General features: G+C 41.8%; 2 protein-coding genes across 14 annotated transcripts; one reads left to right on the forward strand and one right to left on the reverse strand.

Annotated features, from left to right (window-relative positions):
- Positions 1–3,583: 3,583 nt before the first annotated feature.
- On the reverse strand, positions 3,584–8,977 carry ZIC1 (Zic family member 1). The gene is made up of 4 exons (XM_007507935.3): positions 8,918–8,977; positions 7,068–8,616; positions 5,522–5,685; positions 3,584–4,772 (listed from the first exon to the last, which is right to left on the reverse strand). The coding sequence occupies exons 2-4, from the start codon at positions 8,044–8,046 to the stop codon at positions 4,575–4,577; spliced, it is 1,341 nt and encodes a 446-aa protein (XP_007507997.2). The 5' UTR covers positions 8,047–8,616; positions 8,918–8,977; the 3' UTR covers positions 3,584–4,574.
- Positions 8,978–11,170: 2,193 nt separating this feature from the next.
- ZIC4 (Zic family member 4) lies at positions 11,171–38,573 on the forward strand. 13 transcript variants are annotated; one of them, XR_008914025.1, is made up of 6 exons: positions 11,181–11,961; positions 16,205–16,289; positions 23,493–24,104; positions 29,181–29,505; positions 32,385–32,507; positions 32,724–35,513. XR_008914025.1 is itself a non-coding variant. In XM_056807518.1 (5 exons), coding segments are annotated over exons 2-5 (1,008 nt in total). In that variant the 5' UTR covers positions 11,181–11,961; positions 16,205–16,219; the 3' UTR covers positions 32,386–35,513. The 13 variants fall into 13 exon arrangements, 8 of the variants coding, with proteins under 8 accessions (XP_056663494.1, XP_056663493.1, XP_056663496.1 ...); XM_056807518.1 differs by having other exon boundaries at positions 32,385–35,513; XR_008914024.1 differs by lacking the exons at positions 11,181–11,961; positions 16,205–16,289 and adding an exon at positions 19,244–23,384.
- Positions 38,574–71,661: the final 33,088 nt, after the last annotated feature.

The raw sequence follows: 71,661 nt of genomic DNA on the forward strand, positions 1-71,661 counted from the left end.
GAGGGGGCGGGGAAGGGGAGCACAACAGAAATTGGGGACATGACTTATACCTAGAAAGGAGGAATTCCATTTTCAATTTAGAAAATTAGACTCAGGATAGATGGTCAATGACTCCAAAGCTGGCCCACTTACAAGGGCGCAGGCTTTAGAGGGGCGGGGAATGGTCGAGAGAAAGCCAGGTACTCCTAACGGGCTTCATCATCATTGGCAAGGAGTCAGGCCTCCCTCGGCAGCCGCTGAGCATACTGTTCTTTCTAGGTGATACAATACCGACCAAGTTAATTTAAAATAGTGACTAGTCTCAAGAGAAACCGAGAATATTGGGCGCCATTCATTTCTTTTAGCCTAACAAGAAAATTATCTTTATCTCTTCTTTCAAATGCTATCAGATACAGTGAAAGATTTTCATTTTGAAGGTTGGGAGGAGGTGATTGGGTTTGTGGTTTAAAGAAGGGAGGCGGAATAAGATGGGGGCTTTAAGAAGCAGATTCAGCGGGCCAACCCTTTAAAAGTTATAGGAAACTTTACAACAAAAACAAACAAATAAGAAAAAAAAGCTAAATGCCAGGCCCATCAGTATAGAAGGTTAGTGCTATTTTTATTGTCAGCTAAAGCAAAAAAAAAAATGATAAGCAGACAGGGCCGATTGAAAGGTTACATCTTTCTTTTGGAGGTGGTTTGCTTCTTAAAGGTTAACTTGAATGCTTGACTTTAAAAAATGAAAATGATCAGCTGCAAACGCTTAAAACAGTTGGGGGTGGCTTTTGAAGAAGAAAACAAAGGGGGCAGAAATTTTTGAAAATTATTTAGTACCACCCAACACAGGCATGAATGTGTGCAATTGTATGGCTCCTATATCAATGTAGGCATATGAAAAAGGACTCTCCGCATTTCATTTCCCCAGCCAGTCTGCATCCACTCAACATTTTCTATGGGCACTATATAACTTTTTTTTAAATAACTTGTTAGAGGTTCTAATGGACTGGTGAATAGGAGGGGACAGCAGCAAATGTGTACCAATACATAGAGCCTTCTGCCTGAATCACAACCCACAACTACACACGACACAAGCCATTTACAGACTCTCTAGCTTCTGCAAAATAGAGTCGAGCATCATATTTTGCTGCTAACATTCATGTATTTCAAAACCTAATAGCCCATGAAGAAAAGTATGAAAAATACATCTCAAGAAACAGACATTAAAGGTACGAGCAAAATAATAGACAGCATTTAAGTTTGAAACACCATTTTAGGCGACCTAAATCATTAATATTGCCGACTACAATGCAATGGGGGTTTTGTGTCTGTTTTATCTGCTGCAAAAGTTTCTTTTCTATGGACTAGATTATGCTAGACATTCAATAGGAAAATGTATATTCCTATCATCTCTCTTCCCCGAACCTCAAATACTAAAAAGAGCTGTTTATTGTTCCAGAACAAGAGCTAATATTGAAATTAAGTAGACTGAATGCCAACATTTACCTTTCCTCGTCCCCCCAATAAAAAATCCTAACTTCCTAATTTGATCTCTATATGATAGCAACAATGTTAGGCTTCCTCGACTCCCCACTATCTCAGTTTAAAAAAAAAAAAGAAGACAGTAGAAACACAATGAAGAATAAACTAGTGGCTTTCCATAATAGAGAAATGACCTTCCTTCAGAAATCCTAACAGAATAATCCTTAAGGATACTCTGGGAAAGAAAAAAAAGTCCTTTAAAACCAAGCATTAGCCAAGTATAATATTATGTGTTTTCTGTATTAGACATCCCAGCCGGTTCTTATTCCTGGGGGGAAAAGGGGGTGGGAGAATGAACATTGATTGAGGTGTTATCTTTCCTACATCCCTCACCTACTTTTATTCTTATTTATACAATTATTAATTGTTAAGCAGACCGTCTGGAGTCCCTTCAGATATTAGAATGGTAATCAATTTCAAACCCCCACAGCCATTTGGGGGAGACTTTTGGTGACATAAATTTCTTCAACTTGCAAAAATGTATTGTTGGGTCCCACCATTGAACTTTAAATCTCTTCCAACCCTGCAAGGTGGCGCTCTTTTCATTTACTGGAGATATTAAGCTTAAAATCAGAATAACATTTTTGATAAAGTAAAAGTAAACTTCATTAACGACATAGTTTCTGCAGAGCCATAAGGCATACCCAAAGTTAACATCTCTCTCCATTCAAATAGGATTTTTGTCTGTTTCAAGTGACAAAAATATAACTATAAAATATGAATGGGGAGCAAATTGCAGGACTCTGTGAGAGTGTGTGCATGGGGTGAGTGTTACGGTTAATATTCGGCCAACATGTCCAAAGAGTTACCTTGTCCTCAGAAGAACTGGGCACCATCTTCAGAAGTGGCAGACTTGGGGAGGGGGGAGTTGCCTGCTTTCTCGAAGTTAATATGCCTTCCTAGTGACTTGCCTTACACATAATATTTCTTTAAAGAAGCTGTTAAAGTGTCATCTTGGTCTACTGGAAGGTCAGTTTCTGCACGTCACTCTATGACACACATATCACACGCACTCGCAGCTTTAGCCAGGCTCATGATTTGTGTTGTCTGTTGATACGTTGTCTGCTTAATGGGGCGATCATGCAAGCTACAACAAGGAACAAAGCCCAACAGTTCCAACAAGCGTAGCTAAGTTAGTGGAAGCAGTATAGCAAATCTATCAAACTTAACTGCGAGAGAGACAATCTGATTTAGAGAAAAGGCGTTCTGCCACAGTCATTAAGCACAAGTAATTTAGATTTTTTATATTGTCTCCTCATTTACAAATTTACTGTATCAACGCCAGCCAATGGAACGAATTTCTTAAGTAAATGAGAAATAAATAAAAGAGATAGAAAGATAATCAAATTACATAAAATAATTCTTCTCCCCTAGATTTATTTTTTGGAGAAAGCTAATAACACTGGCAAAATTATAGTAATAATAACATATCATAGGAAGTAATTAATTTAAATTAACATCACGTTTTAAGGGATCGAAGGAAAACGTCTTTATGGACATTCACTTCTGCACAAAGAAGGGCCCATGGAAAACCATGAATCTACATCACGTAAATTAGTTATGGCCATAAACGTTTTCATTTAAAAACAACAACTTAAAATATGATATTGTAAATCTCCTGATATGTTTTACCCGAATTAATTTAATTTGGGGGCAGTGTGACGCTAGCCTGAGAGTTCATTTGCAGTGGGGATGGTATGGAAAGGCTTCTCGGCTTCCACAATTCACCCACATTAATATTTATGTAGCATATGCAATCTATTTCTGCTATTTTTATGGTTGTTATTCTATGTCTTCAAAGGTCATTTAAATTATACTGCGGCCGAAAATTTGTTTCATAAATTTTGATATAAATACTAATTATACACTATCCTCATGCCAGCAGGGACTCTTTCCTGGATGACATTTATATAGAGAGCACCGTCGCTGCCTTCCCAGTGACAGAAGGGAGAGCGGTTAAAAAACAAAAACAAAAACAAAAACAACTGATACAGTTTTCGCAGCCGATACTAAAGAGAGCTCAAGTTGCAGCAGGTTGGCTGGGAGAACAAGAAAGTCCTACCACGGTTAATGAGATTTAAGAATCTTTAATAAGGTACGAAATGTTACCAAACAGTTCTGTAAACTAAATTTTACATACGAGTTCTTCTATCCATAAATATTGAATATCTGTAACATGTATAACCGGCCCTTTACATGCGGATAAATATGGAAATTAGGAAGTATATACATTATGTTGTATTTGCCAAAAGCAATGGACAGATATAGTTTATATCTTTTTTTTAATATCACTTTACATAAACAAATGTAACAGTTTGACACGCAGAGAGATCCAGGCTTGTACTATACGAATTCTTGACAGGACTGTAACAACATTTTACTGCACTACTTAGACTGGACTTTGGGACGAAATGTTTGCACTTTATACAAAAAAAGCACATTAATATCAATAATATTCTGTTAGATTGACGTTTAGACTGTAATCATACAAAGGAATTCACATTGTGGTACACATTTACTAGAACATTCTTGCCATTCAGTACAAATAGTTGAATTTCTGCCTCCCCACCCCCCACCCCCTCCACCCTCCGGCCATCCCTCCCCCTCCCCCCCTCCCCCCACAATAATGCAAAGACCACAATTCCACAGATTCCCCCCTCCCGCTTCAACTGTGATATAACTATTTACAAAATCAAACAGTACATTTTATGCTAATAATTCTGTATTTACAGAAGAAAAAAGGCCGATGTCCTAAAAGCCCCATCAAACTCAGACCTGGAGTCATCAGCCCTACAGAGATGACATTTGGTCAAGCAACCTCTCCTGCTTTCTTCTACCCCTTATCTACCAAGTCATTGCCCAGAAACACAATTAATTTTTTTTTAAGTTTGATTCTTCATTTTGTGCACTTCTGGGTCTACTGGAAGCTTTTTTTAAAAAAAAATTAAGATTATAGGGGCTTGTGTGTGGGGTTGTTTTGATTCGCAGTGTTCGTTAATTTTTGTGGAGTCTTTTAAATAGGGTTTTGTTTTTGTTTTTTTTTTCTGGTTTGTTTTTTAAACGTACCATTCGTTAAAATTTGACGAGAGCGTGCTGTGGCCAGACGTGTGATGGACTGCTGAAGAAGATGGAGAAAGGGAACTCGTGGTCTGGTTTTCAGTGGAAGGAGATACGATGGTGGGTGGGGTGGAAGATTCGTAACCTGAACTGGCGGCTGGAGAAGGCTGCGATCCCTGGGAAGATGATTCGTGGACCTGCGGAAATAAAGTATTGTTTTTAAAGATATAAAAATATAATATTGATGGTCTCAGCTGCTAGGTGACTGAGCAGGAGCTCTGTTACCTCCTCCCCTTTACCCCCCCCCTCCCCTTTCCTTCCTCTAAGTTAGTTCCCCAGATCTACAGTAATAAGTAGGAAAGGGTATCGGTTAGGGTCCTGCAGAACCGAGCACTTCTACACAGGCTTCTATCTCTGCCGAGGGCATTAACTAGGATCTGGCCCCTAGGCTGGCTGGCTAGGAAGGTAAATACGATCCGGGGACAAACAAAAGAAAGAGGACCTGAGGGGTTTGGATTGAAAGGAAAACCCCGCGGCTTCCTCCCTTAGCCACTGAGCTTGGCCATTGAATGAATGCTCCAGGAAAACAGTCAAATCAGAATGGGCCCTGGGAGTGCAACTATCTTAGTGGCAAAAGGTTTCCAACTTAAATATCTATAAAATTCAGACAGCTCTACCATTAAGAAATATCTACTTCACCCGAGTAGCACCCCCCACCCAATCAGTTTTTCTAGGAATAAAAAAAAACAACTACAATACAATGCATTCGGCCCATTCTGGCTCTCATTTTCTCATCCAGTGCCCCAGACCTCTAAAAGGAACAATTTTTGGCGTTTCCACCTTCTCTAGATAAATCGTAGAGTTGGAACTTGTCCACAGTGACAAAAGATAACACAGAGGGGGAAGAACCCACGCGATCCCGGGACTGCAAGAGTGCAGCTATTACCTTCATGTGTTTTCTGAGTGAGCTCGGATGAGTGTAGGACTTATCACACATTTTGCAGAGATAAGGTTTATCAGAAGTATGCACATGCATGTGCTTTTTGCGGTCGCTGCTATTTGCAAATCGCCTGTCACAGCCTTCGAATTCACACTTAAATGGTTTTTCACCTAGTATGGGGGGGAGGGGAAAGGATCAATTAGAAAGACTGTAACTGATTCATCAAAATAATTTTTTTTAATAAATAGAAAATAACTTTGTAACAAAATGTTTTTCTGAGGTACGTTTGGGGGTTATCATTTTCTGTTTGGTTTCTGCTTCTGTTTTCTTCCTCCATTTACTCGCAGTCTTTTTGTGGCCCTCTTAGAAAAGTATTTCATTTTCAGGATTTCTCTAAGTGTTTTTTTAAAATTATTATTATTATTATTATTATAAACTTCCTCATCCAACCTGGAATCTTCGGCTGCTCATTAGGTTCTGGGAAATACAGAAGAGGTGTTGTAAGTTTCTATATGGTCCTTATTATCTAAATTTCCGCTTTTATGGCTGGTTCTCGTGATGTTTTTACTCCCTCCCCTCCCCCTCCTTCCCCTCCCCCCCACTTCCCACCCCTCCAGGCGCCCCGAACACTTATTTTATAAGGCAATATCGGGAAGCATTTCTGTGATTCCTTGGACTTAGAGGGTTGGGATGCAAAGCTGACAACAGAGTTGATCTCAGCCCAAGTGAAGGACAACCAAATAACCTGAATCCCACTATTCTGAGTACAGCCTGAAGAAAAAAGGACGGCCCAGCAACACCGACCCGACAACCCATCAGCGTTTTAAAGAGGAGTTTAAATGTTCTCTTTCCCACTGACCCACAGTTTATTGGAAACAATGGGTATGATCGATTCAGAGCCGATTAGCATCCCTCCCATGCCATAGGATAAAATGCACATTTATTCAAGGTTTTAACTGAACCCAAAGCCCAGTTTCTTAAGCGATCCAGGAGGAACCGAGCTTTTTAAGAAAATAAGTATAAGCCTAAAAAAAATTTCTCGAAGATCGAAGACTCTGCGCACTTCTTTCTCCCCTGTCTCATCCTTTCACCAGCCTCCCCCATCCCCAATTTCATTAGCCTCCTCTGGCAAATCCCTCCTTTGAAGAGAGAAATGTTTGGGGGCATGTGATCCCAGAAACGATTTTTTAAACTCTATTTTCTCTTTAAGACAGTCCCCCCCACCCACCCACCAGCCCTCTCAAATGCATCCAGAATGATAAAAGAAGTAGGCATTGAACGCAACTAGCTGATTGTTTTTAATTGTATTTTCGATTTCCCCGGATCTTACTTTGAAAAATATCTCCTCTGGTCTCTTAGTAACTCTTTTCCTATCCCCTCTCCCGCACGCACACACACACACACACACACACACACACACACACACACATTCCCAATCATCCTTTGGTGCCTGCGTGCCAGGAACTTGGCCAGAGCCTTGCTCCCCGAACGGCCCTCCCAAGCATCTCAACCAAACAGGGATATTACGTGCTTGGGGTTTATGTTACTATACCTGTGTGAGTTCTTTTGTGAATCTTTAAATTCTCTGATCGGGCAAACACTTTCCCGCAGCCAGGAAAGGGACAAGGGAAGGGTTTTTCCCCCGTGTGGACTCGGATGTGGTTTACAAGTTTGTATTTGGCTTTGAAAGGTTTCCCCTCTCTCGGACACTCTTCCCAAAAGCAGATGTGATTGGACTGCTCGGGGCCGCCAACGTGCTCCACCGTGACATGAGTTACCAACTCGTGCATGGTGCTGAAAGTTTTGTTGCAGGACTTTTTGGGGTTGGACAATTGCTCGGGCTCAATCCACTTACAGATGAGTTCCTGTTTGATGGGCTGCCGCATGTAGCGAAAAAAGGCCCCCGCCCCGTGGTGGGCAGCCATGTTCATGTTCATGTGCCCGTAGCCGTGGAGCTGGGTGGAAGCGTAGTGCTCCGAGCGCGGGCTGGTGACCTGGCCGTACTGATCAGGCCGCCCGTACATGTCCCCGGAGAAGCCCAGGCGCATCTGCCCGTTCACCACATTGGGCGAAGCATGGCCGGCCGCCTGCTCGTGCAGCCCCGGGAAGAGAAGGTGGCCCGCGGCGTCGGTGTGCCCGTGGGGCCCGGCAAAGCCGCCGGCCGCGGCCGACGCGAAGAGGCTGTGCTGCGCGCTGGCCGCCGCCTCGCCGAAGCCCCGGTTACGGAACAGAAAGTCCCGGGTCGAGTTGAAAGCGGCACTCGAGTACGAGCTGACATGGGTTGGGTGGTGGTGGTGGCCCAGGGCGGCCGCCGCAGCGTAGCCAGGAGCCTGCGAGGTGAAGGCGGTCTGGCCGGCCGAGGCCAGCTCGTGGGTACTGGGGTTAATTTTAAAGGCTCCCATGCCGTCGGCGAAGGGGTTGATGCCCAAGCCCACCTCTCTGTCCGTCACATCGCCTGCGGAGTGGTGGCGAGACGTTCCGAAGGTAGTCACCCCGATGGCGGGATACTGGGGTCCGGCGTCCAGAAGCATCTTCGCCCTCGGCCAGCCCCAGCCTCCCCCGCCCCCCCCACCCTCACCTCGCAAGGAAAAAAAAGGGGGGGAGGAAAAGGAGGAGAAGGAGGAGGAGGAAAAGGAGGAGGAGAGGAGGAGGAGGAGGGGAAAAAAAAAAACACCTCGGAAAGTCAACCAGCAATCACCAGCCGGGGCTTGAGAAAAAACCAAAATCTCCTTCCCACCCTCCGACCCTCCCACCCCCCTCCAAAAAAAAAAAAAAAAGCCACAAGAGTAGAGCAGAGTAGAATAGAGCAGAGCAGGAGACGGAGGTCAACTTGCCGCGGCCACAGTCAGGAAGAAGCACGGGAAAAAAAGCAAACAATAAAAAGAATAAATAAAAAGAATAAATAAAAATAAAAGCGGATCAGAAAAAAATCAGAAGCCTGTCCCACCCCGCCCCCCAAAAGATGCAGCCGAAACCCCAGCCCAGGCTGCTTCTGCCTCCTCCAACTCCGCCTCCGCCGCTGCCGCCTCCACCGCCGCCGCCGCGGAGTTAGACTTTCTTTCGGGTTAGTCTCCGGCGCGGGAGGCCCAAGTCAAGGCTGCCTGCAAAAAAATCATGGAGCTCAGCAGCCCCCCAAAAAACTTCCTCCCGTATTTTTTGCATATAGAAACGTAAGTGGAAGAAATATTTCTCTCTTTTCTGAGCTCCCCACCACTCTTTTCTCCCCTCTTCCCTTTCTCTCTTTCTCTCTCCCTCTTTCTCCCCTGCTCTTCCTCTTTCTTTCTCTGTCTGTCTCTTTCTCTCTCTCTCTCTTTTTTTTTTTGCTTTTTGGAAAAAAAAAAAGGCGCAAATCATGCACAATATTGTCTTTTGCGGTTTATCTTCCTGGGGAGAAACTTTCACCTCCTCAGCCGGGCGGTGAGCGCGAGACTGATAGCGGCAATCATTCCTGCAGATAAATGAATTGAAAAGACGACACCGTCCCCCCCTTGATGAATGGGAGAAGGGGGAGGAGTCACGTGCGGAGCGACGTGGGCCCGGATTGGTCCCGCTGCGCTCCCCCCTTCCCCTGCAGCCTCTCCAACTAAGGGCGCGCAAAGCCCCAACTCTCCTCTGATTGGCCCGCCCGGCTCATCAATCCCAGGTATTGTAAAGAGCTTGACATCCCCTTTTGACAAACAGGGTTTCCAGGAGTAGCAACTTTTTTTTTTTTTGCCAAATTTTCCCCCTCTTCTCACGGAAAGAAAAAAAAAAGAAAGGAAAAGAAAGGAAAAGAAAAGAAACCACGGATCTCTTTCTTTCTTGCCCTCCTCTCTCACACACTTTTTTTTTCTTTTCTGGAAACCTGCTCCTTGATGATTATTTCATGATCAGGGTAATGATGATGATGATGTGATGATGAGGAGCATGATGGTAAACATTACTAAGGCACTTCCAGAATACTCAGATTCAGCAACTTTCTTTTCTTCCTTCCTTTCTCTTTTTCTTTAAGACTAGCTAAAGAGCCTTTTGTTATTTGTTCCTTTTGAAGTTTTTTTTTTCTTTTCCCTTTCCTTGTCCCCCTCCTTGTTTATAATTTAAGATCTCAAGAGCACATGTTCACTTCACTTTCTCTTTACAAGAGACGTGATTTCTCGGGGGTAACTAACTGGCTCATTCCATCAGTTTTCTGAAATAAATCACGCATCCTGCGCCCATCAGAACGCAGGTGGGTGAGAGCTCTTAACTTTCTAATTTTTTATGGTGTTTTTTTAAAGTTGTTATTTTTCTTTTTTCTTTTCTGTTCCTGTTTTGTTTTCTCTCTCTTTTTTCCTTTTTCTCTATCTCCCTCCGTCGACACTCCCACCCCCATCCTCTTTTGAAGCTGGCTCTCATTCATTCAGGTAAAACTGTAAATTTTCCAAAGCTTCATTGTTCCTTTAGGCTGCATAAAGCTTTCCAATGATCTCCAAATACTTTTTTTTATTTAAAATCCTCGATAGATAGGACCAATGTAAATTTTCTGACATTCAAACCTTTTCTAGTTCACAAATCAGTCACCCTTGTCACAGTTATTGAAATTCCTCAACTCGCCACACCAGGACGGTGGAAAAAGCAGGCGGTGTCTTTGTTGCTGAGCAGGCTTTTGATCGCCAGAGAAAATTTACTTACCTTCAGATGAGTGAGCAGAAAAAGAAATAACACTCCCTTTGATTTAGTTAGGAAAATGCAGACATTTGGATTCAGTGCAAACATACAACACTTGGTTGTTTTCTAGATACAGCCCTCGATTAACCTGTCTTTCCCCAGCTCAAAGTCTATTGAAAAACTGAGGATAGTTTCTTTTTGTTCTTGCTACAAAGACCCATTGACTATATATTAAAATGATTGTTGAAAGGTATAAGTATGGTACTTAAAAGCAGAAAAATCTTTGTGACTCAGTCAATTAAACTCAGAAACATTTGTACATTTGAAAATTTGTACTGAGCATAAAAATAAAATTCCATTATTTTGCAGATATCTTTCCATTTTTAAATATATATATACATATATGTATATGTATATATATAACCTAGTTTATTTACAAAGTCGTCTGCATATTCATTAGGTCTAATTATTTTCTAGTAACGAAAACACAAATAGCCAAGAGTCGGAATCCTTCCATTTAGCCTTTGTGTTGCACTTCATTTGGCTCTTTTGCAGCGGAATCTGAGCTCTATACTCGCATTTCGAAACAAAGAAACTTTAACTCATCCTTTCAAAGGGATCCTGTTAGGAAAGCCTCCCTTGCAGGTACAAAGAAGAAAATGAAAATATGTGTGATTTGCACGCCTGCCTTTAAGGGCTGCGAAATCAAGGGTAAGCCTCTGTCAACATCCGATTCATATTTCCTTTGATTATTATGATTTTATTTTATGCGATGCTAGAGGTTTGGCTTAGCTAGATGTTATTCAGAAAGTCCTTCTCAAGGTCTCCCAATGGAACTGTTGTTCAACTTAAGGCTTTTGTAGACAGAACGGCTTAATATCGTCTGAGATTACCTGATGGCAAGTTGGCCGCTGTGATGAAGTTGAAATAGCAGCTCCAGAAATCAAATGTTATGTCTACAGCAACAAGTCTACATGTCTGCAGTCCATTGTCACTTTCAGATAGAAACACACACCCACTGACCGAAATAGGATGTGGTGGTGAGAAGTGAGGGGAGGGGAAGAGGGGTGGCTCTGTAGGCTTTTGTTGGGTGTGTGTGTGTATACATATAGACATACATACATATATGCATGCATGCATGCATGCATAGAAACCTTGTGAAGGGTTTTCCCCGCTCCAGTTTCAAGTGCAAGTTTGATAACGTTCCACCCAGATGTAGAAAGGCTTCAGAAAGAATTGTCCCTCCGAGCTAGGTCCTCTTTCTCCAGGGAAATGCTTGAGGAAATAGCTAGGACAAAAATCGAATCCAAATGTCCTTGCCTTTAAAGCTGGGGGGGGGGGGGGGGGAAGGGTAGGGGGAGGTGGGAGGAGGACAGGGGAAAAAAATTTTTTTAAAGAAGAGGGAACCTCATCCCGTCCAGTCGTTGTAAAAATCTAATGGCAAGGTTAACAAGAGGGTATTTTTAGTAAGCGCGTCAAAATATACAGGGTAAGAGTGAATGTGGGAAAAAAAAAAAAGTTGTGGGTTGTAGAAGTTATCAAGTGGGATTTGCGGCGCTCTCTGCAGGAAACGAGAGCGGCTCCAGTTCAAAGCCACATGCACCAACGTGACATATAAGCCATTAAAATATCATCCTGACGGCTCATTTCTGCTCCATCATACATTCCCTAACTGCTTCCAGAAAGCCCGAAAAGAAGAAATGAAGGATGACCGCCTCGCTGGAACCACAAAAGACGTGGTTAGCGGGGTTCTTTTTCCCCCTCTTCCACCCCGAAGTGATGTGCAGAAATGAGGGATTCTCTTCAACAGGTGGAGTGGGGTAAGTGCGTGCGACAGGGAGGTAGGATGAAGATGGGGACTAGCACCCGATTACCCACCTCCCCAGGTAAAACCAACTTGGCACCCTTGGAGTAGGGTTTCGGCGCACCCTTCCGGCTGGGGAAAGGTACCAGGGCATCTCCCCTCCCCCCACCTTTTTACTTAACTAGGGGTAAGGAGTCTAACACCCGTAGAGATAAGGCAAGATGGTACCTCTTGAAAAGGACAACTTCCTGGTTTAATTCTCCCTCTCCTCCCCAGGGGGCGGGGGGTATAGGGATGGGAGGGAGAATTTGGTTCTCACAATAACTAGGACATTTTTCCCCCCACACCTTCCCGGTAAATTGACTTGGGGACCTAGGTTGAGGAAAGGGTGAGGGAGCTGACTGGGATGGGGCTGAGAGTATTGAGAGCTATTGAGATGGGAGTAGGAGGGGTAGTGGGAAGAATTAGCCTTCCATTCGAAAGACCTAGGCTGGAGAGAGCGATGAAGGATTCTCTCCCTTGTCCCCATCCCTGATTGGAACTGGGAGGAGGTGAGGGGTTGACGGCGATGGAAAAGAGACTGGAATTATCTAGTCCCAGGTCAAAGGCAATAAGCTTCACCAGCCAAGCTCAGATCTGGGAGCTGAGGATTCTCTGCTCCTACCCAGACCAAGGAAGCGGAGGTTCCCCAGCCTGCTAGCTTCTCTCCCGGAGACTCTGGCTTCTGGGTCAAGCACAGTTTATACTAAGGCTGGAGCAGGCTGTTGGACTCTTTCGCCATTCTCTTTCGAGGTCCAGGCAATAGGCTCTTCCCTTTCCCCCGGGAAGTCCTCGGCTGCGGCAGCGCACTTCCTCTGCCCTAGGGGTACTGGTGGGTTAACTGAGTAGGCGAGGGTAAGGAGACTAGTGAGGCCACTGAGAAAGCGAAGTACTGGTTTTGTCAGGGAGTCTCCAAGTTACCGGAAGCTGAAAGGAAAGATTTTGGAAAGAATAGGGATTCCTGTCCCAGCATCTAAGGGCTCCTCTGGACCCAATTGAGTTAAGATCTGGGGTGAACAGAAGAGAAGGTTCGGGGTTCTGTGTGTGTGCGTGTGTGGTGTGTATGTGTTCAGAGGTCAGAATAGAGTGAAACTCAGTCTTTAACAAACAAACGCCTTTTGCAGTGTGCAGAGCTGAGCTGCATTAGTCCGAGGTCGGCGGCAAACTCGTCCCTTAGGAGCCCCGGGTTTCCTTCCAGAATTGGGTCATTTCTCTCAACCCCTCGGCTCTCCAAGTGGTTACTAGAGAATCTCTAGACCCCAAGACTTTCTTCCAGCCACAGTCCTTGTTTTCTTGTAGGCTAAATGATGGTTAAATCTAGACCTTGGGTGAGGAAAAACAACAAAAACTTGCGTTGTCCTAAGGCAGCTAGCGCACCTCTGCTGGCTCGAGGCTGGCGCTTGCCTTCTGAGTTCGGGGTCAGCCAGCAGTCTCCTGGACAGAGCCCACTGGAGGAAGAAATAGGGTGGGGGAGGGGGTAAATATTCAGCCCCAGTGACGGGTGCATATGAAAGAGAAATTTACACTGAAAAAATAGGGACCCCCCCAAGACCCACATCCCCCAAACCCACACTTCTTGAAAGAAAAAGGGCGAAAAACCAATTGTGGCCAGAAATGTCTTCTTCCCTAATGCCTGTTTTCCTTCTCATTGTTCCTGGAAATGTCTCTCGGTTGGGAGATGGAAGGAAAGGGAAGGGAGACTAGGAAAGGGAAAAGGTGTAGAGTCTGAAGACCTGTAACCCATTCTGTCCCAAGAAAGGTGATCTTTGGAGTCTTAGATTTGGGGCAGGCAGCCTGGCTGCCAGGACTGGACTCCGGGAGAGAGGCACTCATTTTCTTGAGTGACTGCTGCAAACGTAGTTAATCAATTTGGTGAAGTGTTGAAGACTAAAGCCTTTGAAGTGACGGATTTTGGAAGTAGCCTAGAGTTTGACCTCTGACCTAGGACCAACCACGGCTGTTGAGGAGAGAGCATACTGCACCTTTCGGTTGTGGTTGGTAATGTGTATAAGTGTGTTTGTGTCTCTTGCATGGCAAACTTCAGAAACGGCCCCAAAGGAAAGGGTTTCCTTGCTCTCAGCCCCACTTCACTCCACTCCCTCCGCATCTGATCATTCCGGCTGGATCACTGGCTTCATCTTCTTTTACTAAGGGATGAAGAAAAAAAAAACTCCTAGTACAAATCAAGTTCTCTCTTCTGGTCACTCAAAGTTGTGCAGGTGGCTTAAGGATGAGGATTGGATTTAAGGTTGAGTTCTCCTGCTCCATCTAGAGCAGAAGCAGCATCTTCATCAAACAGGCATCTGACACTGTATGGTAACCTTGGACAGACCCCTGAGACCCACTCTATAGCCCAGCACTTGGGTATGAAGGCATGGGAAGGTATGGGACCTGGGAAAGGCTAGGAAGGGAAGGCCTCAGGGGAATTAGCGACAAGTTTCTATGCTTCTGAGAGCCTAGATTGGCCCATTGATTTGAAGCAGAAAAATCTGTTTCCCAAAGAAAGGTAAAAGTTTTCCCCAAATATCGTGTCCATTGACAGTGGCATGTGTCCTAATGCAGATGCTGCTGGGAGAGAGGTCACTCCTAGAGAATGAAGTTTCAAATAATATTTGCTTGAATTGTTACTGTGGGTTTATAATGAGAAAAGGTGGTCTTTCTAGTCACCTTGGTCTGTTTTGGAAGTCACCTTGGCCTCCTTTGACCTATATGGTATTTAGCATATTGCCATCAGTACCTCATCTACTATAAAATGCATTTTATTTAACCACTTTGGATGTAAAGGTCTTATCATGACCTTTTGAACAAATTATTACTTCTCTGAGAACCTGTTTAGTGTTAATATTACTGTTATTGTTGTGTGTATTGTTAAAAAATAATGAATAACTTTGAAAAGGACAAATTTCTTTTAGGAAAAAAAAACCACACACACACACCCCCAATACTTCTAAGAAGGTGAATCTGGCCTTTCCTACATCTCTCTGATATTGTTCAATGATAAAGGGAAAATGGAAGGCCCCAGAAGAATTGGACATGGCCAAGGTGACTTCAGTGGAAGGAGGCTGGGGACTCCCAGATAACAGGAATTTGGAAAGTCTTTGAGCCTGGATCTCCTCTCTTGGGTTTTGGCCTTAGGTTCAACAAGTTAAACAAGGGTTTGTTCTGGCAGTTAGAGTGTCTGGGCAGGCAAACTTCCTCCATTTAAAGGATTGTAGTGTTTATCTAGAGGGAGCCCAGGGTGATTCATTCTGTTTGCCTTGGGGAAGAGATATGCAATTCTGGCTTTTACCTCCTCCTCTGGAAGAGGAAGAGTTGGACTTGGTTTACCAGACTGGCTTAATCCCTACTTTTCGGAACTCCAGGCCAAAATATAGGTGTTAAGGAAGTGTGGGGCTGCTCATCCAGACAGGTAGAACTAACAAATCTATATTACATTTTATTTTGCTTATGATTCTGACTCGATTTTAGAAAGTCACTACTGCCAGAACCAAATAATTCCTGATTCTAACCAGAAGATTTGATTGGTGCAAACTTGTAATTTTAAGTTGTGGGGTGGAGGTGGACCCTTGTTCCAAGTGGCAATAGCATGTCTAAGTGTATACACATGTGTAAACACGTACACACAAATGCACAGACAGATAATATATTAGAACACTCTAAGATAAACAAATTTCTTCTTAGCTTGACTTTGTCCCGACTCTCCTTTCTCAGCCTTAAGTACCTAGAGGGCTGTGTGTTGGCTGTATGGGTCAAATTTTATGAAAATCATATAATTAATATAATTTTTTAAATGGGACCTTGAAAGCATAAATTCGAATTCTAGACGTTTCAGCTGGCTAAACTACAAAACACTGAGTGTAAAAACAAGGCAATGCAGAATCATGGTACAAATTTCTGAGCAGTTTGACTAATAACTTGCCTTTCCTGTTACTATTACCACCACCCCCAGAGCATCCCACCACCCCTGCCGAAATCACGCACAGAAACTTCATTACGCTATAAAAGTGGGCAGTTCGGTTCAGTCTCCATCTTGGCCTTCATGCTTGGAAATGGCCAAAGAAGGAAGCAGACGCCGGCCACCCTAAGTATCATCCTTCACTCCCACATGTCTAGGCTTCAGGAGTCTTCCAGACAAAGGCTCGGGGAAGACTTTCCCAGCATACTCACTCTATTTTACTGGTTACTTCCTCCCCTCCCCCCATCCCTTTCTCCCCAAACAGGGTCAAAGTCAGAAAATGAGATACAAGACTTCCTTGGTAATGAGGAAAAGATTACGACTTTACAGAACCGCCCTCAAAGAATCAAGTAAGTTTTTTTTTTCTTCCCCAATTAAGTATCTTGTTGAGTGTTTGAGGAGGTTGCTTGTTTGTATATATATTTTAAAAATATGCAAACAATATATATACACATATGATTTTGGGTTGTGTGGCAGGGACAAATGCACAGAAGATAAGGTTTGTTCCATCCTTAGATCAAATTAATCCATTTTTTGAGCTTTATATTCCATTTATTTTCCTAAAGACAAATCAGGGCCATCCCGCCCCACCAGAGTCCGGTAAATCCTGTTCAAAGATGACTCGTTCTGACGATCTCGAATTAATATTTGACGACTCTCTCGTTGGAACAACCACCCCTGACCTTCTGCGATGGCACTGTCACATTATTCTATGACATATTCATCTTGAATTCATTTACGGACGATTTGATTGGAATGAGGTTTGACATGTATTGGTTCCTATTAAAGAAGAAGACTTTGATCTTCTTGATGGGGTAGACATGATATGTCTCATCTTTACCAGGGATACCAGCCTTCCACAATGTGGTGAAGACCAAGTTTCCACCATGCCTTGTCTAAGTAGTTAGTCAATGACATCTGCTCAGGCAAGAAAACCTTAATCCTGAAGACTATAATTCTATATTCAATTAAAAATAAGCTGTGATTGTGTTTTTGCTTGAAGGCAGAATAGTTCTAAAATATGAAACACACTATTAGTTCCTTATGATGTCCATAGCTGCTCCATTTTTCCTACAGAATATTCTTTAAGAAACAAATGGAAAATCAATTGAGTGAGATCCCCACTATCCTTTTCTTATATTTAATAAGTTTCAGGAGAAAAAAGGAAGCATTGCTTTATATGCTTCTCTAGTTAAGAATAGTTGTGTTGAAGTTGAATGAACTCTAATATCTCTATTCCTGAACAATCTGGAAACACATTTCTTATTGTTCCATAATGCTCCCATGTGATTTTCCTAAATAAGACATCTTAGTGAATGAAATACTACTAACAATATTTTTTCCTAACATGTCTGTTCTTTTTATGGTTATCACAGTCCAGTCTTTTGCAAAGGAGAGAAAGAATATTCTCTCTTTTAGTCCTGAAGTCCCCTGATGTGTTTGCATAGTTTGGAATGCACATAAATGTTCTTCCATATACTTTTGACTACAGAACAAAAAATTGTTATAACCTTAGTTAGAGTAGAACCTTAATCTCAGAGAGAAAAGCCTTTATTTTAATAGCCAGGAAGGAAATTATGCTTTATTTTGAATAACCTGTTCCATAATTTACAGTTGTTCCATGAATCTAGATGGATATTCAATAAAGGAAGTGAACATATAGTTGATCATACATAGCTTGATGTAGCCAGGAATGACTGGTGATTTTGGGGCTTGCTATTAAACCCTAAGAAAATTAGAAGTAATTTTAAAATATAGCATAATTTAAAAGACCCAACTGCATATATCTTTTTATTTCTATATGTAATTATTCTAAAATATAAACATGATTCATAATGGAAACATATTACAATTTAGGTCCTTTCATGTTCTGAATTCTATATTCCCAGAATCCTAAAAAGTTTCAGATATACTGAATGTCAGTGGGGCAAAACAGTGTAAGGGGAACCATTTTTAACTAAAATGGTTAGAAAAACTGTCAGAACATGGCATCACTGAATGTTCTATACACTTTCACTGCTAATTTTCTTTTTTCCTGAGAGATACTACTTGTGCTTTCACTGTTGGAGAGAGAGATAGTCACAGAGAGACATAGAAACAGAGAATAAGAGACAGAGACAGACAGAGAAGAAAGAATAAAATATTTAGCATTTAGTACTGACTATTGCTCAGGTCTTATAGTCCAGAAGATTTCTGAAGGCTTATTTATCTAAAAGAAACTCTCCTTTCTTTGTATTTAAATTGACCCAGCCTATGTAAAAATTTTGTACGCATTTAAATACTCATTTGTATCACTGTAGTGTAGGCTGTCCAAAGGCCTCTCCAAAGCTAATTTCCTTTTGAAATCAAATAGGAAAACTGACTGTTCTATTTTGTAGTCAAGTTTTTCTTTCTTTCTTTCTTTCTTTCTTTCTTTCTTTCTTTCTTTCTTTCTTTCTTTCTTTCTTTCTTTCTTTCTTTCTTTCTTTCTTTCTTTCTTTCTTTCTTTCTTTCTTTCTTTCTTTCTTTCTTTCTCTCTTTCTCTCTTTCTCTCTCTCTCTCTCTCTTTCTCTCTCTCTCTCTCTCTCTTTCTTTCTTTCTTTCTCTTCTTCTTCTTCACTTAGTTGCATGCATGCTTTTGCTACAATTATTTGGTTGTATTACTGAAAAGGAGAGATAAAAGCCATCCACCTGCTTGCCTGTTACTGAGGCTTTGGGTTTTTTGTTTTTGTTTTTGTTTTTTACTTAATTTGACCCTTACCCTTTCTGTAATCAACTTCCTGAGGAAGTTACTTGAATACCAACATAGTATCTGAATTCACTCTGCACTCTACCCCTTATCTTTGGCTACTGAGACTGGCAAAAGTCCTTTTATGCTTGGTTCAGAGGTAACCTATCCAAACTCTTGCCTAACTGCATAGTCAATAGGACATCAATGCTCAATATCACATTCAAGAGGGATTCTTCCTGTCATTCTTTGTTTGAAGAAATATGAAGGGTGAAAATATTGAGAGAAGCAATTTTTCTTCTTTGAATATCGAACAGATTACTTGGTACCTATTTTCTGGGTTTTCCATGCTGGATTTCAGTTCATGATATATGATTCTAATTTTCCTGCCAAGATTAGGAAAAATTGAAAAATCCACAGGATAACTACTGGTCACTCAAAAGAAACTGACAAAAGTGTATCCAATTTTTAAAGCTGTCTAAGAAAGACCATATCTGGGCATGAACTATATTGAATCCCTTTTTTCCCTTTTCAGTCAATTTTGCTGGGACAAATAAGTGGACCCCTCTTGCTACTCACATACTCAGGTGAGCAGATGTTCAAAGTTTTCCAAGGGGTACAATTATAGTGCATGCACATTTAAACCTTGACAGGGAGAAACCCCTCTTATACACTGATGTTTCTATTCATTGACTCTGCAGTTACAAAAGTCTCCCAGGGGTTCCCTCACAACTAAATACAAATGAACATTGAACATACATATATGTAGATTTGAATACATACTGCAAAGTACATTGTTGTATATGTGTACAAACGTTTCACATATAAGTATTTCATACATTCCTATTGTATATGCATTGATAGATATATTGAATGACTAAGTGATTCATTAAATCAAAACTACAACTGAAGATGCCCTTACCTTAGTGAGTGAAAAAAAATCCTAAACAATCTGTTTTATAGGTCCAAGACCCAATTGTGAATATATTTTAAATTGATCAACCATTTAGGATACTTTTCCCTCTTCAAGGTGGGACTTTCACTAGGCTAAAATGCCTATCAAACTCATTGTTGAAAGTATAGGAGGAAAATCCTTGCTCCTTGCTCCTTGCTCAAAGGGTATAATCTGTGTTTATTTGTGAGTAACCGATGAATAATACCTTACATTTGCATCCAGGAGATCTTTGTACCTAATAGGACACCTTACTTTTGAATCACTAAATATAAACTCATACGTAGTTAAGCTACTTGCTGATGCATGGGATCCCAATCCTTCAATATAGCCAAGGATGATTCATTTCCTTAGTAAATATTCTCCAACATCTGAAAGTCAACCTGAAAACAAAACAAAACAATTAAGCTCCTCCAGATCCAAGTTATGGTGGGGTGGGAGAGTAAAGAGGAGACAGATTATAACATCTATGCAGCCTTAAAATTCCATATGGTAAAACACTCACTACAACTGCTTTGTTTAATGGGGGAACCATAATGAAGGAGTCCCAAGCTGCCCAACAGTCTCCCATATTTCAAAAACCTAACTGGGGCACTGCTTGGTAGTGGAGTTAGATTTTGCTAAGCTCTTGGGGCCCTGACAGTGAAATGCTTCGAGCTTGTTAAGGCCAAGTGAAATTCTTCTAAGAGTTAATCCCTGTGTTGAATTGCATCGTGCAGAGAGTGTCCTGAGAAAAAGTGAACAATAAGTTATTTGAAAGACGCTAATAAGGATCTGCCTATGCATTTGGATCTTTAAAAAAAAAACAACAAAATAAATTGACTGAGCAGGAAGCGTAAAATAATTGTCCTTCAGTGTGAGGAGGGGCTCACTATACAGTCAATTTTTTCTATCTTTTCCTCCCCATCAAAGAAAGAAAATATTTATTTTATTTCACATGAGAAAATATCCTTTTTCCCTCCCTCTATTCACCAACCTCCTGTTAGAAACTGAAGTAAGCTCTCCTGCACTTGGGACAGAATTGTTGTAAACCATCCAGAGCCGAACAAGAGCACAGTCGGACAGTCAGTGTCTGAGCCCCCTTTCTCGCCTGCTGGAGCCTGTCCTAAAGCTAGTTAGCGGTAGATGCTGGTTTCCGTCCTTGCCCCTTTAAATCGGAAGGCATTGAAGACTGCACCATCCGGTAAAAGCAGACAAAGGAAATTACCTCATTGCTTGCTCAACACTCAGCTCCCTCTTAACCTAACGGGTTTCTCATCGGCTACTTTCACGCACCAGTAGCTCTCCGCCACTTAACTGCACAGAATGGGAGTCAGACAGCGAGAATCTCTCTGAAATCCCTGATCTCTAGCCGCAGAAGGAGCAAACTCCTGGTTCACCATCCTACCTCGGAACTCAAGCCCTGTGGTAGATACACTTGGCAGTGGGTTCTGGCGAAAGAAAAAAAAAAGAACCAAAGAAAGAAAGAAAGGATAAGGGAGGAAGCGAGGAAGGAAAGGGGGAAAAGGAAGAAAAGAAAAAAGGAAGGAAAGAAAACCTCACCACCAACAACTCAGGAAAAAAATGGGGAAGTTAGGCATATAGTCAACAAGTGTCAGTGAACAAAGTTAACCAGCTCTCGCTTCCCAGAGGAATTGTCTCTATATCTGGGGAGCGCAGCTTGTCTCCGCTCTAGGGAGCCTCCTCCCTTCCCTCCCTACAGCCTGTGGAGTCAGACGCTTTTAATAGATGGGATCCTGGCAGCTTCTGAAAATGAAAATGAACATATTTAAAAAAAAAAAAAGACAAAATCCTGGCCTCCTAGGCAAAAGATTCTGGAGCTAGTCTGGGGACTGGCAAGCAAGTAGCGGACCTTGTAGCTTTTTTGCGAGTGAGGGTTCTAGGCTGCTTGCATTTCCTCACCGAAGAAATGGGGGAGGAGCAGAGAGGGAAAGAAAACTTGGGGTCATCTCTTTCTTCTGTGGAGGCCTATTTCTGTTTGTTTCTTTTGTGTGTATTGGATTGTGTGTGTGTGTTATTGTTATTTTGAGGGAAGGGATGTAGGAGGAGGAACTGAATCTGGGGAGGGGGCAGGGTTTAGGTGGCTATTTTCAATCAGGCTTTAGGAAAAGCTTCCCTTGCTCCTACTTAGTGTCACAAAGACCTCTGAGTATTGTCCTATCAATGAGTAGACACTAACCATCTCCAGCCTGCCACGAACTGGAAAGTAGATGACCTTGGGTCCCTGTCGTCCCGGGGCCAGACACGATTCTTCCTGGTTTGTTTATCGGGCCCTTTTGCTTTGGGAGCAGAGAAAGCAGGCAGATCTTAGGATCTTAGGAGGGGAGGGGGAGGGACGGAAGAGGAGGAGGAGGAGAAAGAGGAGGAGACAGACAGAAACTGAAAGACATAGACAAACAGAAAGGAAGAAAGACGGAGACAGAGACAAAAGAGAGTTAGCGCGAGCGAGAGCGAAACTGAAACAAGAGACTTAGATAACCAAGTTAAGTATAGGGATTTACAAGACAGAGGATGTGCCCAGCCTACTCTCCTCCAGCTGCTGCCTGTTTTCAGCCGGATTATGGCTGTCTCTAAACCCATCCGAGTCTCCCAAACTGAGAGAAGAGTTGAAGGAGCGCCCAGCAACAGCCTGAATTTATGTGGGTCTTTCTTCCGTAGCTGTAGCCACTGCAGGGTTGTTTTAGCTCCGTGGCCAACCTCTGCTTCTCCAGCAGCCCAGGACCTCAGCTTGGCCAGAGGATTTGGAAGCCTATCTGAATCTGTCAGTTAAACAATTTTTTTAGTGTTCTTAGTTAATGAAAGTACGAGACACGGTTCAAAATAAAAAGAATCCTCCAAAACCAAAACTGTTTTGAGAAGGGGTGTGGAGGGAGTAGGGGAGAGAGGGAAAGAAAAGAATTGTTGCCCCATTCAGGGCGCATGTGCAATGTGAATGAGTATGAGTAAGTGAGTGTGTGAGTGTGTGTATGTGTTTCCCCTTCTAGCTTAAAGCCTTTCAGTCTCCAGCAGGACCTGTCATCAATGACGTCAATCATCCGGCGCCGGCCAATCAGAGGGTGGGGTAATTGTTTAGCTCTCTGGGCTGCAGCCGTGTCCATGAATCTCTATTCAGTATCTCCCTGCGTCCTGCTGCTGCCTCTCAAGCGTATGGGATTCCACGTAGGCATTAAAAAGAAAAAAAAAAGCCAAAACTTGAAAAAAAAACTTTGCAAAAGTTTTTTTTTTTTCCTTATCCTCCTCCCCGCTGTCAGGTGACTGTAGCGTTAGAAGCCATGAGTGTGGAGGCTTTGGGGAGCCCAGTGATGGAACCAGCTGCACTCTCCAAACGGAACCCGGCGCTGAGATTAGTTGACTTGGCAGGGGCTCATCATCACCACCACCACCATCATCACCACCATCCCCCACAGAACGTCACAGGCTTCCCGGGGTTCGCCGGTCACCCCCACTCAATGGCTCCCTCGCACCCTGGGGAGTACGCTGCTGAATCCCGCCTAGGGCCGAGTCCATTCCGAGCCGAACACATGGGGCACCATCATCCCTCGGCCCTCAAACTCAGCCCTGCCCATCATCCTCATCCCCACCACCGACACCAACACCATCATCATCACCACCACCACCACCACCATCCTTCTCCTCCTCCACTGCCACCTCCTCCTCATCCACCTCCTCATTCTATGGCAGGAGGCCACGCTGAGGTGGTCGGTAGTCCAACGGGAGCGTTTGGCCCAGTGCCTTCAACAGCTATCCCTTACCCTGTCTCCCACCCCGCTCAGGCGCTTACAGCAGGTAGGGACTTCTTAATACGCAGAGATCTGCTAGCCCCCATGATGCCAGGGCTAAGCGAGCAGCCCCCTGCTCCCAATTCTCACCATGGAATGTTTGTCTCAACAACAGGTAGCTATTCTGGACACCATGGCCACCACCACCCCGAAGCTGGGCATCATTCTCTTTTCTCTGGATTCCATGAACCGCCTCCCCAGGCCTCCCCAGGTAGCCATCTGAACGGACAGATAAGACTGGGGATACCTGGAGACATGTACGCCAGGTCCGAGCATTTCACTCAAGTGCCCGGCTCCAGGACAGACCCTTTCGCTGCAACTTCTCTGCATAACTACGGGGGCATGAACCTGAACGTGAACCTAGCTCCCCACCACGGCCCCGGAGCCTTCTTTCGCTACATGCGGCAGCCCATCAAACAGGAGCTCATCTGTAAGTGGATCGAGGTGGACCAAGCGCCCAAAAGACTTTGCAACAAAACTTTCAGCACCATGCACGAGTTGGTAACTCATGTCACGGTGGAGCACGTTGGCGGCCCCGAGCAGTCCAATCACATCTGCTACTGGGAAGAGTGTCCGAGAGAGGGGAAACCTTTCAAAGCCAAATACAAACTTGTAAATCACATCCGAGTCCACACGGGGGAAAAGCCCTTCCCCTGTCCTTTCCCTGGGTGTGGGAAAGTGTTTGCTAGATCAGAAAATCTCAAAATACACAAAAGAACTCACACAGGTCAGTATTCATCGCTATCTATCTTGTTCAGCCACTACGATGCAAGCAAGTGGTCTGTTTTGTGTACCTTCAGTGTTTGGTTTCCTTAGGCTCCGATTCTTGTATTTTTCCCCCATAGGCCAAAGTCCATAAAATATTAATTCAGTTTTTCTATTTTTAGATTCATTCAAATTGTGGAGGCAGCCTGGTTACTACAACGTTTTTGTTATGGGATTGGGGGTCAGAGTGGGGGGGGGGGGATGAGTGTGTGTGTCTCTTTGTATGAGTTCTGTGTTTACACGATCTAAATATTTTAGGGTGTATGAAGGCTTTTAAAAAATCAAATTTGTGTGGCCGAACTCCCGAGTGAAAAGTGAACAATGAGCCTCTAACTTTTTCCAGGCAGTCGACTCCTGTGGCTGAACTCTTCCTGCCTTTAAACTGGTGATTCTTTTTCACTGCTGCCTGCTCTAGGGTTCAGCATTGAAAATGCTGTTAGGGGGACTTTACAGAACCATACCTATGGCGCTGGCGAAGTCCTCCCTTTTTAGACTTGCAGAGGTAACAGACCCCACGCATTTTGTGAATCCTCACCTCTAGCCAGAGCCTAGGAACAATTGGGCCTATATGCTTGAAATGTCATTTACAGAACTGTTAAGTGAAATGGGGACATGTGTCAAACACATCTGTTAGTTCTAGTTAACAGAGAGGAAAGTCGCTGGATGGAAGATCCTGCAAAGCTTGAACTCCTCCGGCCAGAAGCATCTATAATTAATGAAATTGCAAGGAGAAAGTTTTCACACTTCCCGGAACAGCCTGTGAAGTTGTATTAATTAGTTTAGCAGACGGTATTTGTAGTCTCTTTAGCTGTTAAGGTTTTTTCCCCTCCAGTGGAAGTACCAGAAGTAACCTCCCCTCCCCCATTTTTTCAGGGGAGGGGGTATTAGAGAGAGGAAACTAGAGGGAGGGAAGAGAAAAGGGGAGGGAGAAGAGAAAATGAAATCTATTCCAACATAGTTGTTTTCTCTCCCCCTTCCTATTTTTCTACCCACCCCTCCTCTTGCATCACTTCTGTTTTATAAAGTAACTTGCAGTCTCATTGTTAGAAGTCTTTTTAGCTATCGATTATTGCTTACTTTTTCGAAAGATTACCAAACTTCTCCTTTCTTCCCAGGGTAGGTCTTGAACCTACTTACAGATACATATGTCCGAAGCATTTGCCTGTCTTCCCCTCCTTTTCCCTCCCCCTCCCCAGCCTCAACTTAGTATCTTCTCTCCGAATTCGCTTAATTGAAAACAGCACCTCTTTGGGCTTGTTATTTTACAGTCTCAATTCAGATCTTTTTAGTCTACGAAGACCCTGAATTTACCACAACGCCTTTAGCGCTATTTTGATTCAGGTTAAAAAAGAAAAGGAAAGGAAAGGGGAAAAAAAAGTCCTGCTCGGAGGGGTAGGAATAACACGTCGGCGACCTTCTTGTCAACTCTGAGCAGGTAGAAAGAGCCATTAACAGGGCAACTCATCCTTAATGACAGCGTGTTCCTTAAGTAAACAAACTTTTACTGCTCTTTACCGGCCCACTGTTTGAAGTCTGTGAAGCAGAAAATGGTTAAATTCTTAGTGAAATTGACCTACAGCAAAGAAGCAAGTTCAGGGCGTCGCTTGAGCGCAGGTTTGGGTTTGTTAACCACAATTTTCTAAGTATCCACTTTTCACTTTCAGCTTCCATTGTGATTAATTACCGCGCCTTGTAAAAATCCTACAGGGCCTCGCCTGTTCCTGCGTTTCTATTAAACACCCTACGTTGTCAAAAAAACAAAATGTTTCTGAAATTGCAATAGAACTCGCTACAAATTATTCATGAAGACAGTTCTAGATTCAACAGGAAAATAATTGCCTTTTCAAATATTAATGACGTTTCATTTCCTCCAGTCCGGGGAAGTAGTGAAAAGCGGTGATTTCCTGAGATTCTGAGAATTCTTCTATTAAAATAAGGGATCTGACTTAAAAGTACCTAAACCAGGCCAACACTGAGAGGTTTGCTTTACTTTGTGTTGCTTAGGAGGAGGCAGTAAGAACAATAGGGAGATCGGGGAGAGAAAAGAAGGAAGGGGGACCCTAGCCCTGCTCGGCGCTTGCAGCTTTCGTTTTCCCAGGCACGGATCTTGCCTTCTGAAACGCAGACCCTTAACCTTCCCTCCTACGCGGTCTCCCCCCTTCCTGGCCCCTATCCCCATCCATGTAGCCAAACGTTGTAAAAATCTTGAGTTGGAACCCCATAGAGCAGGAAAAATAAAACCGACCGAGTGGAATTTCTTCCTAAATACTTGTGCCCAGCCACAAGTGTGCTATAAAATGGCGGTTGCAGAGGGGCCGCCTTAGACTTCCTAACTTGGCCCGGCAGTTTGCAGCGAGAGGCGGTCCCTGAGCCCCCAAGGGGAATGCCTGGCTCCTCTTCCCTGGCCTGCCTGCGCGGCCCGTACTTTTGAAGAGTCCCTGCAGAGGCGAGAGGAGCGAGAGCCCCAACCCGGCGTGCAGCTACTCCCCCAAAGCCAGACTCGGAGGATCCATGCTCTGCATTCCCTTCCAGCAGGCCAATGCTGCTCCCCCAGACTCCACTCCTCACTCCCTTGCATACTCGGTTCTCGAGCCGACTCGATGCGGGTGAACGCGGCAGATAGCATCCCCGACCGCGGATCCAAGACGAGGCCGAGGCTAAAACATACTGTTAGTCTAGGACCCTCACACTTGTGTCCGGGTGCAAAAGAGGAGAGCCAGGGCCATCTAGGCCAAGGGGTGGGAGCTCCAAAGAAAGGATAAGCTACAGCTAGTCAGCTGGGCCTGTCGTCCTTACCTGCCACGTATCTCCCTGGCTCAGGCACTTGACTTTACGGGTCTTCCTTTCCCAAGGGCCTCTTAATTTAGCTCTTGCTTGTACTTCCCTAATATGCTTCCTTCATTGTTGACTTGGCTCCATGGCCGAAGGTCAAATCATTGTTTCTTTATCTGATACTCTAATTAGGCAGTCATCAGTTTTTTTTTTTAATTCTAGTGGTTGAAAATATAACCTTTAGAATTCCCCAATCTGTTTACTCAGTGAAGCTCTTTCTTCCTTTGCAGGACCTGGATCACTTCTTTTTTCAAATTATTATTATCATTTTTAAGAAAAGGAAAGACACAGTTTTTTGGGCATTCATATGGATTGGACCAGTGGGGGGAGAGAGAAAGAGAGAGCATGTGAACAGAGATGACACTGATTTATTCTGCCATCTTTTTTTTTTCCCTAAAAAGAGTTTGTTGTGTGAAAAATGAAAAATGAAAGGCACCATTGAAAAAAAAAGAACCTCATTTACAAAGTAAATTTCAGAGCGAAGAACTAACCAGGGCTGGCATTCTACAAAAGGCATTCATTTTCCTGGGAAGTATGTGTATAGGCCTAGATCAGCCCTTCTTTCATACAGATGGAAGGACAGGCAGGTAGGAAGGAAGGTAGACGATAGATAGACTGGCAGATACTCATACACTCCAAGTCTCTCTCCCTTAGAAGAATATCTTGTTGAGGAAGGTTTTGTTTATATCAGTATCAAATCTAGATAATTTCATGAAAACATATTTTCCCCCTCTGGAATTGGCTTATGATAAGGTGTGGGGGGGGGGGGTTAGGGGACTGATAGTTGGCCCTTATTGATAGTATACAATCTCTACACATAGTGTAGTAACTCCTGGCACCCTGTAACCAGCTATATTTTAGGTGCTTCAGTCACACACCTCACTTGAGTTGGCAGCACTGACTGAAACTGGGCAAGGGCTGATGTTTCTGTATTTTGCAACCCCCTGATTGCAGATAAGGAAATACTGGAGGAGGGGATGGTGTAGAAATACATGGCTGACCCTTTATTTGGCACATTATTTTGCCAATATATGACCACCTTCCATTGGTTCTTGGGCATCTCTATGCATCCAAGTTGTGAAATTTCCTTGCTGATTCTCCAGAGTATGGAATTTCTGTTTGTGACTCTATGAAGGTGAGCCTGGCCTGGTGATTAGAGTTTTGGGGCAACTTCAGCCCTAATCAAATTCCCTCCCCATTTGTGGAGGAGATATTAATTCATTGCAAGGCCTTTCCTCTAACTCTAACAACAGGCAGGGCTGGCCCCTTCACCTCTGCTTAGGAGTTACAGCACTTAAGATCTTGCCTTCAGCGGTTAGTGGAGACCAATCTGTCTTTTAAACACTCCATTGACAATAAAACCAAGTAGCAAATGTTAATATCTTCGGGAGGCCGTTGTAACCCATATAATAAAATATTATTACATGCATTCCAGTATATAGATAGAGGATTATTTAGGAAAGATTTGAAGAAGGCTGCTAAATGTTTTCCCTCAGGGGGTAGACGAGAGAGAGGGAAAAATGGATTTCATGTAAAAACAGCCTCAGAAGTGAATCATTGCCCACTGAGGAGCTCAGAATACCTTTCCCTGAAGACAGAATACACATTGTTTACACGCAGTGTGCAACTGCAGTTGGTCTTTAAATTATCCGACTGCTTTGTCATTTGCACAAAACCCACTTTAGAAAACAATTTGGGCTGAGGAAGAAGGCATTTGGGTCTGAGGACAACTTTAAATTGGGTAGATTCTGGCTTTACTGCCAATATTTTTTTCACAGTATAAAGTGGGTTCCGTTCAGGAGAATGGATTTTGGAAACTCAAGGGGTGGGGGGAGGTAAGGAAGATGAATCCATTGGGATTTTAAGCAATGGCAATTAAACTAAGATGGAGTCACCTTTTCTCTCCATCCCGCTCTCCCAAGTTTCCCATTCCCAAACCATGGAGTGGGGGTGGGGGAGTGGTTAATAGATCTCTAATATATCTATGGTGGTGAGGTGGTTCCATTGGGGGAGGGGAAAGAGGGGAAGGCTTTAAGGTCCTGGGGCCATGGGGAAGGTTTTTCCCCCTCCCCCCCTTTTTTTTTTGGTGGTGGTGAGGGGTGTTCTTTTGTTTTCTGTTTTGCAGAGAGACCGAGACAAGAGAGGGAGGAAGGCTCCCAATCCACCTCCTAACTAATGTATGTAATCGTTAACTGCATTCTTTCAGGAGAAAAACCATTCAAATGTGAATTTGAAGGCTGTGACAGACGATTCGCGAACAGCAGCGACAGGAAGAAACACTCTCACGTGCACACCAGCGACAAGCCGTACAACTGCAAAGTGAGAGGCTGTGATAAATCCTACACGCACCCCAGCTCCTTGAGGAAACACATGAAGGTGCATTGCAAGTCTCCTCCTCCGAGCTCGGGTTACGACTCCTCCACCCCTTCCCTGGTGTCTCCCTCCTCGGACTCCGGCCGGGAACCCCCTGGCTCGGCTGCAGCCCCCGCGGAGCCGGGCGCCTCATCGCGGGCGGCGAACCTGAGCGAATGGTACGTGTGTCAGAGCTCCGGGCCCAACGCGCTCCCAGCTCCTCCCAGTCCGGCTCCGTCACCTGACTCGGGAGAGGCGGCGGCGGCGGCTGCGGCGGCGGCAGAGGCGGCGGCAGAGGCGGCGGAGGCGGCGGCCACGGCGGCGGGGGCAGCGGCGGCGGCGGAGGCGGCCACGGCGGCGGCGGCGACGGCGGCGGGGGCAGCGACGGCTGCTGCTCACACAAACTGCGATGCTAGGCCCTGTTATTAAAAAGGGAGAGGGAGAGGGAGAGAGGAGAGAGGGAAAGAGAGGGAGGGAGGGAGGGAGGGAGGGAAGGAAGGAAGGAAGGAAGGAAGGAAGGAAGGAAGGAAGGAAGGAAGGAAGGAAGGAAGGAAGGAAGGAAGGAAGGAAGGAAGGAAGGAAGGAAGGAAGGAAGGAAGGAAGGAAGGAAGGAAGGAAGGAAGGAAGGAAGAAAAAGCCCACTAGTAATCAGCTTCAGGACTGTAGATCCCCAATACAATTAAGTCATCCTCATCGATCTTGAAATACAGAGAGGTCTTCGAAGATCTATCTCTGGTTATTTTTATCTGATCACAGGAAGCTTTCCCACTCACTCACCATACACAAGAATACATCTCTGTACCCCAGGCTGCTGCAGCCTTTGGGGGGGAGGGGCTCATTGAAAGGGGACCCTAGATTCTGGGAGCCATTCCTAAGGGGACTTAGGGAAAAAAAAGAGGGAAACAAGAATAATAACGACGATGATGATAATGATGAAAGGGTTGATGGGGAAACCCTGGTACTAGGAAGAAGCCGGAAGCCTGGTAAAATAAATGGCCTAGGCTCCGTTATCAGGCTGGGAACTTTATGTTTTCCTAGGGGGAGGGAGGTCATTGGGCCCTCTGGCGATTCCTAAGGGGTTGGCCTTCTTTCTTTCCCCCTCCCCCAAGCCCGCCCCTCCATTGCCCGGCGCTGGCCAGCCCTCCCCTCCCCTTTCTCTTCACCCCCATCCTAGCTCCCTTTCCCACTAGTTGGGCTGATCCTCCCCGGTGCCAAACTGTCTCATCGATTTCTGATTTCTTAGCCCATGATTGTATCAAGGAACCAAAGTGTTTTTTTTTCCCGTTCATTTTTTTTTTACTTGTTTTTTAGTGTCCTGGATTTCTAGATAAATGGTTGCCCGCAAATGGCAATTTGCTCACTCCCACCATTTTTGCCTGGTTTCTTTTCCAGCTTCACCCTCCAAACAAAATCTCGCTCTTCTTGTTAAACCCCAATCCTTCAAGAACTGAAGGTGACCTTTAGAAAAAAATGAATGCATCCCCCTCCAAAAAACCCACTAAGGGGCTATATGTGATAAATGTACACAACTACACGAAATGAGTGTATAAACATATGTTTGGGTGTGTACTTGTGTATACATTATATAAGTGCATACACATCTTTACATACAGATAAATAGTAGGCCATGAATAAAACTATTTAATGAGAGGAGGGAGTTCCAAGTGGCCTAATGATTAGTTTGTCCTTTCCATTTAAGTTCCCCTGTCTTTAAGATGCTGAATCCCATCTTTCCCTGCCTCCACCTCCAGCCTCCCTTGAAGCCATTGTCATTCATTCCTGTTGAATCTTGTGGGTGCTTGTGATTTCTCGGGGGTTGTGGGAAGGCTGTTCGTGGTGACGTCATTGTGCTCAGGCCACTTAGGCAAAATTACTTGTGTGAGGTGTCAGTTTCTCTGGATGAATCGTGTAAACTACGTGATGGTCTTTGTCTCAAGCGCACAACCTTTGTCTTGTTTTTTTTTTTAAGAAAACAAAAAACAAAAGAAAGAAAAAGAAAGAAACACCAATAATAAATTTTGTAACGGCAAAAAGAAACCCATGGTGGTGCTAGAATGTGTATTATATACATATATAATATATTGCGGTGAACACGACACCAGGGAAAGGACTTCCCGTTGGAGAGCCACTGTTCCTGTACCTCGTTTTTTTCTCTTGACCTTTGAGTTCTAGGAGATGGTTAGGGGTGGGTTGAGGGGTTGGAGTTAAAGAAATCACTTGCAACAGTTGCAAAGACAATAAGGCATCATTTTCTTCTACATCTTCTGCTCTAGGAAGAGGTCGCTTTCCCAAAAACAGCTGTCCGTTCATTGCTAAATGCAAGGTCAATTGGTTGTTTTCCAGCTCCTCCCTCATTCCCATAGAATTTAAAGAACCAGGTGATTCAACCCGAGTTGGCTTAGGCAGGGAGATGTTGAAGGGGATGAGAGGGGCTACTAACCAAAGGAACAAGGAAAAAAAATCACCACACGAGGGACACACTAGACAGTTCTGAAACCTTTCCACTGAGGCAGCACTCCTTGGATTCAGTTTGTTTTTTTTTTCTGCAAAGCTTCTTTCAGATATCAGACAATTTTCACTTCCTAACACTCAGTCCAACAACTTCAACTAAATAAATAACTTATGAAGTGGTGTGGGATTGTTTTAATTACACATAATGAAAACCTGATGCATCCAAATATATCCTTGGTGAATTATTTAGTTAGTGAAAGGAAGAGGAAAGAGAGAGAGGAGGGGGTAAAAACACGTAACAAAACAATGCTGATAGTCACCAACCGCATCAGTCATGAGCAAAGTTTGTTGCAAAGTATTGTTTCTCTTTACAAAACTTAACTCCTGGAAGAGGAAGGTATTGAGAGTAGAAGAAAGGAGAAGGTCATCTGAGAAAGATTTTTCATTCCAGAAGAGGGTTCTCTTTAAAGAAAAAAAAAGTCATTAAAAAAAATCTTGAGATCTTTGCTTTCTCTTCGTCCCCTTGCCCATGAAGAAAAATAAAATGAAATAAAAATGTTTGACGGTGTAAGCTAATCACCTTTAATTTTTCATTTGCTTGTTACAGATGTCCTCGGCGTTGCTCTCAAGGTAATCTAGACAGACGCAGCTGAAAGCTTGAATCTTATGCCTTAGACATCAAAGGCAGATTGCACAAAGAAGTATTTCTCCGCAACGGTGAATCTTCATGGTAAGTTAGGATTTCTATGGCAATAGGCAAGTCATACTTAAATACTGAAAGGCGAAGTCTGGAGCCCGTCCAGTCTTTTCATTAAGGACATAATATTTACGTCTAACAGGCCTTTTTTCTTGTGTATACAAGTATATATTTTTGTTTGACGCGAACTAAATCATTTTCATTTAATTTCCGGTAAACAAAAACCACGCGAATGGGCACTTGTTCCAGATCATAATAAAAATGGATAATAATGTCAGGAAGAAAAGGGCCGCCTGAATTGACGCGTCAGTTCCCCTTTGTCTCTGCATTCTGCCGTGATCAGAGAATGCATTTGGATTTGATGGCGAGTTTCTAAAGGCAAGGAAATGGTTTTTAAGGGGGAAAGAAAAGGAGAAAGGTCTAATCAAGCTCGGGTTGTTCAAAGAGTCTGATTTTGGGGTTGAAAGTGTGAGTTTTATGGTGCATCTACATGGCACGTTAGGATCGCTATGGTAATGAGGAGAGCAAAAGCAAGCGGCCCTCAATGGAGGCACACTCCATTTGAGACAGTCTATTAAGATACATTTGCACTGACCTTTGGTTTCATGCTAGTTTAATACAGTCAATCTGCTCTCCATCATATACTTCCTGCACATAATACACTTTCTCAAATTTGGGTGTTTGTATTTACTCAAGACCCTGACTCTTGTGCCTGGGATTTTAGTCAATGTTCTCCCCCAACCCAATCATTCCTGTTCTTATTATTACTGTATTGTCGAAGTTGTGCCCAGTGTTGTTTGTCAGAAAAGGAAGAGCTGGTCTCTAAGAACCTTTACTGCCCCCCAAAGACGATCCAGGGTCAGTGGTGAATGACTCCTGGCAACATCAGAAGCTTTAAAACTAAAATTGGAAAAAAGAAAGAAAAGAACGAAGGAAGGAAGGAAGAGAGAAAAACATTTCATCCATCAGAGCACTTCACTTTCCTGTCCTTAAGTTAGCTGAGACATTGAGATGGGTTGTAGGACTCAGCCACAACCTCAGAAAGGAAGGAGGACTGACTGCTGGCCATTCTCAACATTTCCAAGCTCCTTTATACATTTAACTCTCTACGACCTTCATTTGTCTCAAGAATGATGTTTACTTCAGTCTAAACTTGTAGTGGCCCAAGTCCCCCTGATCTGGGTATCTTGCTAAGGAAGGACAAATGGGGAAGAACTTAAGTGTGGGGAAAACTGGGATGGGCAGGCACTCCTGAGAAGGAAGGCCAAAGGCAATTGAGAAGATCCCAGGAAAGTTAGAAGTCCATGTTCCAGTAATTGTCTTGTTGTTTATTTTATCCAAGTACCCCAGTGAATAGGGGAAAAATAAACACGGTGAAAAAAAATTCAAACAGTTGAGTCTTCTTTAGTGCCAGCCCTTGTGGTTGAATAAAAAGGATGGTCCGCTTTCTATTGAGCTGAGAAATCTTTGAAGTGGGAGTTATTATCTGAGACATTCCTGCTTGTCGTCCTAACAACGCTGATGAAACGTAAAACGGGCTTTGTTGGCGATTTGTTCTCCTCTCTGTCAAACTCCCCCTGCCCGCTAGCTTTAAACCGTTTCTAAAGAGATAAAATCAAACTTCTTTTTAAAAAGATAAGTTTAGGGCTCTCAACTCTACACAGCAAAGAGCAATCCACATAAATACAAGCCCACAGGCTTGCTTGTCAGTACAGACCCCTGCACACATTTTGGTACACACTTGAGAAAATGGTGGTGTTGGTGTGTGTGTGTGTGTGTGTGAGAGAGAGAGAGAGAGAGAGAGAGAGAGAGAGAGAGAGAGAGAGAGAGAGAGAGAGAGAGAGAGAGAGAGAGAGAATGAGACATGACAAAATCAAACACACTCTGGAGATTGGGGAACTGATGTTTCTTTTCTTAGATACATTGACTCTTAGATACTGACATCAGTTGACTACCTGAATGGAATGGGGGTGAGGGAACAAGTTCTTTTAGAAATTTCCTTGTCCTAATAACCCACTGAAATCACATCCCTCAAAACACTTCTCTCAACCCTCAAAGTTAAAAGGCAACCCAAAGCTAAAAATACTCATCCCGTCTCCTGATTCCTATCATATAGTGGGCAGAACCCCTTCTAGGAAAAATGAAATAAAATAAAGGTGTGTGAGAGAGAGTGGGGCCGAGGAGAGCTTGGCCTGCTCCAGTGAAATATTTATAATTCAATGTTTACACTGAGTTATATGAGATATAAGTAAGGAAACAATGTAGCCCTGCTAATAGGCATGCAAAGGAAAAGTCCTTTATGAACCTTTGAATGAATCTTCTCATTGTGTGCATAGCCAGATCTTGCAATTTTTCCTCTGTCCTGGTTCTCTGAATCCTCATGTTGTGCTTTTAAAGGTGGCTTAAAATACACACACACACATACACACACACACACACACACACACACACACACACACACACTCCCCAAACCATTCAGGATATTTAGGAGATCCTTCTCCCCTCCCCTGTGTGTGATGACTAAATGATTTGTAAAGAAGTTTCCTAAAGCTGTAACCCATGCTGTTATTATAGTTGCTGCAAAATGTTGTCTTTTCTATTGATTTTTATTTGTTTACTGGAGGTCCCCATATGTTTGTTTATATCGCTAATTTATGGGAAAATGTAATGATCGCAATGAATGTGAATTATACAGACAGGAAAACGTTTTGTAACCGTAACTCACCAAGAATGCCCTACTGAGCCCTCTGAATATTTCTCAGCCTCCCCTTCCAGATTGTGATTTATATCTTGCCTTTAGCACGAGTTAAATTATGAAGTAACTTTTTTTTACTTTTTTTTTACTTGTTCTGTTGTTTGAAAACGACTACACTACTATGGAAAGAAAATGTTCCAAGTAGTTGGATGAATCTTGCTGTAAATATGTACAACTTGGGTCCTGTGACTTTCCCCCTAAGATATATCCTTCATGTGTAGATGATGTTCCATTTTGTTCTTTCCATTATTCTAAAATAAAGACATAGGCATCTTCCTACCCTATTTCGATTCTGGGTTTCGAATGATTGCTCTATCGCAGGGTATGAATTTGACCTCCAACTCTCAGTCTCCATGTGGGGGGGGGGGGGGGAAGGGACTTCGGTTTGTTTGCCTTTCGTTAAAGGGAAATCATTGGGACTTTTTTTTGTTTGAAAAAGGAAAGCGGAAGGAACGACTAGCTAACTGACATATTTAGTCTGCAGTCACAGTTCCATTCACTATCCGCTTCCAATCAACGAAACTTTCAAAATGGACACAGCATTTGGAGAGCGGGGGTCGGGAGAGGGGTGGGGTAGAGGTGGTACAGAATTGGTGGGGACGCTTGTTGTCAAAGCCTTTTCTGAATCTATTTTCTTCTCTGCCACCAAATCTCTGATTGCTTCTTGGAACTCTTTCTAGGAACAGATATAGAGAAGAAAAATAAAAGGAATTATTCCAGATATTAATTGAGGCATTGTTCGTCCCCTCAACCCCTATGCGTAAAGCCAGTCCTGTCCACCCGGGTCAGGGGGTTTGGGGCTTCATTTAGTGGCCTCATCTCAGGGGTGTTTGTGTCTCCTCGGAAGCTGTGGTTCTTGTTAACAAGCTCCGCACTGCCCCCTATAAACCCAGACCTGGGTGGGGTTTGTATTATTTGTGTTTTTAAGAGTGGGGGGGAGGGGTGCCATTTGTGATCACTGTCCCAAGCACATAAAACTCCTTTTCCTTCCCCGTTTAGCAGTTGAAATGTTCTTGGAGTTTCCTGGACTAGGCCCTTTTAGGCTTATTTCGTGGCTCTATCCTTCTCGCCTGGACTCACAGTAGCCAATGTCTCTCCTGGGTAACTCTCTTTCCAAGGCAGAGATTTTTTTTCTCTACACCACCCCCCACCCCTTTTTAAAACCCCGCCTGCGCGTTAAGTCTAGCACGCATGCGCCACGGCTTAGCGCTTGGTGCTTCTACCTTTCTGAACTTAAAAGAAGTTGCCTCACGCAGGCAGGGGATGTCAAAGAGGAGTTTCTAGAGTGGAAATGGAAATAGTGGGAATAAAAGGCGGCGGTGGGGGGGGCAGGAAAGAAAAAATAAAAGAATGTTTCCTTGTGAGAAGGGAAGGAGGAACCCCTGAGGAGGTTGAAAAAGTAGGAAGGGGGGAAGGAAAGAGAGAGAGAGAGACAGAGAGAGAGACAGATACAGAGAGAGAGAGACAGAGAGACAGAGAGAGACACACACAGAGAGAGAGAGAGAGAGAGAGAGAGAGAGAGAGAGAGAGAGAGAGAGAGAGAGAGAGAGAGAGAGAGAGAGAGGAGGGGGGGGGGGAGAAAAGAAGACTCACAGAACGTGCTAATTAGAGCACACAGTTCTATGGGCCCCCATGATTGAGCGAAGACATGTAGTTATTACATTTGACTGTAGTCACTGAGAGATGGAATGTCCCCTCCGACAGCATGGGGAGAGACGTGTGGGCATTATTCCTGGTCCCTTTTATAGACTCTGCCTTTTCTTTCTAGGACTGACGAACCATTTTGGAAGGATCCATCCCCTGTTGCTTCCTATCATCGATCCCCATGCAAAACTGGCCATTGTGCAAGTGCATTAATTAGAGACCATTCATTTCACAAAAGCACAATTGGTACGTAAAGGAAGTGAAGATTAGAACACAGGAATGGGGAAAACCCAAGCCTGGGGATTTCCCGCGGAGTCCTAGCTCCTGGGAGAAAGTCCTCTTCCCTTGTAGCCCGCCCCTTGTCTTCTCTTCCGGATCTGAGGGTTCTGCAGTTATCCACTGGACCCAGAAAATAAAACATTCCCTAATCTTTACTCTTCAAGGACAACTAGCTTTCAGTGACAAATTCGTTTTCTTGGTTGCACCCTATGGGTTGTTTTTCTGAGTATGGGATCACCCTCCTCTCACCTTGAACTCCCTAACTACTTGTATTTGTATTTGTAATACTACAATTATTAGTTTATTGGGGAACGAAAGTGGGTAGCATCACTAGCAGTGTCCAAGTTTCAGTTCCTTTTAAAAGCTAAAAAAAAAATCTGAGAAAGAGAGAGAGAAAGAGAGAGAGAGAGAGAGAGAGAGAGAGAGAGAGAGAGAGAGAGAGAGAGAGAGAGAGAGAGAGATGAAAGGCAGGGTGTGTTGGGTAAGAGGAGGGAAAGGGTTCTTAAGGTTAACGTTCTCAAATCAGGAGAAGGAAGTGATCCCAGTCCACCGTTTGTATCCCTTGGAAATGTTGCCATAGGTGCCCTGGCCACTTTTTAAAAAATCTGATATTCCTTTAGATGGCTATATTTCTGTGATTCCTATGGAACATTCACTCTCATATAGTCATATGAGATAGATCTATAGCCAGGAATCAAGAAGGGAATTTGGGGAAAGGTGGGGACCATGGGAGTACTTGCTTGTTACCATTCTTGTATGTTTGTACATGGTTTCCACCCCACCCCCATCACAGTCCTAGAGCTACGAATTTGAGTTAATCCCACCAAGCCATGCAGAGGGTCACTGAAGAAAATGCGTAATTTATTTTTAAAAGGCCCAAGAAAAATTAGAGCGAATCGAGTTTATTTCTATGTAGAATGAAGCTAGAGAGATCAGATCGCCTTAATGTCACCCATATGACTTGTTAAGACGCTGTAGCTTCAGTAAACCTCTGTAGCTCGTCTAGACCATATGTTGATTTATTTACATCATAAGTCTTTTAGGTTATTGCATGCTGGAGAATCTGCATTCCAAGAGCATAACGCAGAGGGCATTAAAACAGGGAGCCAGAAAGGCAAGGCTTTAGAGAAAGCATTTGGGTGAAATTCACAAGAAAAGTACATTCTTCACAGAATGATAATAGCGTCCGTTTAGCAATTACGATTTTATCCTCCTAAGTCTTCATTTCCTGAGCGGAATAAAATATTGGCTGAAGGAGGATCAAAGATTAGGAAAGCAACATGTTCTACCTGTTACCAGTTTTCTAGTCGGGGTATGATGGAAGTAGGTGATTTTATAACTCCCTTTATTTCAGTGAATGAAGTATTGTAATATCTCTGTGGACGTTAATAGCCAAATTGATACACGACTTCAGAACCTGCCTGAATTCTTTCGAGAGCGACTATTTTAAAATGAAACTAACAACCAATGTAAACAATTAGCAGGAGATCTTTGTTTTAGCTTCTGTAATCCTCAGTAGCTTTGTTAAACATACACATCCGCTGTGTAGGAAGGAGGGGAAAAATATAGGATTTAGGTTAATCTTATGCAAATGTTACCGGTGAGACAAACTTTGACAAGTTAACTCACATTGTTTACTCGTTATAGTTTCAGTGTTTACTCTCTATTAACTAAAATTTAACAGAGGTGCATTGATCAACGCTGCCTGTGATCAATGCTGGAAAGTCACTGAATTGTATAAACCCACGTTAAGTTGAATGAGAAGTCTGCTTGGTGAAATTAGCCAAAGGAGTGGGGGTAGTTTCTACTACACCCTCATATTTGGGGGTAATAATGGACAGATTAATATTATATGGAATCCTCAAGCTAGATTCTCTTTCTAACATTCATTCTGAATCAACTAGAGGCTACTAAGTTCTGCAGTTATGACAGAATCACCCAGGTGGATGCTGAGTATTCACCTCGACTCACCCCACAATAAGTAGTAGTTAAAGCCCAATATGCCAAAGTGGTATCCCTGCAGCACCTGAGGCATCCTGTGATTCAAATCCTGCGCCACTGACAACGTTAATCTATTAATTATTTCCATATTTCAAGGAATAGAGGAGCTATTCATTATGGTCTAAAAAATTAAAAATGCACAGCCATTGTAAGTATATATATATATATTATATATACATATAAATTTCAGACAGCATTTTGCAACCAATTTGCATATTGCTAAACTATGAAAAGTAGCTAACCACTTAGAAGACGTAATTATTTAATATTGTCTGCTGTAGCTTATATTACACAAGTAAAACAATCAGAATATTAAATTACGATTTTGCCTCCCCTGCCCCAACCAAATATACAAGTGTTCCAAATACTTAATAGATTTTTTTTTTACCCTGAATTTCTGCAATCCATTTGGGGCGAAAGGAATCCAGAGTCAAATGTTTTCTATTGTTGAGGAAACCGGACAACTTGTAAAGGAGTGGGAGGGTGGGGTGGGGGGGGGGAAACCTGTTGTAGAAAAGCATAGTCCCCTTTAAGTGTGAAATATCATTTCATTGTAAAAAGTAAGAAAGAGTCGGTAATCCAACTTCCGGAAACTGTTCTGAATTATTTCACCAGACCCTTTTAAAAGGGGATTAGCAGGGCTTTTGGAGCAAAATCCTTCTGTTTTATTCAATCTCTGATTTTATGTTATAATTACTGAATGTAAAGGCTCTCAAATTAGTATGCAGGAATCGTTCAGACATTATGCAGGTGCTATTCTAATCATTCAGCTTTTTAATTAAGGAAAGAGGTAAGAAAATAGAATCATAAAAACACTTTTGTGAGAGCTGAGAAAATTGCGGGCGACCGCTTGAATAAAGCCTTTATACCTTCGCCTGACAGGTCAGACACCAAGAGGTTGACTTACGACCTTTTCAGGAGGAAACAATGGGTAACAGCTTTCTCACCTTGTCCCCATTATACCTTTTCTTCTTAGACAGAATTTATGGAAATCGCCATAAGATGCTTTAATTCAACAAAAGATATTGCGATTATAATGGATACATATCCATATTGAAATTCCTACTATTATGCTTTACCAAAGCTTGTTTGTTCCTTGGGACTCTTTGCGAACGAGGGGGAAGGGATTATATGAGACCTATTGATGGAGTGAAGAGATGCAATGTGTGTGTGTATTTCTATTAGGTAATGCATAAGTAGGGGACAACTAAGCAATAACTAGCACAGAGGCGAAAGGAGACAGAAAGTACAAAATGTAATCACTGGAAGGAAAAGAACTCACAATGAAACTAAGTGTCAAGGAGGAGCTAGTCTTTCTCTGAGACTCGATTTAGGAAAAAGAGAATAGTTCAAAAGAAGCTGATCCTGTGCCTGGGAGGCATCAGGCAGCCCATACCTGTGGCTGGAGCTTGAACGCTAAAACTTGCCTCCTTTACCTCAGCTCTAAGGAGTTTCAAATCCTCCTATCGGTAGGCAAGGAGGGGTCTCCCTCCAAACCGGGTTTCCGCTTTCTTCCCTCCTTGAACCCCCACCCCCCAGTGTCTACTGCAGATGGGGCCCCCAGGACCATTGTTTCCTTTTTATGCCAGGGAAACTTTTATCTTTCCTGCTCTCCCTCCTCCCACTCCCAGCCCCTACGCCCCCTGTTCTGTCCTTCCAGACATCCAGTTGTGACTAGGACACAGTGCCTAAGAGCTTGAGGTTCCCAAAGATTCCTTCCGTCCTTCTGTGGCACCCCCCCCCCCAACCCCCAGAACAATGCAAGTATTAGGATATCAGCAGCACTCGAAATGATCACGCGTTAAATTATTTTGCTTTCACGGATGAGGGGGCTTTTTTCCAATGTAAATCAAGCGCTTTAGTTATTAAGTCTGAACACTAATCTCCAACAACCTTGACATAATGTCGCAGAATGTGCCACACCACCTCGCACCTGCAGTCTGAATAGAGGCGCCTTTTCACGGGGAGACACGCTTGTTGCCCTCGCGTTCCAAAGGAGTTGTCTGAATGAGTCAAGCTTTTTGAATACCCATGTGCGCTTTCTCTTCCGCCTTTGATCACAGAAAATGTCTTCTAATTTGTCCTTTTTCATTGTAACAACGTTTTCAAGTCCTTTTTTATTTTCCAAACCACATATTTATAAAGAACATAAATCGCCCCCCGAAAACAAAAGTTGTGCGCCCAACCGACTGGCGCAGGGGTTCCTGATGATTTTGTTCCGCAGACGAGACACTGCTTCTGGAGACTGCTAAACAAACAAGGAGATTTGGGGCACCAAGCTGCCAAGAAAATATATTGGGGTTTGGAGGGTCTAGCGGATGGAAGTGGGGAAAGTCCCTACATTTCCACTTGATTTGTCTAACTTTAGGCGAGGTTTCTAGAAGTCTAATTGTAGTTAAATATTTATATCCCAGGAACAAAAGGGGCGGGGTACGTGCCTCTGCTGGTGATACTGTGCCATTGGGGAGAGTTTCCAGCATGTTTGATCACTACAGAGTTGAAAAGTGTATTCAGATGGACTGAGAAGTAGGTTCAAGGGAGTGTAGTGGACAGAATCCTTCCCAAGGATGGCAGATGATTGATTTCCTGTTTCAGGGTTGCGTCTACTTATCTAAAGCCAAAGGTTATAACACAATAATAAACGGTATCCGATATGGGATACTTCACCAGTTATAGTACTAATCGATGAGGAGAAAGTTGAAAACCATCTTTGCCCGCAAGGGGCTTGGATTTAGCTCAGGTTGAATCCCTAGGGGGTGGGGAGGGATGAAGTATTTTGAGAGGCCTTCTGGGCATCCCTATCCTGAATTTACCGGAATACACACCCCACTTGCATAATCTCTCTCACACTTTCGTCTCTTGGAAGATAAGGGGCCTTTAGGAACCCTACTCCTTTCTAAAGATCGAGAGTAAACCTCGTGACACTTCGGCAAGATTTCCTTTTTCTCAAGAAAAATGATGCGCTTTCTTCTAGGAAACCTAGTGAACAGGGGCATCTCGATAAGTTCTTTGCCTGGTGTATCTTCTATGTTATTGGAAATGTACACTTTCTGGCTCACTCCCGGGACACACAAGCAGGCGTCAATGACGTTGACGTTTCATTTGGTGGGATATTAATTATCAGGTTGCAAATCACTGAGTGCTCCCTTCCCACAAATGCAGTCTGACTATAGATCCAGCTCGAGTTTCCAAAAGATTTTGGAACTCCAGACTAATGGCACGTTCCTTCCGGAGTTTAACTTTCTCCCTTTTCCTGGCGACTTGCACCAATTCGCTGTGGGCAAAGCTCACTCCAACGTTCTTTTTCTTACATGAGCCCAGCCTCCGAGTAAGAAAACTAACATAACCCTCTAATACAGTTTAAAACACTTTGATGTCTTGCCAAGAAACACACTTCCTTCAAGAGAGAAGTCAACATTTGTTTTTCACATTAAATGGCGTTTAGTTGCCAGTGAAAAAATAATGCTAAGGACCACTTTTTAATTCGCTGTATAACAACCGCAGGGGTCTAAAAGAAAATAACGGCGATAGCTATAGACACAAATAACTAAATTACCAAAACGTTAGTCTATCTCCTAGCTTCATTAATATGTAACAGACTCCCCAGTTAATCTCCAAAAGCCAGTGCTCCCCCTCTAAAATAGCACTCTGGGACGAATTGTACATGAGATCAATCACTGCTAATGCACTAAGGTTTACTGCAAGGAAAAAAAAAAGCTATTTACACCTTCAAATAGAAGCTTTTCAGATTTAAGAGTAAGGGCCATACATCACCAAGAATAAATGATTATGAATTGGTAAACGCGCCCTCCAGCGATTAGCTATGCGACGCTATTTATCATTTCTTGTTTTTTTTTTCTTCTTCCCCTCCATCTCTCTCTTTCCTTTTTAAAATTATACAACTGTTTTTTTTTGGGGAAAAAAACTTGACAACTAGAGAAGGAAGGGGGGACCCCACCCCTTGGCGGGAAAGTTTGTTTTTGCATATACTATAAGTCATCAAAACACCGCTATTCATCTATAAACAGGGTCACTTATGAATTGCTTACTAGGAAGCAATACAGCCCTTTCATTGTCCCCATTTGTTAGTAAGTGAATGTTTGCCCATTGGAGTTGATACATCAGCAGTTTCATGTTTTCCTCTACTCTTTTCTCCCTCCCACCCCTCCCATTACATTTCCTCCTCTTCAGTGGTAAGTCAGAAACTTGGATATTCTATCGTCAATTAAATCGGATCCTATTCCCAAAAGGGCGTGTGTGTGCGGGACTGAATAGTCCTTAGATGAATTTGTAATGGGACCCAAACCCGTCACCGTCTGTTGTCCAGGAAGAACAAAACCCAGCAATAGAAGAGAGTTAGTGGCTACTTGGGCACTCGGTGGCATTTTGCAAAACAAAAGCAACTGCAATTGTCTCCAAATATATATATATATATATATATATATACATATATATATTTTATGGATAAAGAACATAACAGAAAACTCCTTTAACTTGGTGAAAACTGCCTTTCACTCCGTAGCAGTTCCAGAGCTGGGGGGTAGCTTTCAGAGGGGAACTTAGATGGGGGAGGTTTTGGGGGGACCTGTTTGAAGATCCTGTACTGGAGAGGCAAACGCTTCAGAAGGGCTATTCCAGGATAGAAATGCAAGGATATGCTAAAAAAAAAAAATCCGGACAGGAATGCAACAGTATCCGTTCAAAGCAGATGAAATAGTCAATGACTCCTCTCCTGCTGTTTAAATACTTTTAGGTCCCGGCCCTTCCTCCACCAGCATTGACCTTCCCCGAACTTTGGAGCTACACAGCCGCTTTAACCTCCATTGGAATTTGTCTAAGTGGCCGGTTGCTTAACGAGCTAAACAATGACACGTCCACTCAGGAGCTGCCCTCGTAAGAGAGCTTTGAGTTACAGAGCGAAGAGGAATTTCCTGGGGTTCCCGGCTAAAGGGTCAGGAGTTCCCCAAGGGGGAGGGTTCACGGAGAAGGCAAGTGTGCGGGGTGCCAAAGAGCATAGTCACCTGCTGACCGCATCCCGGAGCGCTCTGCTAGGAGGGAAACTGGAGCCTTTTTTCTCACCCTGGAATTCTGGGAACAGGAGAGGGTGTGAATCGGGTTGAAGGGATTTGTGCTTTCTGCCCTCCGCCTTGGGGAAAGGGGAAGTGGTAAGAGAACCCTTGAGTTGAAAGGCACTCGGGTGGTTTAAAGGGATATTTTGTTCCAGGATTTTTTAAAGCTAAGTTTGGGGGTGGGAGTGAGGCAAGGGGTGGGATTCCGAGAGAGATGCTCGATAGGTAGGGCCCTTTGGAGCCACAAGTTAAAGCATGAGGTTCCCTAAATCATTACATTCGGTTACCCCGTAAATCGGATTTCTGTTGTGACAAGTGCTTGTTTTCTTAGGGTAAGAGATTTAATATGTCTGGTGAAAGGGGCTGGAGGCAGTAAGTCTCACAGCAGGTATCCTACTCTGCTGGGATCTTTCAGTGAAACTTCTAACAGGCACTATTGACATGGTCTCATGCTTCTAGGATGAAGCCAGGTCTGCTCTCTCCTTGGAGATGTTAGGAAGTGTATAGATGAAGGCTGGTTTTTTAGTGGGTTAAGGACACTCACTATACCTGAAAATATAGACCTGGAGAGAATAACTGTCCTACGCCCATCCTCCTTCCCACGTCTCCCATGCAAAAGTAACTTTCATAACAGCACTTTAACGTCACTCTGTAAGCTATTCAGGGACGAAATACAGGGTTAGGAAATCTTATGGAGTCACTAAAAAATGAATGTTTGCCATATTGGGAAGGAAATCAAATGTATGTCATGATGACTCCACAATCTATGTTTCTTTGATCATTCCTCTTTTCTCCAAAACATGGACGAAAATTCAGTTGCTCATTGAAGCTTCTGACTCACCAGAACAGCCAGTAGAAGAAAGGATAAAATCAATAGAATGCTTACTATCAGGGGAAAATATTTTCTTTTTCCCATTTTGCATGTTTCAACTGAAGCAGAATACTAACAAAGGAAAAATGAAAGAGAAAGAGGAAAAGATACATATAAAGAACTTTGGACCAAAACCAAATAAAGAACTTTGGACCAAAAGCATATAAATTCATTTCCAACATGTTCTTCCACATCAGCTTTTAAAGAGTTCTCTACCTAGAACTGCCTCAGGGGGAAATAGATACATATATATTTCATGGTATCAGATCACTGTAAAATAAGGAATTGTCCTCATGAAGGTTTAATTTCGTAAATCCAGCAAAGAATATCATTCATTTCCCTTACCCTGAATCTTTCTGCACTTTACTTCTCTAATTTTAAATTTTAATGCTATTATTTTTCCTGTACCAGTCATATTTTTGAAATAAGGGATTCTTTGTATGATATGTTTTCAATAGTGAAAGTCTCTAAAGATCTATAATCTTATTATTTATCGGACTTTTTAGGCTCTAAAGGCTGTATACACTATATAATTGCTTTAAAATGTTTTCATAAATTACATTCAGAAATGTGTCATAGTAAATTACCTTTGTAATAAAATGTAAAAAATGCAAATGGCTGTTGTCTTTATTACGTTTTAAACCATTGGTTTATCTGCACTATTTCACTTGTCACTTGCACAATATGTTGGAGAGAGGGAAAGCACAGTTTGATAACAGATAGATGGGTCCTCGTGTGTAATCTAGCAGGCACGTACAGTTTGGGTCATTTCCTCATCTCCCGCAGAAAAGACATTATCCCTCTCATATTTACATACTTTTCAATATTTGTCAAACAATCATAAATTATAAATTAATGAAATGTTCGACAGTCTTCAGAGATCAGACTAATGAAGACATTTACCTTTTTGGTGATTTTGAGCATCATCTTTGTAAGTTTAATGACATTTAGGCTCTCACGGTTTATTAGACTTTATTAGATTTGTCCTTCGCTCCCGCTGTCATTCAGATGTCTCTGCATAAACATCACCTGCTTCAGGTACAAGAACAAATCTACTCCTTCCAGAAAACCTGGGGGAAAAAAACTGGTGCACGGCAATCTCGATTTTTAAAAGAATTAATTCAGATTTGGTCAGACCAGACTCCAGGAAAAATGTCTTTTTTTTTTTTTAAGAGCTGTTTATTCTACTCATTTATTTCTGTAGTAGGACAATAATGTGGATACCTGGACAGCAGCATGGTAAAAGGGCTTGCTGTAATTGAACAGTGATTTAGAGCTTCAATCGAGAGCTCTGAGAAACTAAAGCTGATTACCTTTCCTCCTTTTGGAATTTTCTGAGATTTCCTCTCAGTTGAAACTGAGCACTAGATTTGCTGTAGCATCTCTTAGTCTCAGTTTACTTCCTTGTGGAATGAATGGGGAAGGAGGGGAGGTTGCTTGGATAAGGTGATTTCTGGGGTCCTTTCATCTCTTAAAATCCTATGATCCCCTGGCTTCTCTAATCCAGAAAGAAAGAGAAGAATAATTTATAATGGAGAATAAATCAGGTGGAGAAAGGCAACTTTCAATGGGCTCTGATTTCTCCACTCCTATCCTTTACACATCAATCCAGGCTTCATGCTAGAACACCTAAGTTTGTTCATCTGAGTCCACCCCCACCCCTCACCTAGTTGACACTTTGACTTGGGAGTTCAGGACAGCAGCACATTTATGAGCCTTATTGAGAACCAGCATCTAAGAGCTTCAATGGGAACTGAGGAGTTGACAAGTCTCCCCACGAAAACATTGGCTCCCCATGCATTCATTATGATTGATAGCCACCAGGCCCCTTAATAAAATTATACGTGATGAATTTAGTTCAATGCAGAGAGGTCAAATGATCAACACTGACATAAGAAGCAAAGAGTAAATTACTGAGCACAAATATCCTCAGTCCCCAGTCTGCAAAGGCTTTATCTGGGTCTTTGGCGCCATCTTACTTGAAACAAAGACCTGGGCTTCCAGAAAGACAAACTGTCAAAGCCACTGTAATCAGGCTGGCAAATTTCATTAGCCTGTTCACAAATTTCATAAGCCTGTGTTGGTTACAAACCACCCTGCCGGGCCACCAGACACCATCATTTCCTGAGCTCTGGCCACAAGGGAGAGACTACCCATTAGGGAACTTTCTTGGGTTGTTTCTATCTATTGTGAGGCCTTTTGGGGGTGGGGATGGGAGGAGTGAGAGTTCGGGGAAAGGAGAGGAGGCTGAAGAAAGTCTTCCCACATTCTCGACAGTGAGCCAGTTGGAAAGGTGTAAGCTCTTATCTGTGCCATGGGGGAGAGAAAGGGGAGAAGAATTCAAGGGAAGATGAGACAGGGAGAGAGAATGAATCATAGTTTCAAGGACCGACATGCTTGATGCCATATCCATAGTCGGTTTCTCGGTAGAATTTTTTCCGGTCTGGCTGAAGTGTAGGCCAGTCACAGAGTTGGAGTAGCATCGAGGGAACTCCAACTCCCTCTCTGAGCTAGTTCTTAAATGTAGCCTTTGCTCCTTTATAAAATATACATTCCGAATAAAAACACAGAACCATTAAAAGACTCGAAGAACCCATAAAGTGTTTGGTCGAGACTTCCAAATATTTCCAAACAACACTTTTTTTTAATACACAATGGAGAGTTATTAAGCCGCTTGTTGGTAAAGTGAGCATGTGTTCTGCAATCATCAAAAATTGATATGTACCGCCAGTAAAGTAATTACGCACCATCCTGAGGATACAGAACAGTACATTGTTAATCCACTTGCACACCCGGTGACTTGCAGCATCAGGCTGCAAATAGCTTAATTAAGTCATACACGTGGAATATAACCATATTGTTACATTGCATTACGCACACTATATCTCAATTTATTGGGACAATTAATGCTGGGGATACACCTCAGGCGAAAATTTTATCTGCAGAGCAACGAAGTTGAATTCTACTGACACTTGCAGAAGTCAAAAGTACCAGCCCCCAAAGAACAAACGTTGTGGGATTTGGTCTCCCCTCTGGGTCTTGCCATAGCCTCAGGCAGGCATGGGCAAACTTTCGGGGACCGAGTCTTCTAAATAGGAGGGAACCGCAGAAGCGAAATTATGATTGGGAAACAAAGTCATTCATCACTTTAATGTTGGTTAAACGTATTTAAATGAGCAAGGAACCACGAATAGTTTAATTATAATCTTGAATGGCAAAGCCAAATCCATTAATCATAAGAAATCCAGGACTTCAAAGGTCAGTAGTTTGTGGAAACAGTAAACTTAAGTTATTTGTCCCTAAACGTATTCATTCCTAAACCTACTGTTTTCATTTACAAGCCAAGATCAGAACCTTCGTTTTGAGCAAAACTTTTCCTTCCATCCTATACAAATCTATAAATGACCTTGCAGATAAATTGCATGCGTAGCCCTTCTGTCTCCTTCAAATGAGGACATTGATAAGATGCTCCATCTCCAGGCTTGAATTCACAGAAGAAGCAAATTCTTGGGCAAAACCAACAAACTCCGATAGGTTTGCGATTACTTTGGGAAAGTGTTTAAATCCATTTTTGAACTTAGGAGTACCTCTGTGTTTAAGGCCGAAAATGGGCAAAGAAGACCTGGGGGAGGGGTGTGTGGCAAATTTTTCATGAGCACCATCTATCTTATTTGTTTCTTGGTTGTCGTTCCAGACTGGAGAAATGCAACTTTGCAGTGTGCCAAATGTTTAAAACACTTAAAAAGCACACAGAATGGCTTACAGTAGTTCTTGACAATTAACAGAATTCCCCCTATGTTATAAGAGGGAGTCCATGTGACTTATCCTTGTTGCTGACCTCTCTTTCTTTGTCAATTGCAATTTCAGAAAATAGGAGCCATGAAGCACAGGAAACCTCATCCATTCCACAGTGTTCTTCACCCTAGCACTTTTTGAAGGCGCTAAGTAGGCTTCAGTTTTCATATAGTCTTTTGCAAGGGTAAAATCAAAGAGATGAGAAGTCGCCAAGCTCTAAAAGTCTTCCTTCTGCAGGCAGACATTCTCCTAGCATCTTTGTATAAGAAGAACGGGGGAAAAAGAGAGGGAAGACACTTAAATAATCAAATCTTCTGAACACTAGGGAAGGGTTACTCTGGATCCAATAGTGATGGGTCTCCTGGAATTTGATTAAGTTCTGGACAGGTGGAAGACAAAGAAAGTATCTGTCTTAGGGAGGGCAGTCTCCCTTCTTTTATTTCACATCTCCACGTGGGCTATAATTAAAGAATAGTTAGATTTCTGTCCTTTGCTTTTAGGAAAATAACAAACAAAACAGGAAGTTTCGAACCTGATCTCCTCCTCCTCCTCCTCCTTCTTCTTCTTCCTTCTTCTTCTTCTTCTTCCTTCTTCCTCCTCCTCCTCCTTCTTCTTCCTTCTTCCTCCTCCTCCTCCTTCTTCTTCCTTCTTCCTCCTCCTCCTTCTTCTTCTTCCTTCTTCCTCCTCCTCCTCCTTCTTCTTCCTTCTTCCTCCTCCTCCTCCTTCTTCCTTCTTCTTCTTCTTCTTCTTCTTCTTCTTCTTCTTCTTCTTCTTCTTCTTCTTCTTCTTCTTCTTCTTCTTCTTCTTCTTCTTCTTCTTCTTCTTCTTCTTCTTCTTCTTCTTCTTCTTCTTCTTCTTCTTCTTCTTCTTCTTCTTCTTCCTTCTTCTTCTTCTTTCCCCTCTTCCTCCTCATTCTTGTTTCATTCTTGTTTTTTTCTTCTTGTTCTCCTCCTCCTCTTTCTTCCTTCTTTTCTTTTCCTCCATAACATGACAGTGTCCTTTTGATCTACTAGAAACTCATCTAAACTAAAAGAAGTAGAGTTGGCAGGGGAACATAGGTGAGATACATTTTGAATTAAATGTCTAGGTAGCAGGGGGCATCAAAGATTGTCCTTCAGCTTTTGGGTGACTGATGAAAGGGAAATGAAATTGGCAACCCCATACATCTCCTATAGCTTTCCCTAATACTTTATTAGTATAGATATATAGGAAAGAAATCAGAAAGAAGGTACTAACAGCAACAGTTCTCTTGGGTATCTGCTGCACACATACAGCATCTCAGCTAGAAAAAGAAGCCACATTTCCAAGTTAACTAAGGCATTAGGGATGAGGATCTTAGTTGGCTGTCAGTCACAGAGGCACTGTACATCTCTTTTTAAAGAAATAAAGTCAGACAGAATATAGCAGCTATCTTAGTTTTGGTCAAGGACAATGTAATGGAATAAAGGTGTGAAGCAAATGGTGGAGTAAATTTTCTTTTAAATGAGAAAAACCAGGGGTTCTTGATGTTTAGGGACTGGCATAGATTTTTTTTTTCTTGAGGAGCTGACAACCAAGGTATAATTTTATCCTTTGTTCAGAGCCCATCTTCTATTTCCATCCCTCCAAAAACGAAAGGATCTCTAGACCTTGGAAGAATATGCCTTTCAACCTCCTGGTTCATAAGGACATTATAACTGGAAGAGATCCTAGAAAGAATTTAGGTGAACACTTTCATTTTTCAGATGAAGAACAGAGGGATAAAGAAAGGTCATATATTTAGTAAGTAAAGCCAGAATGAAAACCTAGATCTTCTAATTTATCTAGGGTTCTTTTCTCTTCATAGATCCAGGCACTTAAAAAGGATAGCCATTTCCCTTCCTTTGGGATTCTTCCTCACTTTCATAAGGAGAAACCAATATCAAAATTGAATTTACAAAACCTGTGATTTTATGCAGTAACTTTCTGAAATAGGAACTTGGAGTTAGTTAGCTGCTCCTCTTCCTTGATCACCCCAACCTCTTGTATCATGGAGCCCAGGAATAGCTATCACCTTAGGGCTTTTTAAAGGGGATACCAGTGTTCAAGACCTGGTTGCTAGGAGAGAGGTGGGTGCCTTCCTTCCAGTATGAATATATTTTTCCTGGGGCTAAATAGGTCACATTGCACCCAATTACAGGTCATAATTGATTTATCAGCCACTTGTTTATTTATTTGTTCATTCATTCATTTATTCATTCATTTTTAAACCCTTACCTTCCATCCTAGAAACGATAGTGTATTGACTCTAATGCAGAAGAGCAGTAAGGGCTAGCCAATGGGGGTTAAGTGTCTTGTCCAGGGTCACACAGCTGGGAAGTGTCTGAGGCCATATTTGAACCTAGGACCTCCCATCTCTAGGTCTGACTCTCAATCCATTGAATTATCTAGATGCCCCCTTATCATCAATTTAGATGAGTCTGGTTATCTCATTTCTTCCTTAACTCTCTTAAAGGAGGGGTTAGGGTGAAGGTCATTGCATCTCATATAGTAACTTATTTTTCATTTGTCCAATTTCTCCTCTTCATAAATCCATATTCTGCAACAATTCATAAATGTGAGAAATCTGCTATAACTGGATCCCATTACCCCATTTTAGTTACACCTCGTATTCCTCTACCTTTCAGGCTTAATATGAGGAAAACACCTTTTAAAATTTAAAGTGCTAGAGAAACTTGAATTTTTATTATTTTCATTATTAACTGTCTGGTCCTCAAAAACCTATTTGAGAATGGTTATGTTTAGATTAATAATGGGGATGGGGAGAGGAAAAGTGACTTATATTAAATACTACCCGAGGATGGAGAGAAGAAACTGTATATTCTTTTCTCATAAAAGCTGAAGATCTCATGGAGAGCAAATTGCTAAGAGGTGAACTTGAGCTCTCTTCTTTCTGATCTTTTTCCCTCAGGTACTACTAAAAGCATGAGCATCCCTCATTTTCAGAAGTCTGAACCCTACCCCATCTATCAAATGTTAGTCCAATTTGAATATTTATAAGAAACAGTAAATCAGGGGAAAAAAAGAAGGGGAATTTTTTCCCCTGGCTAATGAAACAATCTGATGTCGCTTAACCTTTGTGGAAGTTTAACTTTAATAAAAAGGGGAAACTTGATAAGTGACTTTTGCAAAATCAAGGGCAGCGTCTAACCAAAAACTTAGTGGTAAAAGGGGAAGAAAAAGTCGCGGGGGGGGGGGGGGGGTTGGAAGGAAAGGGGGGAAGAGTGGGGGGAAAGAAATCAATTGAAAAAGACATAAAGATATACTCAGGATTAAATAAGTTAAGAAGCTCAACTGGGAGTAATTCTATATCTGGGTTTTTGAAACAGAAAGCTCTAGTCTACCTTTGGCCATCTGGCTGTTTTAAGCTCTGCCCCCATGCTGTATGATTTTAGCTTAAAATCTCTTCCGTTGCAGCTCTGCTTTTATTGAATTCATCAAAAGCAAACTTTCCCCGAGTTTTTTTTTTTTTTTAAGAAGGGCTAAAATAATAAGTCGACCACTGTGACATTCTCTGGGCTTAGGCCATTTTTCATAACGCCGCTGATACTCCTTTGTGCAGCTAAGGCGACTAAACAGATGAATAACGAGAAGTCTCCAGAAACTAAGCTTGCAGATTTTCTCATCTTTAAAAAGTTAACTGAAATGAGAGGTGCATGTATAAACATCACACCAAAGATCAGGGCAACACTTTTATTACTCTGAATGACAACGGTGTCTTTTAGAGCAACTTACTTCACACGCACACACGCACACGCACTCACACTCACACACCAAACTTTAAAGCTTGCGAAGATGTACAGGTGGTGTTTAGAGGATCGTGGCCAGTGAGTTGTAAAGAAAGACGAGGTATTTGAGGCAGATTGTACTTGGAGAGATATGAGGGAGGGGAAAAAAAGTTGTAACTTTAGCTAGTTTCAATGTAGATTTCTGGAAGGAGCCAGGAAAAAAAAATCGACAACTCTAAAGGAAGACTCAAAGGGTTAAAAGGACGCCCCAAATGTAGTGTTGTGGCAGGTTGGGGTAAGTTAACGTTTTCTTCTGCTTTATCGTTTGGGTTTTGAGTTCAGTAAAATGCACTTGGGAGAGTCTTCCTGTTGTTTTAGAGACTACTGGAGGACCCAGGGCAGGATTGTTGAGACTCCCCCCCCCCCTACTTTTTCTTCTTCTTCTTTTCCTCTTTTTAACGTTTCAAATCTAGGCGATTCTCTAGGGGGACTGTCAAGAGCCGTCCCAGGGACTCCCCGAAACAGCTCAGTGGATGGGAGGGGGTGCTTTGTGAACTCGGCTGGGGACTCCTGAGGCAACAAGTCCTGCTCTCCCCTTGCCTTGGGCTGGTTCAGGCGTTGCAGCAGGAGGCTGGGGGGATTGCCGGACTTCCAGCAATGAATTTTGCACGTGTAAACATACTTGATTGCATAAGAACACAGCTGTGAAACTTGGGTTTGTGAAAAAGAAAAAAAAAATCCAGCCAACAACACATGGAACTTTTCCTAAAACAAAACAAAACAAGAAACAGCCAATCAACCAACCAACCAACTTAAAAAAAACAAACAAACAAACAAAAAAACTTCATTCCTTCTTATGAAATAATTAGGGAATGGGGCTTGAAAGGAAGACCTGGGAGAGTGGGGCTCTTCCTTCTCCCAAATCCAATTTTTAAAAATTCTTTTTAAAAAACCTTTGACTTCCAGCCGCTAGTGTGATATCCCATCCTACACTTCTTTTAATTCATCTACATTTATGTTTCCAGGCTAGGGGGAAAACCCCAAAAGAATATCTAATTGATGTTGTACCCAGAATTAATCCTGGAGGATTATTTGGTTTCTAAACCTTGATTTATTTTCTCTAGACAACAAGGGAAATACTCCTTAATAAAGCAAGTGGAGACTCAGTTTCCAACTGGGGCACTCATACACGCACTCAAGCACACACATATACATAGCCCGTCAGTGCAGAGTCCAACTATACCTCCCTGTCACTAACCTGAGGTTCTGTGATTTTGTTCGTGGGGACGGGGTAATACTGTGGGGCTGCCGCGTGTGTAACTTCTCAGAGATCCAGGCACCAGTGCCTAGGGTCCTTTATTTAACCACCCAGCAGCAACCTGCTACCTTCAGCGGCAGCGGGGTTTTCAGAGACAGAGGAGCATGAAATAAACACGTGCCAGGCCAGCTCTTTGGCGAAATCGTTCTAAAGTCTCCGGGATAACTTGCTTTCTCGAATTCTAGTGCTTATGGACATGTAGTCGACTGAAGGAAAGGAGTGGGTCAGAGGAAAGGCAGTTCTGGGCTCCTGGGTCTGCAGGGGCAAGCACAGAAAATGCAACTTTTGCCCCATTGGTTAGCTAGGTGAATTAGCACGCACTGTCACTGAACACTACTTGACCCATGCCTTTATGTCTGCTCAAATGTTTGCCTAAAACACAATCAGCCTTGACAAGAGAGCATGCTACCGTGTGACACAGCCTATTCAACAGATAGATGTTCACTGCCACACACAACCCAGTTCAGCATTTTAAATAGCTTAGGTATTTGTAGAAACCGTATAAATTAATGTCTGATGATTGCTCGTTGCTGGTTAAATAGGAGACCATTTACATGTCGAATGCAGATCCTATAAAAAATCTGTAAAAAGGTCAAGAGACAAAACTCATGGTCAAGGAAAACATGGGGGGAAATCTACAGATTCCTGTTTGATCAGGAAGAAAATGGGGGTATGAATGTGGTCCCATTACAAATGGCCCAACCCCAAAGATAAGTTAAGTTGGTAATGTAAGAGCAGGAGGAGTACTATGCCAAGAAGGAAGGGAGTTGACAATCAAGGACAATAAGAAAGAGAGACGGTTTAGGAAATAGACCCAGAGAGCATGGAGAATATATTGAGCTGGGATGAGCTGGAGGAAGCCCAGGGGAAGGAAATGCCAGGACCTTGCTACTGGATTCTGGGCAGAAACTTTTTAAAAGTTTTCTGGATTTCTCACCCTTATGCCTATTGTATATACCATTTCCCTTCACCCCAACTCCAAGAGAAAAGAAAAAGTTATCAGGTGACATGAAACATTCCAGAAACTATAAAAAAACAATTGAACCAGATCTTGCTTTAGGTATGCACACCACTATGACAACGTGATCGCAGTTAGTTTATGAAGAGATCCTGAACCTGGAGAAAAAGAGGATGATACAATTGGCATTGATTCGCCCGGGTATCCGTGCCCACCTTTTGGCTCAGCGCCTGGCAAATGTTTTTTGTTTTTGTTTTTAATTTCCCCCCTTAACCATACGACGTCAAAATCTTACAACCCCGATCTTGAGGTTGGTGGGGTTGCAGAGAGCGGGGAAAGTTAAGGGAAAGAGGCAAGTGGTAAATATTTATAAGAAGGCACGTTCTTCATTAGGGAGATTTCTCCGATGGGGGAAAGCACTCTCGATTTCTTTGTGGCAGAGGACAAAATCCATGCGCATCGAAAATAACCCGAGAATTATCAGGGTCTTTAAAGACTGAACTATCTCAGAACTTCACTCAAAAGGTTTTGGGGGAGCGCTCTTTAGTTGAATTATCAGTTGTTGCTGTATTCTGGGAGATAGGTCTTTTCAATCTGGGGGGTCAGCAATCCTCAGCCATCACCACCTAGTCTCCCTGTGTTGGCCGGAGTGGAGGGCATTTCATTTACCCTCTTGTCCGCCGGCTTCAATTGTTAGTCATGGGCTTTTGGAAAAGATCAGCTTTTTAAATCGTTAAAGTCAAGCGCCACACTTAAATTCTAACTGGGAATAAGCATAACATTAAAAGGAGAATAGAAACCAGGAGGTCCTACAAATACACAGACTGTGATTATAATAGGAAGAGAAATTTGGATGAGGAAATTGAAAGAAGAGGAATTGTAGAGTCCCTTAAGCGATTAAAAAGGCAACAAATAAAGAGTGCCAGCTTTTTGAACAATTTGCTTAACAATGCGGCAGGTAAACATCATTTAAAGACAATTCTTCAAGGCTGACAGAAACCTGGATGACTGATAACCTGAATGTTTTGACTTTCTATTTACAAATGTAATCATTAGGGATAAAATGAATTAGTGGACTAATTCTTGGAAACGGATTTCCCTACCATATTGCCATATTGCAATCTCGTTAACTGTGATATTGATCAAATATTAGTTGTTTTGCAAAAAGAAATAATTAGAAATGTAACCCCTCTTTCTCCGAGCTCAGTCGGAAAATATGGGTGAAGGTTCCTGAACTCTGTCACCTTTGGGGTCCTTGCTTCTCTCTCCCTCTTTTACTATGACATGAAGAAAACAGGAAAAGCGATTTGGGTTTTATTCCTGTGCGGGTGTTTTCGATGTGGACATATGTTCATTTAGTGACCTAGAATTGCATAAAGTGGACCCCTAGAGGTCAAAGACAAGTAAACTTTAAGATCAGTTGTGTGCGAATGTTGAGAGAGATAAACTATTTCAATTTCCGGAAATTAAAGTGTAGAGAAGGAACTTATGCCTTTGTGTGTGTGTGTGTGTGTGTGTGTGTGTGTGTGTGTGTGTGTGAGAATAAGCTAATAAGGAGAAGGAAATATATAAATTTGTGGAGCCTAAAGCCTGGACAATTTAAATATTTAAATGTATTTATTTTATCCATCTATACATTACATTAGTTATTTATTTACCTAATCAAAAGAGGTGAAAAATGTAATGGAGCATTGTCCATGTTGTTGGTTAAAGTGTGAAGTATTTACATAGATATGTATATTATATATATTCTTCTTACCACTGCCACTAAAGATAAAATGCTATTAAGCATTTATTTTGTGAAACCCATACACACAAATTGCTGAGGTTTGTTATTATTAGGGGACTAATAAGGTAACTTAAATCAATATAAAGAGAATTTTTAAAAATTCTATAAAGTTTTCTTAGATGAGATTATATAAAAATATTCATAATATTCCTGAATACATATATGTAGTAACTTGGGTGACAATACACACAATAACTGTGTCATTTCCCACATTTGGGAGCCCCAAATGAGTATGTTATTTAAATCTATATTAATAAAAGAAACACCACTGATAATCTAGCCTACAAACAGCAGAGAATTTTGGTCAGTATTCAGCAGGACATTTTATTTTATGAAATTTATTATTAAATAAAATTATTATGATGATTATATTTGGGAACATATTAGTAACTGTAACATCTGCTATATGACTGACTTCTAGGTCTCAACTTATTTATTTAGAATTTTTTTTTCTGACTTTGCTCTAACAACGGGTTACAAAGTCTTGATATTTTTATAGGTTCCATGAAATCTCATTCTGTATCTACATAGCAAAATTGAAGTGAAGCAATGAGGTTAGGGTTCACTTACTTTAATCAAAGTAGACAGTTAATCTAAATCATCCATCTCCTTCCCTATTCTTCTTTTAATTCCAAGGTAATTTGTTCTTCAATTTTATATAGATTCAGGAATGATCCAAATACATTCTACCTCTCTCTTCCAGTCCTGCTGGTGAAGATGCATTGTTAGGGATGTTTTTGGTTTAATCCTTAACTACTCAATTTTCCAGTCTCAAGAACATCTTAAAAGTGTGCTTTAGTTCTAAAAGATCAAAAATATTACAAAAATAATTGTCAGGTTGTCCTAGTTTTCCATGTTTAAATAAGAATGTCAACCAAGCTGATTAGAGATCGAAAAAGATTACTGTGAAGGAAAAGCAGACTTCCCTATTTCTTACCTTCTTTCTTTCCTTCCTTCCTTCTCTCCCTCCCTTCCTTCCTCCCTCCCTCCCTCCCTCCCTTCCTCTCCCTCCCTCCCTTCCTCCCTTCCTTCCTCCCTCCCTCCCTCCCTCCCTCCCTTCCTTCCTTTCTTCCTTCCTTCCTTCCTTCCTCCCTCCCTCCCTCCCTCCCTCCCTTCCTTCCTTCCTTCCTTCCTTCCTTCCTTCCTTCCTTCCTTCCTTCCTTCCTTCCTTCCTTCCTCCCTCCCTCCCTTCCTTCCTCCCTCCCTCCCTCCCTTCCTTTCTTCCTCCCTCCCTCCCTTTCTTTCTTCCTTCCTCCCTCCCTCCCTTTCTTCCTTCCTCCGTCCCTCCCTTCTTCCCTCCCTCCCTCCCTCCCTCCCTCCCTCCCTCCCTCCCTTCCTTCCTTCCTTCCTTCCTTCCTTCCTTCCTTCCTTCCTTCCTTCCTTCCTTCCTTCCTTCCTTCCTTCCTTCCTTCCTTCCTCTTTTCCTACATTTCTCTCTCTCTCCCCCTCTCCATCCATTCTTCTGCTGCTCCTTCCCTTTCCTATTTTTCATTCACAATTTATTCACAATTTCTTTCTCCATCAATTGTCTGATTTCCCATGACAATTACATATACAATGAAGTCCTTTGACTTCTTTGTAGTTATTAAAGAAAGTTCAAAGTCCTTTGTGAGAATTGCCTGGTAGCTCCAAAAGCTGTAGTGAAGAAAGAAAAAAAGACACTGATAGAAGACAGACAGAGACAGAGAGAGAGAAAGAGGGAAAGAGAAAGAGAAAAAGAAATAAAAAGGAAGAAAGAAGGAAAGAAAGAGAAAGGAAGAAGAAAAGAAAAAGATTATGATCAAGATAGATTGTAATAATGGAAATGATTCTAATCTTTAGAAAGTGAACAAGCATATCCCCTCATCCTCCCTTCCACTTAGTGATTTCAGAACTTCTAAATTTTCTTGTGTTAAACTATGAATTAAAGTGAATGGATACATTATATTGAAAAATATTTAGTGTAAAAGAAGGTGGAAATTTGTACCTGAAAATAGCAACACAATGAAATATAATAGAACATTATCATATAATACACTCCACAGATCATTACTTGATATAACAATATATAGAATCTACCACGTATTGAGTTTTCTTTTGTGAAATATCAATAATATACATAAATTTTAACATTGTAGCATAACATAATCCTACTATGCTTAATAAGAGAGGAAATTCCTTTCATATATTTATAGAGAGCACCTACATTTTTTTTTTCAAATAAATGATCAGTGTACAAGAATGGGTTAGCTATATTTGCAAATTGCCCAGAGTTCTTAGTTTTCATCTGAAAGCAGACTATTAAGGAAGTAAGGTATCAATGAGTTGTATTCCTGTGTACCCTCTCCCCTATGTGGCTCTGGATATCTAGGTAGCTCTATCTAAAACCTACACTCTAGTATTTAGCATTTTTAGGTTTGACCCATCTTGCTTTTATTTGCAGAATATGGAGTGAGTGTCCTTGCCTCTCTGTTTCTGGATCCCTATCTCAGTATTGTCTTTCTTTTCCTTTCTTTACACCTGTGACTCTACCTTTCCCTTTTTCTCTCCCTCTCTCTTGGTCTTTCTCTACTCTTCTGACTTTCTTCTCCCCAACCCCCCCCCCCCATTTCTCTATCTTGTCCTTCCTTTTCTTCCTTCTTCCTTTCCTTCCTTCTCTCCCTTTCCTCTGGGTTCCCAGCTCAATAAAGGTTTAGCCTTCTGCCAATGGCTCAGGTCAGTGTAGGGATACCTGCCATGCTATGTTTATTTACAAGTTACTTAATGACAGTTTTAATTAGACCCATACACATAGTCACTCTGTGAAGTCTCTTCACTTTTAGTGGCAGTCAGTGTTCTTTTCCCTCTTAAACCTAGATTCTCTCTTTGAAAACACCTAGCTTCCATAACAAGGGAGTTTGAGATAGTCATGCCTTTTCTCCCAACTGTCCTTTCAGAATGAGGCCCAGAGAGGGACTCTGGGTAAGTTAGGGGTTGTATGGAGAATTTGTACTATGTCACCTAGAAAATTAGGATTTAGCCTGGAGACACTCCTGTGCCTGTGATCAGATCTAATTGATCCTGCCCTCTAAATGACTAAGCTTTTCTTCCCTATTCTGAGACAATCTCCTGATCTCTCAGTCACTACCCCAGGCCCCCTACTGCCAAATGAAGCTTTTCATCATCAGTTATTATTATCTAAAAATATGTATATACTCCCACATTTGGAGAGTGGATAATTGTACAGTTCAAAGTAGAGTTGACATGTAATAGAAAAGGTAAAACTATCTTTAGCATTAGAAGCTGGACCCATGATTTTATTATTAAAGGAATCTCAGGATGAAGAAATTCCCTCTACTCATGTAGGTGGGCACCTTTTCAGCAACTTATATTCTTTTTGTTTGTTTTATTTATTTTTTCACTTTTATTTAATCAATTAATTAATTTAGAATATTTTTCCATGGTTCCATGATTCATGTTCTTTCCCTCCTCCCCCCAGAGCTGATGAGCAATTCCATTGGGTTTTACATGATATGCCCATATCATTAATATTTGCAATAGAGTAATCATTTAAAGTCATCACCCCCAATCATATCCCCACTGAACCATGAGATCAATCACATGTTTTTCTTCTGAGTTTCTGCTCCCACAGTTCTTTCTCTGGATGTGGATAGCGTTCTTTGTCCTAAGTTCCTCAGAATTGTCTTGGATGAAGTCCATTACATTCAACTGTACCACAGTGTATCAGTTTCTGTGTACTATGTTCGGTGTTCTCCTGGCCCTGCTCCTTTCTCTCTGCATCAATTCTTGTAGGTCTTTCCAGTTCACATGGAATTTCTCCAGTTCTTCATTCCTTTCAGCACAGTAATATTCCATCACTAACAGATACCACAATTTGTCCAGCCATTCCTCAATCGATGGACATCCCCTCATTTTCCAGTTATTTTTCCACCAAACAGAGTGCAACTATAAATTGTTTTGTGCATGTATTTTCCCCCATTATCTCTTTGGGGTACAAACCCAGCAGCAATTTATATTCTTAAAGAGTTGCATAGAACACACTCTTATCTAGGATCACAAATAAGTTTGTATCAGAGGAAACTGCTGATTTTCATGTCTTAGAGGCAAGCTTTCCATTTACTTTGTTTTTTGGTTTCTGCCTCTGTCTCTCTCTTTCTCTTTCACACACACACACACACACACACACACACACAAACACACAAACACAAACACAAATATATATATTTGTAAATATGTTAATACACACACCTCAGCCTCTATTCATTTGTCATCCTCTCATCCTCAGCCCTATTTCTATGTTTCTGTCTCTATCTCCATTTGTCTGTTTTTCTGTTTCTGTGTCTGTCTCAATCTAGGGGACTGGCCAATAGTTTCATTTAATGGAGAGACTTCCTTGTGAGGAACTTCCTCTAACAATTCAATCACAGCCTTCTGGGTAACTGGTAAGTCTTAGAAAGTTGCTTGGGGTGCAGAGTTTAAAAATATTCAAAGCCATGTATCAGAGGTATGATTTAAGCCCAGGTCTTGACTCTGAGGCCATTTCTCTCTGGCTCTTTGTCTCTGTTTTTCTATCTCTAAATTTATCTCTTCTATCTGTCTTTCTATATACACATTTACCTACATATATATATGCATATGCCTATATATTCATTCTCCCTACTCCTATCATTGTACTCTAGGTCAGAAAAGTCCTTTACCGGGTTCAGATTGGTGGCTATTCTGAATTTAACTGTTCTTTATAATTAAAAATCATCTAAGAAAAGACTTAAATAATATCAGGTCCCATGGAACCTTTTCAAAAGTAGCAAATCCATATTGATGCAACAGTACCTGATCCATTGGAAAATAGTATATGATCATATCATCTTTGAGGCACAAGCTAAGATGCCTGGGACATATCTAGGAATTTTTAATGATTATCATTTTGATGATGTAGGAAAGGCAAGTCTTGTTCTTGATTTTACAATGATGGCAGCTGATTGCGTGTGTGTGTGTGTGTGTGTGTGTGTGCGTGCGCGCGCGCGCGCGCGCACGCATGTGTTTTGTGAATCTGCCTTACATTTTTTTGAGAGAGATGTAGTTGTCTACTTCTGTGTATTTGGGTTTCAGTCTCAATTGTATTAAATAGCTGCAGGTCCTAGAAATACGAGATTTCTTTGAAACCTTTGCTCTACTTGACTATGGCTACCATAGGGATTTTCTTCAGATCTGGTCATATAGCCAGACTTAGGTTGGGTTTGGTTCCTGAAATAAGACAGGCTATCAAAACAAAAAGGACAGTTTATTTCAGCCAGAGGCCAAAAGATAGACTTGAAACTCTTAACCAGCTCAAGTTTTATGTCTCTGCAAATGACTAGGGGGATTATGCTTATAGTTTGAAAAACTGAAGGAGACATTGAGAGCTTTGTTTCCATGTCTCTTCTCACCTTCACTAAAGATAAGTGATATATACTCTTTTAAAATTCACATTTTTCTGTTCATGTAGAATCATATTTTTTATGAATTATGTATTCACATAAGAATACTGTTTTTTGAATTAGAAAACCTGGGTTCTAATTTCAGCTCTTCCATTTACTTCCCATCTTATGCTGGGGAAAGTCATTTAACTATTCTGGACTTGTAAATTCAATTCTGTTTCACAAGCCTCTTAATCCCCCTCCCCTATTATGTTTCAGGTATTGTGCAGGCAGTGGGTATTCAGAAGCAGAAAACAAAAATAATGTTAACTATATGCCCTCTAACAAATCTTCTGGATTAAAATCTGTAATATTCCAGTATGCAGAAGGTATCTTCTATTCATTTTAAATCTTTATGTGCTAAGGAAAGATCCACTTGTCTTTCAGTGTCTGCTTGGCAATCCAAACACCAAAACACAATAGTCAAGGTATTCTGATGTTTCAGAAACACTTAATAAAATTACTATCATTACTAGTTGGACAAAACTCCATGTCCTTTGACCAGGAGCATATGTATATATTATTACAAGTTAATTTTCTAAATGATTCATACCAACAATTCCTGATGACAAAAAATTTTAGGTTTTTTTTTTCTAATTTAGAGAAGTTAAGAATTAAAAGACTGAATTGGTAGCATGGGATAATGAAACAAACTGCAGATTTTAAATTATGAAATGTCTTGTTTTGTGTCCCAGCTCTGAAAGTGGCTTGATCAATTCACTTAAATTCTTTCAGTCTCTGTTTTTTCAACAATGAAATAATACTTACTTTACTCTCCTCATTAAGTGTATAAGAAGAATGTCCTATAAATCATATGGTATTATATCAAGGTGAGTTATTATTTCCCAAACTTCGAATAGTCCTTTGTACTTTAAGATTTCTTCAGCATCAATTTCATTTCATATTGAACAAACATACATCATCATCAGGAGTACCAAATCTGTTTGTTCAAGGCACCAAATTGGGACTTGGTGCTAGGTAGCATAAATATAACAGAAAAATAGAAGTATGTGCTGCCTTTACACCAAAGAAAACGGACCATTTGAATAAATGTCTTCTGTTTATGCTCATCATTAAAAAAATCCCAGTAAAGAAAAATAAGGATATTTCTTCCCAGAGGAAGTATGAAATTTGGTCTTTTAAAGTTTTTCTATTGGTAGATTTTGCTTCCTATATTCTATTCTGCATAGTTTTTCTTAGTTCTTTAATGATGTCTATAATGAAAAGGATTACTTGAGAAAGATTTGATATAAATTCATCCCCTCACTACATTAGCAACATAATTCATTTCCCCATGAATTTCTGAGCATTGTTACTTGGTTTCTCTTCCCTTCCTTCCATTATTCAGTACATGATTTTCCAATAGTTGATTTCAGATGAAAGGAAATCTTTAAGAGTATGTTAACCTTGAAAAATTCAATGTTGCTTTTAAAGAAATTTCAGGACTTTTGTTGGAATCAAATATGGAAGCAAGTTATTATCCTTTTTCTCAGTTGGCTTTGAATTCTGATGTAAATTGCCAGCCTGAAAATGTATACATGAAGACAAAAATACAGTTTGAAAAGTAAAAAAAAAATCAGTCATCCATTTGAGTCATTGGATCCTAGAGAGCTGGAAGGAACCTTAGAACTTATTCTTTTTTTTTTTTTTGCATACATCTTACGAAATAACCAGTTTGATTGAATTTCTCAACAAATTGAATTTGACTTACTGTCTTCTTATAATAAAATAATATTTCATTTCCTACATCTATAGTTGAAAGTCAACCTCCTGGGGCAGCTAGGTTATTTTGTGGATAGAAGTTAAGCTTAGAGGTAGGAAGCCCTGGGTTCAAATCTAACCTCAGACAGTTCCTAACTGCAGAACCCTGGGCAAGTCACTTAACACCAAATGCCTAGCCCTTACTGCTCTTTTGCCTTGGAAACAATACTTAGTTTGATTGTAAGATGGAAGGTAAGGGTTTAGAAAAAAATAAAGTAAACCCTCACCTAGAAAGACTATCTAGAGGAAACAAATTTGCGACAGTCTCTGTCCTTGAATGGTACACTCCTAGAAGCAGGTCATAGATTCTAGGTCTGAGAGGGTCTATCTGGTGTCCTAGGACCATAGGATTATAGATTTAAAGCTGGAAGGATCCCTAGACCTTATCTCATATGATTTTCATTCTTATTTTGAAGAACAGCAAAGTCACCCAGAGAGATTAACTTCATCCAAGTCACTCAAAAAAGTTAAGTGGCACTAGGATTTGAACTAGCTCTGCTGATTCCAAATTCAGTTTGTCATGAAAGTACTTTAAATTTTTTATGAATATATTTTGCTTTTATATTGAACTATGTGTACATTTCTTTCTGTAGCCTTCCTCTTTTTCTACTAGTTAGCCACCTCATCTAACAAATAATTATTTGGAAAAGTCTTTTAACTTTGAAAAATTACTGGACCCTGTTGTCAAAGTAGTTAACCCTTTAAAAAAAATTCTTTTTGATGATGGCATAGAGCAAATGGCATTAGAATCAAACAAACCATTTTTCTAATCTTTGATTGAAAGTTTGGTTTTTTTGTATTTTTTTTTATCTTTGCTTCTTCCACTATCTTTCCATTCTCTCCCTTGGAGTATTCAAGAATTCTCCTTTCTCACAAACAGCTGGTTCATCATTATAGGCAGGTGAAACCCTGTTTGACTCAGGGTTGGGTCACTGGGGAACCCTGTAAGATGAGTCTGGTCTATTGTGTTTAACCCCAAAAGATCTTGGTTGTCTTAGCAACTTAGCTAAGTTGGGCCCCACAGCCATGACCTTAAATCCTCATCCACTTTTTGTGGCCTGTAAGATCGATATAATTCAACAGTGTGACAATATAGCCCAAAAACTTCAGGCAGGCCTACCTTTCACTCCTTCAGTGAGATAAAATTTAGTTCATGTATCCTCCCTACATGGATGCTCCTCTCAACCCTTTGAAAACCAAATAGGTAATCTTTGAAAGTTGTTGGGGCCATATCTTAAGCTAAAAAAATATTACCACACTCCCAGGTGATATTAATAAAAGCATGTTGTCCTAAGTGAGAGATGTGATCATCTTATCCTATATTATGACATGGTAGAATTTTTCATTCAAATCTCACCTGTTTGACCTTTAATAAGTTAATTCTCTTGGTCTATGCTTGACTATTTATTTTAAAAATGAGAATGTTGGACCAAATAATGGCTAAGGTCTCTGGTATTTCTGAATGTATTACACTCCTCACTCCCAATCCCCTACTCCCCCAACCCATGATTGACTCTGACCTGTTTAGACTAGAGCTGGATATTGTGCTCAGATCCTGACATCATATCTAAAGGACACTAAAAACTGGAACCCTTCATGAAAAGGGTCACTATGATGATGAAGAAAAGAAGACTTTATATCATGCCCTATAAGGATGATTTGAAGGAAAGGGGGGTGTTTTTAGTCTGGAGATGAGAAGATTTAGAGGGTCATGCTAGCTGTCTTCAAATATTTGAAAGGTTGTCATGTGGAATAAGGATTAGGTTTGCTTTGCTTGATACCAGCAGACAGAAGTAGGATCAATGAGTAAATGTTACAAAGAGTCAGATTTCAGTTCAATATCAGGGAAAACTTCCCAAATTTGAGTGGACTGTCTCAGGTGGTAGCGAGTACCCTGTCACAGAATGTCTTTAGTCATTGGCTGAATAACTGATTATTAGGAATGTTATAGAAGGTATTTAGTTCTCAAGTATCAGGTGGGCTAAATAGTCTTCAAGGGCATTTCTAACTCTGTCATCTATGATTATTTATTTTTGAACCATATAGTGGTTAGCTAGAGATATCTAGGTATGATGTAGAGCTAGAAACAGTGAAAATCTGGTGCAAGCTTGTTTGTGTGGGTGTCTGGGTGAGATAGATTAAGGCTGAAGCTATAGACTATCTATGTTATAATGCATTATCACATCAGATTTCAGTATGGTCTATAATAGACATCAATTTTAAATCAATGCTTTTAAAGAGGCTAGTCTGTCCAAGGTGTGAAATGCCTATTTGGTACACTAGCAGCAAGGAGAGTCCAAAATTTCTCTTTGACTTTGTTCCTTTGATTTTTTATAGATCAAAGGAAGAAGGAAGGTGGCAAAGTGAGTTGAGAGGAGAGACAGAGACATGTAACAGAGAGACGGAGTAGAGATACAGAGACTGAGAGACACAAAATGAGAATGAGTGGATCGTTGTGTCAAAATGTAGATCCCCAAAGAGAACGTTTTCCTCTCCTGGAGGGAAAAAGGGCTCGGTTGGGGAGGGGGAGAGAAACCTGTGCTTTGTACTACTCCATTGTTGGGGTGGGGTGGGGAAACGTAAGCCTTAGTTGAAGCTCTTGAAACCGCTGTCTCTGCTGCTGCTTCTGCTTCTGCTGCTGCTGCTGCTATACAGTAGAGTGAGTCTCTATGGCAACGCAACCTGCTGCTGCTGCCCTGCCAGTCAGTCCTCTCTCCAAGTTGAAAGGGAGCTGAAGTGACGGGGCTTAAGAAGACCCGGAATAAATAACATTTTGGTTCGCGGGGAGGAGGGGAGAAAAAAGAAGCAAGGAGAAAGGGGAGGGAAGGAGAGAGGGGGAGAGAGGGAGAGAGTGGGAGCGAGAAAGAAAAAGAGAAGAGAGAAGAGAGGAGGGGAAAGAGAGGGGGAGAGAGAGAAGAGGGGTGGTAGAGCGAGAGACAGAGAAGAGGGAAGAGAGAGAGAGAAGCAGAGGGGGAATCTTTGGATATGAGAGAAGAGGAGGGGGAATCTACAAAAAAAAAAATCCACCCCAGTCCTATGAATGCTGGCATTGTCCAGGCTTTTCTGAATCTGATTTACCATATCATAACCCCCAGGAAGAAGAAAACATCAATATTCCGGAGGAATGGAGATGTTTCTATGGAAAACCTAGGAATTTTAGTCCATAACAGATCTGGTGTAAAAAAATCAAAGAGATCAAAGGCAGCGCTCCCGGGAGTATAGATGCGTCTCTGAATTAAAGATGGACGATGCAGACTACAAAGTACTTTTTTCTTCTTTATTCAGGCCTCTGTTTCCATTTCAAGGGAGGCGCTGTCCACATCATATCTGAACTAGACAGTCAACACGAACAATGCCTGCAAAGGGTGATAAAAGCCCAGGCAAAATCACAACAGCAATTTCCTCCTCCCAAACCCAGAGTCAGCTTCAAGAACAACAGTGATGAAAATGTTGTGGAAAACACACCCTTTCATATCCCAGGGCCAGATGAAAAATACTTCCCACCCCTCAGCTCTCGGGGTCAGAGAGTGCTGAGAAAATGTGACCTACTGAAAACTAGAGAAGTAACATTTGGGGTATGTTTGGGGTAGTGGTGATATAGGTATTGTGGTTTCTAAAAAGGGCCAACCCTTCCTTCTTCACCCCCCTGCAATCAGTGATGTTTGATGTTAGTGATGATAAATGAAATATTATTTATTTGTCAAACTTCTCTTTCCTTTCAGAATTTGAGAGTTGGGGAGTCTCTCCCATCTGCCCCATCCCAAATTATACACATAAAATAAAATAATGACCAAATGTATTCTTCCCCTTCCTTCTTTGAAATATATTGTGCCTGGTGAAAGAATTGGAGAGAGATGGAAAGAATATGGGTTAACAGGTGGGGATGGGAGATATGGAAGTTTCTTGCATAACTTGGGATAAACCAGAAATTGTCACTTTCTCTCGCTTCTCCCCTTACCTTCCCAGGACAATTTCATTTCATCTTTTGTCAGTCCTAAGAGTATGAAAGAGAAAGGAATTTTTTAATTGCAGAAAGCTAGAAGTTGTAGGATTTTTGTGGGTAGGTAGTACACTTGACCAAAGATGGGGTAGATCGTTCACCATTTCCTGTATGAGGTCCCCTCCTTTTGGTCTATCTAGAAAACAATGAAATTTCACTCTTCTTGAAAAGAGATCTTCAACTTTTACCATCAGGACCATGTACATAGTTCTAATATTTTTAAATGCAACTGAGAGGTGAATCTTCATTTCTTCACCATTCACTGAGAGTAAATTTATCTATATTATTCAATATTAGATGCCTGCAAAAATGAATAATTACACCACCACATAGATTTCTCTTCCCCCAAATTTAACTGAGAAAAGAAGAAATGGCACGCATATGCATTAATACCCAGTTCTGTTCAAACATATATGTATTCAAGCAATGGCATCTACATGAAGAAAGGGTGCCTGAAACATGATAGTGTTTATCCTAGAGTGTGTGCATACAATATTTCCATAACTGCTTTTCCAATACAAGGGGCATCTTACCGTTAGTGTCATCAGGGGTTTCTGCTACCTTGTGACTGTGAAATTAAAACAATAAATTTTAAAAAATGTGGATTCTCTCTTTCCACTAGATAGGAGGGAAAGAATAAACTAGATCGATTGGGGGGGAATACAAAGGATGTCTCCTGGACTTTGCCCTTCCAAATATCCATCCTTGTTTGGAGAGGAGGGGGAAAAAGCCTCAGCAAAAGAAGATGAATATTACAGAAGTCAATTAAGTTGTTTGGAAACACATGCAGCAAAGTGCTGGGACTAATGTTATGAAGAAAGCCAATTAAAATGGTTTGATAAGCATATGTATTTGAAACAAGTGTGGCACAGAGGTCAGAAACAACACTAAGTAAACAGAGTTGACAGAAGAGTGAATCTTTTGTCGATGGTGTGCAGCTGTCCAGCCTCCCATTGTCCGAGCTAAGACTAGGGTGCAAGCTCCCTGCTGCCCCCTCACCAACTCAATGCACAAAAACAGATTGGGACGTTCTGCATGCATGGGCAACATTGCAGCCGCAGTCCCTCCTTTTCTGTTGCTTCTTTAGGAGCCAGGGAGCTCCAGACATTTTTTTCTGACAGTAACAAAGCATGGCTGTAAAACAGTTCAGAATGGAGAAAAAAGAGAAAAGAATCCCCCAAGGGGGAAAAAAGCGCCATGTCATGGGACAAAAGAATAGGAAGTTGAAAATAGAAATGAAACTGAAAGCAAGAATGATCTTGTTAAACAGTGGTTCTTTTTGTCCAGAGTTGTCTTTGTGGAAGTTTGTATATATCATGACGTGGAACAAGGAGAGCCCCACACAGGCTTCAATCAAAGATTCATGAGCTTTCCAAGAGGACTTGATAGCTTATTTAGGGGACATGGAATTTCTGGGAGCCCAAGTCAGTTTCCCCAAAGTCTAATAACGGGGATAGAGAAAGGTCTGAACTTTCATTGGCAGCAGCCCATTCGCTAAGACTAAACAAAAACTACACTCAAACTCTGGGATGGACAAGAGATTCCCAGCATTGGACAGATTGGAGGAAACTCAGTAAAGAGACCCCCAAAAGTGGGAAGAGCTGAAGAAACACTCTCCAGCTGGTGTGGGCAAAACCAAACTTATTTGTGATTAGTTTTCGTGAGGGCTCAGACTAAACCTGACCTCTGGGCTTTTCAAACCCCACAACAGCTCTTCGCCTAATTGAGTTTAAGTTATTTCCATCCACTGAGTAAGGGCTAGAGTGTCATGAGTGGAATCGGGTAGGAGAAAAAGGGTTTGTTGATTTTTTAAAGAGCTTTAGCAACAGTTTCTGGAAGACGTTAAGTATTAGCTGTTTATCAAAGCTTGACCTCAGAATCTGGGTCTGGAGAGAATTCACACAGAATCCAAGAGTTCCCTCTCATTTTCCTCTTTTTTTTTTTGTTATTTCCTTTATGCTACTAGAAAATGATCTCTTAGTTGTGAGACCTGCACAATAGCAATACAAGGAGGCTGAGGCTAGATCCAAGACACCACTAGGCTAGGTAGTCTCATCAGGGTCTGCTGCCCATTTGTCCCACAGCTGGCCCCAATAAGTCTCATCTCAAACTTATACAGGAACTGAGTCTACTTCTGGAGGAAAATTGTTAAAGTGGAAAGAAATGGGACTCATTAGATAACCTGCAAGTAAACTTTCCTATTGAATCTTGTACTGCCTTTTCTAAATGTATTTACAGAGTTTAGTTGCTGCTTTCCGGTGTTTAGACTATATTTACCTGCCTAACTTTTCATGCATATTGATAAAGTAATAAATTCCTCCCTGAATAGAGATAGGAGAATTAGATTCCCCTCTCCCTAAGGAATTTGGGGGTCCTTTCTATGAAAAATATCATGTGCATTTTTAAAAAAAATTTTAAAATGGTCATGAAAATTTTGGGGAAATTTTTAAAAAACCAAAAGAAAATCTTATAATTGTGAGCATAATTACCCAATTTGTTCCTATATTCAGCTTCAAGACAACTCCTGCCCCTGTTTGAAGTCTTTCTGATTTGGGCTTTAGAGATTTCAGGGCACAGCTGAGGTCTTGGTTTCCTCTCTGTCCTAATGTGTGACCAGTGAGTACTGGTGAGGCACCAAAAGAATAATGTTACTGTTTACATGTTTCTCAATTGCTCAGAGAAGTTACGGAGGGGACAAATTATAGAGTAAAGTGCTGGGACAAGGATCTTTCTCTGGCGAGATATATTGACAAGTTCATGGAACGTGTTTAAATATCTCCCTTCTCTGCCTTCCTCACCTGAGCTCACCTTAGCTTAATTGAGAAGTTACTTAAGAGAACTAGTGGATGAATTTCAAACTCTGCAACCGAAGGTTAGTTTTATGTGTGTGAGGGGGGTAGGAGTGAGTATGTGGGGGTGTTGTTTGCAGACCTCTAAACAAACAAACAAAAACACTTTCCTTCTCTTAAGAATTAATGCTTGAGTATTTCCAATAAGACTTGATGGAGTGGGACTGTGGAATGTTTGTCATTCCAGTCTACCCAAGACAATTGTTTGTTTCAGGGGAAACATTCCAGAAAAAGTATGTACAGTGGTCAAGTGGGACTCCTAAACTAGAACTGATGAGGAAAAGAGACCCTCAGGCTTCCCTGATGAGTCCAGTTAAACTTTATCTTACCCTACTTCATTTCTTTCTTTCTTTTTAACTAAGTTGACAGAAAGCAAATAAAATCCTTTTAGGCTGAACCTTCTTAATAAGATCGTTAGTCCATGTGTTTGCAGAATACATGATGCCCTCAGCGTCAAGTGTGTCTTTGTAGCCCTCAGATGTTTTCCTGAGAAGCTGGGGAAATCTTCCTCACCCCTGTAATCCCGATTTAGCATTTGAGGATACTAACTAGGCAGCATGTAAACCGAGTTAACTTTGAAGCAAGGGGTGCCACAGAAACACACCTGTAAACCTCTCACAGGTCCAGGAGGCAGTGCCAACTAATCTTCGTCTGAATTCCTTCTCCTCCCCCCAAAGAGTGGCTCTGAACTTTGCTAGCTGGGATGTCCAACCAAAGGTGCTCTAACCTCCAGGCACTCTCCCACACATTTCTCAGGGTTTCCCCAAGATAAGTAGCAAAGAAACAATGTAATCAACACGAAGGGGTAACCCCATCGTCGGGACTGGCACTTTGCTGTTTCTATCACCATTAAAAGCACCAACTTAAAAACTTAATTAAGTCTAATGATGTGGCTTTTATTCTCCTGAATGGATGGC

The sequence above is a fragment of the Monodelphis domestica genome, chromosome 8, assembly GCF_027887165.1.
Source record: "Monodelphis domestica isolate mMonDom1 chromosome 8, mMonDom1.pri, whole genome shotgun sequence".
Classification (NCBI taxonomy): domain Eukaryota; kingdom Metazoa; phylum Chordata; class Mammalia; order Didelphimorphia; family Didelphidae; genus Monodelphis; species Monodelphis domestica.

Excerpts from the sequence above, each read along its gene's own strand:
- ZIC1 (XM_007507935.3), bottom strand. The coding sequence starts at position 8,046 with ATGCTTCTGGACGCCGGACCCCAGTATCCCGCCATCGGGGTGACTACC. Across the intron at positions 5,686-7,067 it reads TCACAAAAGAACTCACACAG|GTGAAAAACCATTTAAGTGT; the intron begins GTATAGTAACAT and ends CCCCCATACTAG. Across the intron at positions 4,773-5,521 it reads CACTCAGAAAACACATGAAG|GTCCACGAATCATCTTCCCA; the intron begins GTAATAGCTGCA and ends TTATTTCCGCAG.
- ZIC4 (XM_056807511.1), top strand. The coding sequence starts at position 22,871 with ATGAGTGTGGAGGCTTTGGGGAGCCCAGTGATGGAACCAGCTGCACTC. Across the intron at positions 24,105-29,180 it reads ACACAAAAGAACTCACACAG|GAGAAAAACCATTCAAATGT; the intron begins GTCAGTATTCAT and ends GCATTCTTTCAG.